Source organism: Dama dama, chromosome 23 (genome assembly GCF_033118175.1).
Source record: "Dama dama isolate Ldn47 chromosome 23, ASM3311817v1, whole genome shotgun sequence".
Lineage (NCBI taxonomy): Eukaryota > Metazoa > Chordata > Mammalia > Artiodactyla > Cervidae > Dama > Dama dama.
The window spans coordinates 77403218-77469887 of NC_083703.1; the positions used below are offsets into that span (position 1 = coordinate 77403218).

Sequence of the window (66670 nt, forward strand, 5' to 3'; positions counted from 1 at the left end):
ATCCATGCATCTACCCACCCAATATAGCATCTTTCCATCTGTCATTCTGCCCATTCATCCATCCAGCCACTCACCCATCCATCCATATACCCAATCACTTATCCACCTATTCATTCATTCAGCTACCATCCACTCACCCATGCCTCTACTTACTCATTCATCCCTACCCAATCACTCATCCAGCCCAGATATTCACACATCTACCCACCTAGTCACCCACGAATCTATGCACTTTCTCAGACATCCCCACCATCTACCACCTACCGTTTTGAAGTGTTTACTACAGGTAATGCTCTGTGCTAAGCCATGGCCTGATCTCTTGAACTCCCTCCCTAGGAGAAAATGTGGATGCCACCAGAGGGTCCTCACAGAGGGAGATTGGTAAACCTGAGCCCCTTGATGGCCTGGACTTTGCCAAAGCCACTGACTTCCATCCAGGGTCTGTGGCCAAACTATGATGAAATACAGGATGGACTGAGGCATGGGCTTCCAGCAGAGCAATTAGAGGTAAACTGATAGCTCTCACCCACAGAAGAGCCTGGGAACTCCAAGATGCAATAGGAAAGACGCGAGTCAGCAAGAGGAGGAAATCAAAGCCACAGAGATCAAGAGCTAATTAGCTGATTCTCCGAAGATAATATTTCATTAAATCCAGCCCTCCTGGTCTTTGGGGACTGATCTCTCTTCCACCTCTTTCCCGTTGCCCTTGTCCACGCTGACCTGATCTCCTCTGCCTTCCCTCTCATCTGCCTTCCCTAGTTTTCTACCTCCTTGACTCCAATCTCCCCATTGTGACGAGGGTTGACCTTTAAAGGCGTAAGTGTGACCAACTCACTCCCCTGCTTATAATCCTTTATGACTCCTCACTGTCTAGATAAAGGACAAACTCTCCGAAGTTGAGAAAAACGCCATTCACTTACATATTAGCACGTATTTCCCAAGCACCTACTAGGTGTTGAGCTTAGGTTGCATGCTGGGAATGCAGCAGTGGTGAAACCAACCCACCCTCTTGGAGCTCACATTTAAACAGGAGACATAAACAGAGACATTTAAAAATAATCTAGTATTGATACTCCCTGTGAAGGAAGGAAGTAAAAGTGTAAGACTACGAATAATGGGAACCCCTGGAGTAGGAAATGGCAAGTCACTCCAGTATTCTTGCCTGGGAAGTTCCATGGACAGAGGAGCCTGGTGGGATACAGTCCATAGAGTCTCAAAGAGTCAGACATGACTGAGTGACTGATTTATTGTATATTAACTGTTTAATTTTTAAAAGTGGGCTGTGAAATACTTCCCTCTTGATTATCTTAGCGTGTATCCAAGAATCATGCATGTCATGACAGTCTAGCCTCATGTTCTGATTTTAATCACATCATGTCATGCTATCTATCACTCAGTCCTGTCCAACTCTTTGTGACCCCCACGGTTGCATGGCTACTGGTCCACCAGGCTCCTCTGTCCGTGGGATTCTCCAGCCAAGAATACTGGAGTGGGTTGCCAGTTCTTGTTCCAGGGAATCTTCCTGACCCAGGAATCAAACCTGGGTCCCCAACACTGCAGGTAGATACTTTACCATCTAAGCCACCAAGGAAGCCCCAAAATCAACACAGTCTTCGGCCAGAACAAAATGGGCGATTGTCAGGATGGTGGTATCATTTCTGCTGAAATGTTCGTTGTTGCTTTATTTAAAACCCTCCTTCCTTTAGAAAACGTCTGCTGCTGTGCTGTGTAGAAAATGGTGATCCTCCCTGTCCTCCTTCTTGGGCTGAGCTCCAGGAAGTTTGTGCTCAGAAGCAGAGTCCTGTCCACCTCCCATCGTGCAGACAGTCCAAGCAACGATTATTTATTTACAACAGCTAACACAATTAGTGGTAATGACTTCATAGGCAGCCTCTAAGTGCAGGCAAGATGAAAAATTGACTAAATGGGAGAATAAAAATGCATAGGGAATCAAGAAAAAAAAAAAAAAGAATAATGGGAAGGAAAGGCAGTGACTTCAACTCGAGAAATCCCTGAGAGAGTAATGCTGATGAGTCTTAAGTCAGAGTGATCACCAAGCTATAAAGGTAGAAAGCAGAGCAGGTGCAAAGGCCCTGGGGCAGGCTAGAGGGTTGGCGACAGAAGATGGCAGCTGTGGCTAGGGTGGAGTATGGGGGGGTGAGGATGGACGGAGATGCAGTGGGAGAAAAAAACCGAGGAGGAGAGAAAGACCATGTAGGCAAGGGTTGTCTGGAGTGTCTGGATTTTACTGCAATGGAGTTAATGGGTTTTAAACAAGGGAGTAGCTGATCTGATTTTTACCATCCAGATGTAAAAGACCTCTTGTTCTCCCCATAACTTCCGCTCCTTAACCCCTGGAAACCACTAACCTACTTTCTGCCATTATTGACTTACCGATTCTGGACATTTCATGTGAATGGAATCATACAATATGTAGCTTTTTGTGACTGGCTTCTTTTGCTAGGTATATGTTTTTAAGATTCATCTATATTATACCATGGAACAGCACATCATTTCTTTTCATTGACAACTAGTATTCTGCGGTATGAATATACCACATCGTGTTTATCCACTCATCAGTTGAAGGACACCTGGGTTGTTTCCACTTTGGAGTTATTTAATATTGACTCTTGAGTGACTGTTTAATTCTGACATGGAACCTACTTTTCTGTGTTAGGGGTATTCAATGTCCATTCATAGATTGATAATGGAAGAGCCAAATGCATTTCTTAATGTTCTTACCTGGCAAAATAAAACTCTGGAGTCTTTCTGTTAACTTTTATGGAACAGAATCCGAAAAGTCAAAACCCTGGAGCTGCAGACTGCTGATAAAGTCAATGGCTCAGAGAAGCCAAGTGTTGTCCCTCTGGCCCTGCATGTGGCTCAGACCAGGACTGGTAAACAAGAGAGCATAACACAGCACTTCTCAAGCTGGGGTGCAGTGCCCCTCCTCAGGCACATGTTGGTCTTCTGGAGGGAAAGACTACATTTCCCAATCTCCTATGCAGTAAGGAGTGTCATGCAACTAAATTGTGACCAATGAGATAGAAGCAGATTTTTCTCTTCTTTGCTCCTCTCTCCTTCCTGCTGGCTGGAATGTGGACAAAATGGCAGGAGCTCAAGCAGCCATCCTGGACCCTGAGGTAGAAAGCACTGGTTACAGATGCTGGAGGGACCAAAAGGAAGAGCCTGGTGACTGTGGAGATGCCACACCACCTCTGATCTCCTGTATCTGTATGAGAGCGAAAGCAATGTCTGCTGTATTGAATATAAACATCTTAATGCATAAAGTACTGCTGTGTAACTTTCAGACGTCTGTCACAGCCCAATCCAATCCCACCAAATGTGCCTCCGTGGCCCCCCACAGATATGGAAATTGATATGAGGGACATTTGCCTCAGGACAGTATTTTTGTTCAAAGATTTGAGAGGAAAAAAAAAGCCATTTTCCCTTTTCAAGTTTTCCCAAAGCTATTTTAATTAATTTCTTCCTGGGAATTCCTTGGTGGTTCAGTGGTTAGGACTCTGCATTTCACTGCAAGGGGCACAGGTTTGATGCCTGGTCAGGGAACTAAGATCCCACATGCCTCAAGGTGTGGCCAAAAAAAAAAAAAAAGAAAATCTTCTCTCCCCTTCTTTTAAATATTAAAACAAATGCATATATTTACATGAAGCATAGGGAACATGTGGCAAATTTGTAAGAGACTTTCTCTGCTTGCTTTACTTTGGGTGGTGAGCCTCTTCCCCAAGGTCCTCTATGGACACCTGGTCCCTCCGCCCTGGATTGTTGATAGATTCTGAGCCTGGTCTCAGGAGGCAGGGAGCCTGTGATTGAATCCTGCCCGGGTCTACTACTTATTAATCGCGTGATCCCGAGCAGCCACTTCACTCTCTGCCCCTGTTTCCTCCTCTAAAATGGAGATGGTTATGTCACTTGAGGGGAGGCTGGGGTGTGACTTGATTCTGTCCATGAAAGGCCATGTCCCACAGCCAGGCACCCAGGTGCTCCATTCCCTTCCCAGGCGCCAACCTCGCCTCTCTGGACACTCGACTCTCAATCTGACTCACAGTCAGAGGCAGTCCCACAAACAAGGATGATTTGATGTATTTCAGCACATTTCCGCTCGACAATATCATGTAAAAATAGAATTCTTTATTAAAACAGCAAGGTGGAACAATCGCTGCTACTCACGAAACACCGTCCTTAAAAACAACAAAAAAAAACATTCAGATTAATGTCGTTGGGCCAGAAATTTCAACTCCCAGGGCCGGTTTCTCCATCTGGAGAATGGGCAGGCGGGAGGTCCCCCGCTCCCTGTGGGCAGGAAGCACCGGTGGGAGATGATCCGGGGTGGCCCTCACACTGGGCGTGATGCACCCCCGTGGGGTGGGCACCTTACCCCTCTTCCTGTCCCCTTCACCCCGTGACTGTCGAGGTCCAAGTCTCAGGGTGCTGCTGGCGTGGCCTTAACGCCGCTCAAACACTTGTCTGTTCCTTTCTGTAACTCAGAAGACACAGCTCAGGCTCTGAGCCTTGGTGACACCCGCACAGGGGACCCCTCCCCAGATTTATGTTTCACAGTCACTTTCTATTTTTGGCAGCAAGTGATACATGTTGTCAGTTACCGGCAGTGGGAAAAAAAGCTCCCCTTTTAAACAAATTTAAGTTTTAAAAAATGAGACCACTTAAAGGAAATAAACTGGTAAACAACCATACAAAATACAGCAAAAAATAATAATCCTGATGGTGGTACAGAAACACTCCGTTAGGTCAACGTCCGGGTATTTCCGACCTCAGTATTTTTAGAAGAAAGGAAAAAAAGAAAAAATTAAAAAGATGAAAACAAAGGTGGGTTCAAAGCACTTTCTCCCAAGCTGTACTTCAATATCTCCAATACCAGCTGGGGCTGCCTGGTGGGAGAATTGTCTCTTCCTAATGATTGTGGCTTCCAGGTGGTGTCCCCTTTAAAGGAAACAGGCTCTCTTTTGGATATGGGTGAGAATCTAGTCTCAGCGACAAAGCAGCCCTAATGTGGAAGGGGATAATCAGAGGGCTTTTCCCGAGCACATCAGGGTGGAAGCCACGCGCCAGAGATCTTCCCGGAGCTATTTCTGCCGGCCTCCTTCCTTCCCCTCCAAGTCAGGATGAGGCAGCTGAGGGTTGCCATGGAAACCGGCTCCTCCTCCCTCAGGAGGCTGCCAGCTCCTATTTCCTGCAGAGTTAAGAAGCAGGCGGCAGCGGGGGTCACCCAGGCGTGAAGATGGGTTTCCCTGGGGATATCCTGCCTCCTGCCAATCACAAAGACTGTCTGGGAATCCTGGGGCCGCCTGGGGGCTAGGGGGCCAGGGAAGCCTCTAAGCCCTGGTGCCTCCCTGAGAAGAGATTGGACCCCAGAACATTCAGAGATCTCAGGTCTTCTCTTATCCCTTCAGCTGAAGCTACAGAGACCTAGTTATGTGTGTATGCGTGTCTCCATCCACCCATGGGTGCCTCGGGCTCTGCGGTCTGATGCCAAACAGAACTGCCCCTCCACTACCCCTCTGAGCTCAAGGAGCACAGAGCTGTCCATCTAGCATTTGCTGCTGGGAGAGTAAGTCTGTCTGTGAAATTCTATTAGCTTGTAAGCTGTGTGACCCTGGGCAGGTCACTTTACCTCTCTGAAGCCCATTTCCTCATCTATAAAGAGCGTGTAACCATCCTCTCTTCCCAGAGATGCCATCAAAATAGAAACTGTTCCTGTCACAGGCATTTAGAGGGTCTTCAATAAACAGGACCTAATATTAACGAGAATACTTATCATCCTAATAACGGCTTCTAGGCAATTTTTCTCTTTGATCTGTCTTTTGTTTTCTTCCCTAAATGCAAAGGCAGGTTTTCATCACTGATCTGTTTGATCAAAAGGTGGTGCACCCAGGATAGAAAGGACCGTTGGTCTGAGAAACAATCCACCGCCTCCTACAATACCACCTCTAAGAGTAGAAACAAGGCTCTCAAACTTCGGTGCCTTCGGGGGACGGGAGGTACTGTGAATGGAAAAGCAGACCAAGTAGAAATGCTGGTGACCCAGAGCGCATGGGCTTCAGCTAAAGGAGACCACTGCTACTCGGCTCTGGCTAATGGTGGCCCTTGGGAACACGGGCCCAGTGTGGACAGATCTTTCACGTTTTCAGGAGAAGTTGGACATTTTTAATCAATTCTTCCAAAGATGCCAAGGTAATACTACCGTATTTTCTATAAATGTGGGCCAAACGAAACAGGCCTGCAATCTGGATGGGGCCCAGAGCTGGAGCTCCTGAGTTAGAATGGAGGAAACCAAGGTCTCCTCTTGTTTGGCTCCACCAGCCCCAGGAGTCCTGGCTGCTTGCTTTCACAGGGGCCACCCCGTCTGGGCTGTGTCCTGCGAGTTCCCTGCCTGAGTCCCCGCACTGGGAGAGCCCATCCCATGTGGAGCCCAGAACTCTTAACACTGAGAAGCCTGCTCCTCACAGCCCAGCATCCAGAGGCCGCCCCTGGCCCGCACCGTGGAAGCTCCAGCCTCGGGAAACCCTCCTGCGTTTTCTCAAGGATCGGTGTGAACAGAGAGATAGGGGAGGTGTCTAGTGAAGGGGGCACCCAGGAAAGCGGATATGCTAAGAGACTCTTTGGCTTTTAGGTAGTTTAATAACAGTTCAGGGACCGAGTTTATATCAATAGATGTACTGCTAGACCCTGAATGGCCTTTTTACGGCCAGCGTCTGCTTTGACTTGTTATGGCCTGGACCACACCCAGGGCATTGGATGGTGGTCCCTTGGGGGTTGGTGACAGAGCAGTGAGGAGGTCTCTTAGTCTGACCTGTCTGCTGCAGCTTTAGGTGGCGCAGTATAAAGAATCCATCTGCCAATGCTAGCGATGCAAGAGATGCAGGTTCGGTCCCTGGGTTGGGAAGATTCCCTGGAGCAGGAAATGGCAACCCACTCCAGTATTCTTGCCTGGAACGTTTCCGGTGGACAGAGGAGCCTGGCAAACTACAGTCCATGGGGCCACAAAGAGTCAGACACGACTGAACGACTGAGCACATACACCCGTAGCTTTAGCGGATTTCACAAAGGTGGGAGGAGCTGGGAGCACAAAGTCTCACGTTGGAACTTTGCCGCAGATAATCTGTGCAGCTCTTGGTGTCTTTTCTTCATTCTTCTCCCCACCCCCCACCCCGCCCCCAAGCACAGTCTTCTGAAGAACAGCAGGGAAGGGGTAATGCTGGCACTGTTGGATGTTCGAAGCCCGGTACCCAGGCTGAACGCAGGCACGGGAAGTTGGGTGATGGGGTAGGCTGGGCGTGTGGCGCTCACGGCCGGACGCGGTAACGGATGGGCACATCGTGTTCTGGCTGCATCAGCCCGAAGCCGTACCTACTGAGGTCAAACTCGGGGATGTCCACGTCCGGGGTGATCAGCTCCAGGTCAAAGTGCGTCAGCACAAGGAACACGAATCTAGGGAGAGATGGTGTCAGAAGCGTGAAGTGGGAAAGGGGGGGCGTCTGTTCAGAGTCAGGCAGGAAAGCAAGGGCTTCCTCCTGGTCTGACCCCAGCTCTCACTCTGGGAAAACTGGGAAAGGAGGGTGAGCAAGCAGAGCACAAAGGCCACATGCTTCCGAGTCCTGGCTGACAGGCTGTGAGCAGGAGTGACAATTCCAACGAAAGCATTTCAGAGCCAGTGCCCCGCTCTCCGGCTCTCTCGGCTGCCTGGGCTTCACGTTGAGATGATAGAGCTGGAAGGTGGGAAGAACCTGGCCCCCAAGTCCCTGCATGGAGGGGAAGAGCACCCCCACAAACCCACAGCTGACGTTGTGTGAGTGGGAACCACACCTGTACAAGCTTGGGGGTCCACTTGGGGGTCATCTGCCACAGCAGCAAAACTGAGCTTCTCCTGGTTAATATGGACACTGACCCTTCCTGATTCTTCCCACCATCCTCACCCCAGGCCCCAGCAAACTCCTGGAACCCCGACTGCCTGCCCTGGTCTGGGCTGCTGCTAAACCATAGCGCCTTCGTGAGATCAGAAGCGGGCACCCCTCCTCCAGACAGCCGTGGGGACGCTGGGAGAGCAGGACGCACAGCAGGCACGGCCATCGCCTGGAACGCTGTCCTGACAAGTACACGAACCGTGTGATGATGCAATCAGTGGGCTCGTAAGAGGGGTGGCAGCCCACCCCCCCGCAGTGTGAACTGGTTCCGCCAGCCGATCTTACCACCGCCTGTGTTAGTTAAGGTCAGCCTGACCCTCTACTCCTCTGGGCCCTACCATCACCGCCCCCCACCGCCCCCCGGGCACCCAATGCTGGCACAACACCCAGCAGGGAAGACCCTTTCATCTGACTAAATGAGTGAAGAAGAGGGAAGACGAGGACAGAGCAGCGTCAGTGCTCTGGGCAGGGGAGCTGGGCACCGACTTGGGCTCTGCCTCTTAAGGGCGTGTGACTCCTGTCGGGTTTCCTTCCCACTCTGGGCCTCAGTTTCCCCATCTGGTCAAAGGGGTGAGCTGTGTTCCTTCCAGCTCTGAAGCTGTAGAGTGGCAAAGGGTGAGTTTATACCATTGTGTTGGGGGATCTGTACCCACACCCGGATTTGGAGCCTGGCACCTTCATTCACCAGGTTTCTGACCGTGAGGAATGCTTTGACCTGTAGAGTCAGTTATCATGATGATGAACAGACAAAAATAACAGATTAGCTAAACTTATTGAACTCAATGTGCCCAGACAGTTTGCTAAGCATTTCCTATCCATTATCTCTTTCATCTATCCAAAAACTTTCTGGAGTAGGAACTACGGTCAGTTCTGCTGTAACACTTGTTTTGAACACGAGAATTCGTTTCAGTGGGATTTATCCATCAGGGTGCGAATGAAGCGTAACACAAATTTCACATCTGCCTGTGGTCACTTCATCCGCAAGAAACACTAAGAGAATGAAAAACTGCACCCAGCTGAATGAAGCTGAGCAGGAATCCACAAAACGCACACACCTCAACTCTGTCCCCCAGAGACCTCAGTACACCAGGTGGGTAAAGAGTCACACCATTCCCATCAGGCGTCCAACCTCAGATAACCGCCTCCCAGGCTTCAGTGTGACTTACAGCTCCAGCCACTGCCCACTTCCATGGCAAACGTCAGGTCATGGCCAAAGTAAAGCACCGTATTTATTGTACCACTTAGGTGTTTCTATTTGTTCCATTTAACATGTGTAAACCTGTGGTAGGGCCCTAAAGTCAATCCTAAAGAAAATCAACCCTGAATATTCACTGGAAGACTGGTGCTGAAGCTGCAGCTCCAATACTTTGGCCACCTGATGTGAAGAGCCAACTCACTGGAAAAGACCCTGATGCTGGGAAAGATTGAAGGTGGGAAGAGAAGGGGATGACAGAGGATGAGATGGTTCGATGACATCAACAACTTGATGGACATGAGTTTGAGTAAGCTCGGGGAGTTGGAGATGAACAGGGAAGCCTAGCGTGCTGCAGTCCCTGGGGTTGCAAAGAGGCCACACAACTGAGCGACTGGACAACAACAATAAACCTGTGCTGCCATATTTTCCAGGGCGCATTGTCTTTTTGTGTCACTGACGAGGTTTCTGAATGCTGGGCCCCGGCCCTATCTCCACCACAGCCCTGTGGTTTTTATTGTGTGGTTTCCCACAGCGCAGGGATTTTCAAGAATGCACTAGAAGTTTTAGAGTGGAACCAATGGTAAATGATCTCCACTTTACTGCTGCGAAAACTGAGGCCAAAGGTTAATGGAATGTGCCCATTCACTAGCATAATGCCTGCACATTAAAGTGGTAATAGTAGTAATTACAATAATAACCTGTATTAAAAGCCTACAATGAGCCAGGCAGTGGCTGAAGTACCTAGAAAGGTCCCACTTACTCGTCCTGACACCCCTGGGGATGTAAGATGATCAGTCCCCCTATTTTACAGTTGCGGAGACAGAGGCAGAGGTGACCCAGCTCAACAGAAGGTGGATGTCATCCCCTGGTTTGTTATCTGAGGGGAAAGCGCACGGGGTCCAGGGAGGAGAGTTTATGGGGCCCGGGGCTACACACGCCCGGCACTCACTGTTTGATGCTGTTGACGGCGTAACCCCTCCCCAGGCACTGGTTGTGCCCCGCCCCCCACGGCAGGCTGTAGTTCTTCAGTCGCTTCCCATCTTTGTAGAAGTCTTTCTTCTCTGATCCATCAGGGTTCAGGAATCGGTTGTATTTAAACACCTGAAACAGGAAGAAGGTCCCTTTCTGACTCCAGCCCCAAAATAGGGAAGTATGGAGACAAATGTCTGAAGGTGTTTATCACAGCCTTGTTGGTAAGAAAGAGGCAGTGGAGACAATGTAAGGCTCAACTGACGGGAACTGGTTAAAAATGATGGCAGCTAATGATAAGGTTGAGCTCGGTCTGTGTGTGCTGACACTGGAAAGAACTTCTAAGACGGGTTGTTGGGTGAGAAAGAAAGTGTCATAATATTGTGTGATTCCGTGAATATATAAACACATACTTATTCACATGAGTGTGAGCATGTTGTGTGTCTGTAAAATGACATAAATATCTAAAGGACACACTCCCAACCACAGTTAGGCAACCCTGAGGAGCTGGAGAGGAAGGGGAATGAAGACAGATTTTTATTTGTAAATGTATATATGTCTATATTTCTGTCTTAAAGTATATATCATTTTACATATAAAACAATTTAAAATAAATGAAATTAAAATTATTTTTACAGAAGAGAATGCCAGTTTCCTCTGGTTACAGTGTAGAGGGGTAACATGAAGAGTGCATTTGAGCACGGGGCTTTTTGTACAGAGTAGGTGGAAGGATAGGTGACTGGACCAGTGGACAGACAGATGGGAGAGTGAGTTGATGACTGCTGCATGCAAGGGTGGACGCATGGATGGATGGTGGATGGATGTATACATGGAAGGAGGGATGCAGGGATGGATGGATGGTGGTTGCAAGGAGGGATGGAAGGATAGGTGGTGGGTGCATGCATGCATGCACGCACAGTACAGAACACGGCACACAGTAAACATCCGAAACTGTTAGAAATCGTGAAAGTCTGCCACATTTTGAAATCTAGGGAGAAGGAAAAGCATGGAGAAGCTAACATTATAAGATGCTAAAAATAGGAAAAATTGCTCAGCTGGCCCTTGCACAGTGCTTGGTGTGTACCAGGTGCTGTGAAGATCTTTCTTAACACAATCACATGTAATCTTCCTGACAACCCCATGGCAGTAGGTGCTATCACGAGGTCCATTTCACAGGTGAGGAAACACACACAGAGCTGACAGTAACCTGGGCAAGGACCCACGGCAGATAAAGAGCCCGACGGGCTGCCGCTGAGACTGGGCAGAACGTGAATCCACTCATTTCCCCCCACGACCCCTGGTATGCCTTTTACCTCCGGGTCTGTGTAGATCTCCGGGTCCTTCTGGGGACTCAGGAAGGGAAAGAGGAGGAGGCGGTCCCCACGTCGCAGGCTGAATTCCCGCCCATCCGCCATGGGCAAGGCCAGGTCGGCCACGACTTCGCGGGTGATGAAGGGCGCAGCGGTGAGCCTGAGGCTCTCACTCAGCACACTGTCTGCACGGGGCAGGTTCAAGGCGGGGGCGGTCAGCAGCGTCCCCCCCACCACTGAAATGCCACCCCGCGGCCCTCATCTGACAGTGGCAGGTGCAGAGACTGACAGACGGTGCATGGCTCTCCCGCCATCACAAAGCCAGGCCAAAACCGGCCGAGAGATGAGAGGCGTTTGCTGCAGAGACCTTGGACACGAAATTCTGGGTCTGAGCCTAAAAGAAGCTGCCCGGGAAGTTGGGAGCCAGGCAGATATCTGAGAGGGCTGGGGAGACAGCGGGGTTTGGCTGTGTCCGCCTGCCCAGCAGAAGTCCTCCTTCTGGAAACAGTTCCCTGTTTTCCTCCAGGGACCACCCCGCTACCCGCTCAGGGGTTGTGCTGCGCATTCCACACCCAACACCTGGGATGCAACGCGACTGGCTAATCAGAGCAGCCCAACCCTCGGAACCTCGTGATTGGCTCCGGATGGGCACATGACCTGAAGAGAGCCAATGAGAGCCATTCCTGGGACTTCGGATAGGAACGTGGCAGAGACGCACACCCTCCCTGGGCAGGCAGCCCGGCGCCACTGGCGGCCATCTTCCTAGCTCGAGACTGGAGTGGAAAATGGAGGTGAGGACGGAGACCGACTGAGACCTGAGGGTGTTGTTAAACCGCCTGGATCTACCTGGGTCTGGAGCTAGTTCCTCTAGACTTTTTAGTTACCTGCCCCCATTGAAATCCCTTTTCTGCTTCAGCCCATTTAAGTTAGATTTTTTGCCACCTGCAACCAAAAGCCTCCTACTAGACCATGAGACTCAGGTAGTGAAGACCGGGGTGTGGAGACACCAGGTCTGTGAAGATAGGCGGCCCACGGGGGCCTTAGGTCAGAGGAACTGATGGGAACCCATGATGGGGAGGAAGGGTTTTGGGGGTGCCCATGACACCGAGGTCTTTGGAGCTCTCTTGGAGGGTCTGTCTCACCCAGCACAGGCATGCTGTCCAAAACTTTCTGTGGGAGGGTGGTCATCTGCAAAATGGGCTGCTCTGCTCCCAAGAGGATAGTCTCAAGCTCTCCACGGACGGCGGCCAGGGCCTCGGGGTTCTTGAGGAGAAAGAGCAGGAGCCAGAAGGCAGCAGGACCCATGTTCCCCTGCAATGAGAAGAAGCCCCAGAGGGCAAAGCTGAGGTGAGAGTTGATTGGTCTGTGCCGTGGACACAGCCCTGGCCCAGGTACAGGGGTTGGGAAGCCTGGGTTCCCACCCCACCCCGCCTCACCCCCCACATGACTCACGTCTACCTTCAGCTCAGGACATGGCTCAAACATGCCCTGCGGTTTGGCATAGCCCCGTGCCTACTTCAAGGCCATTCTTGGCATCCCTGACCTTGAGCAAAATGACCACACTGAGGTCACACAGGTCATCTCTGCAGCTAATCAGTGAACTATGCACAGTGGTTTGAGTGAATCTCCATAGCTAACCAGACCACCTGACCTGCCTCCTGAGAAATCTGTATGCAGGTCAAGAAGCAACAGTTAGAACTGCACATGGAACAACCAACTGGTTCCACATTGGGAAAGGAGTACATCAAGGCTGTATATTGTCACCCTATGCAGAGTACATAATGAGAAATTTCAGACTGGATGAAGCACAAGCTGGAATCAAGATTGCCAGGAGAAATATCAATAACCTCAGATAGGCAGATGACATCATCCTTATGGCAGAAAAGGAAGAAAAACTAAAGAGCCTCTTGATGAAAGTGAAAGAGGAGAGTGAAAAAGTCGCTTAAAACTCAACTTTCAAAAAACTAAGCTCATGGCATCCAGTCCTATCACTTCATGGCAAATAGATGGGGAAACAGTGGAAACAGTGACAGACTTTACTTTGGGGGTGCCAAAATCACTGCAGATGGTGGCTGCAACCATGCTTGCTGGAAGATGCTTGCAGCATCTTTTGTTTTTTAGCTAGCAAGGCATGTGGGATCTTAGCTTCCTGACCAGGGATCAAACCCATACCCCCTGCACTGGAAGGCGAAATCTTAACTTAAAATTTGCTTGCTCCCTGGAAGAAAAGCTATGACCAACGTAGGCAGCATATTAAAAAGCAGAAACATTACTTTGCTGACAAAGGTCCATCTAGTACAAGCTATGGTTTTTCCAGTAGTCATGTAAGGATGTGAGAGCTGGACTATAAAGAAAGCTAAGCACTGAAGAATTGATGCTTTTGAACTATGGTGTTGGAGAAGACACTTGAGAGTCCCTTGGACTGCAAGGAGATCCAACCAGTCCATCCTAAAGGAAATTAGTACTGAATATTCATTGGAAGGGCTGATGCTGAAGCTGGAACTCCACTACTTTGGCCACCTGATGTGAAGAACGGGCTCACTGGAAAAGACCCTGATGCTGGGAAAGACTGAAGGCAGGAGAAGGGGACAACAGAAGATGAGATGGTTGGATGGCATCACTGACTCGATGGACATGAGTTTGAGCAAGCTCTGGGAGTTGGTGATGGACAAGGAGGCCTGGCGTGCTGTAGTCCATGGGGTCACAAAGAGTCAGGCACGACTGAGCGACTGAAGTGAACTGAACTGAATCAGTGAAAATGTTGATAATAAGAACACAATGTATCAATTAAGATTTCTGTTGGGACTTCCCTGGCCAGCGGTTAAGATTTTGTCTTCCAGTGCAGGGGCTATGGGTTTGATCCCTGGTCAGGAAGCTAAGATCCCACATGCCTTGCCAGCAAAAAACCAAAACATAAAACAGAAGCAATATTGTACAAAATTCAAGAAAAGACTTTAAAAACAAAGATTATTGTTAAATCTGAGGATGGATGCATCCTTAGCCCCAGTTCCCCATGCTTCTTAACATCCATGCCTCTTATCATGTGACTCTGTACTTCCTTCCATTAAAGGGGTAGGATGTATTTCCTGGTCCCATGGATTTGGGCTCAGCCATGTGATGTGTTTTGGCCAATAGAATGAGGCAGAACTGACTGAACACAGGCCTTAAGAGACCTTGTGCATTTCCACTTGCCTGGCGAGCCACCTGATCCCAAGAGGAGGCCATTGAGCAGAGCTGAGCTGTCCAGTTGAGCCCAGTCTAGACCAGCTGACTCCTAGCAGCCCCACAGACCGGTGAGTTAAATAAACACTCATCAGGGTATGCCACTGAGTTTTTGTGGTCAGTTGTCATGTAACAATAGGGAACTACTACAGTATCTGAATGTTTGCTTTCAAATATTTGAGTATCGTATGTGGATATAGCAAAGCAGCAATAACCAATGGTGATCGTGAAAGCTATTTGTTTCCTGAACAAAAATTATGTAAAACTTCTCAGGAGTTAGGTAATTAGGAAAATGGATAAAAACTTTTTGCTCCAAGACTGCATCCTTGGCTGAGTAACACTCAGGTATTCAGCATGTGGCTAAATATGTATGGGTACCCTTAAATGAACTCTAGACATGGCTGGAATACAAATTAGCCTTCATTCGGGAGGAAGATTTTCATCTACCATAAATGACTCTCCTATCCAATCTTCTTAATGGAATATTAAGTAGTCATCAAATGTCATGTTTACCCAGCGATTCTATTACAGACACAGCTGCACGTGGACAAAAGGACATTTGCACAAGGATATTTATCACAGCGCTGAAGTAACAGCAAAAGACTGGAGGCAACCTCAACATCTAGCAACAGGAGATCAGTGAGATCAACGATGACCCATCCATAGGACGATGATGCCGGAAGTGGTTAAAAAGGAACTGACTGCATTTAAATGTGTGTCTGGAGCCAAGATGCACCGAAACAAGCTGCAGGATGGGGGCTCAGTGTGCGACTGCTTGTGTGTGTATTTGAAGAGGGATATGTACATATGAAGAGCACAGGCCGGCTCTGGAAAGAGACTCTAGAACCTGGCCGCTCAGGTTGCCTCTGGGACAGAAGCTGGGAGGGGCATCAGTGACAGCGGAACGGATTTTCTTTCTCTTTAGCTGCCGTGAATTCAGAGGTGTCAGCTTCCCTCGTCCAGCAGGCACCGGTATCAGCCCACTTTTAACTGAAAATGAAATCTAAGCATGTCCAAGTCCTGCCCGCTGCCCAGCATATAGTGGGGGCTCAATGATATTTATTGAATAAATTATTTGTGGCCCTTTGGGCTGGGGACCTCCAAGGAAGCCTGGAAGGGGGCTGGCAGAGCCCTGGACCAGGACCAAGACCAGGCAGAATTGGGTTCAAATCCTGGCTGCCCACTCCCTATGACTGTACAAGCCCCACCCCTCTCTGGGTTTCAGAACCCCCCTCTTGATAAAATGGGAGTAAAAACACGCTCACTTCTGGGGTGGCCACAAGGAGTATAGACTTCCCTCCTCCTGCTGAGCTCAGAAATGGTCTCTCCCTCTCCCCGGCCCCTCCCTCAGGTTGAGAATCCATAGGGGCCCTGGACTCTCTCTGAGGTTTCCTCCAGCACCTCAGGTCCAGCTGAGACAAGCAAGGTCACTTGCTGTCCATCACTTGAACAGCCGGTGGAATGTAGGCGATAAATAATTCAGCTCTGGGTTAACTCAGTGCCAAGGTCCTTTTATCTCGTCCAGATGGTCAGATGGGGGCCACCGCTCATTAATTACAAAGCAGGACCGGGAAAGGAGGCTGCTCAGTCAACTCCTTCAGGAGGAGGCTGCGGCGAGTTAGGGAGGTGACGAAGACTGCCGTCCACCCAGCTGCACAGAGGTGTGAGTGTGCGTGCGTCTGTGTGTGTCTGATCACACAACCTTGAGATCTTTAGACCACTACCCTGGCAGCTGAGTGTTCTCCCGTGGAGCCTTGCCTCAGCTCACCCAGGAGGACACTTGTGGTCTCATCTCATTCCCGCCCGCAGCAAAGTCCACTTTCCAGCAGCCTCCGGGCTCCGGGCTACCGTCTCTGTGAACGTCACCCTGAAGCTGACCTCCAGGGGGCGCTCCCGGGGGCCAGACCCGGTGCGCGGCGACTCACATGCGCCACCTTGTGGCCTCCCCTCCGCACTGTCCGTCAACAGGAGCGGGGTTGGCCTGCAGCCTGCCTGCGCCGCATCACTCCTCAGCCCATTTTCCTTTGGAGTACCGTCTCCACTTCACTAGAAGCCTGTGTGGACTGTCTGGGGCTGAACAAACCCCCTCCAGACCTCACTGTGGTCATAGGAGTCGGCCTGGTCCAGTCAGTCAGTCAGTGATGGACTCAGAGGGGACGGGTGATCCGGGCTGGGCCAGTGGGTACCAGACTTAGGATCTGCGCTAGAATTCAAGAGAGAAGCTCTCCGCCACCAGGAGGAGGGCCTGCCAGGAGCTGCTGGTGGCCCTTCCTGCCGCCCCCGGGGCAAGTCCATCTGAGGCTCAAGAGAGCGCAGAGCTGAGGGGTGGGGGAGAGCACAGATAACATTTCATTTGGGGGGGGGGGGGGAATTAAATTTTTTTTTTCTAAGGGAATAAAAGAATGCGTGCAAAGTTGGTCCTGGACTGGACCCTGGAAGAGAAAAGGGAAAAACTGGGGAGATCTGAACGAAGTACGGACTTTGAGTGACGAGTTGGCAGTGCTGACGGCTTAGTTTCCCCGCATGCGCTGTGGTTCTGTGAGAGGTTAACACTGGGGGAAGCTGGGGGAAGGGTATTCGGGAACTCTGTTCTATCTTTGCAACTCTCCTGTAACCTAAAATTATCTCAAAATCAAACTACCGAAGGGGGAAAACCCACCTCTCTGCACAGCTATTACTCTTACTTCCCTGACCTCCGCTTTTCAGATGGCGACAGTGAAGCGACCTGTTGAAGCTGGTCAGTGGGCAGAGCTGGGGTTCCGCCCGAGTCTGTCTGACTGACCTGAAACACCGCTTCTGCTTTTCATCCTCACAGCGCAGCGCCTCCATGATCGTGATCTCCCGTTGGCCGAGCATCTGCAGACCTCCTCTCTGGTCTCCCTGCCTCCACTTCCCGCCTACCACAGTCTGTTCTCAGCAACGTAGCCAGAATGACCCCCCCTAAAGCAGAAGGCAGGCCATGTCCCTCCTCTGCTCAGAGCCTTTAAAGGGTTCCCATTTCAGAGGAGAAGCCGGAAGTCCTCCCCGCGGCCTGCAGGGCCCTCCTTGGTCTGGCATCTGCCACCTCCCTGCCTTGTCACCCTCGTCCCCACCTCAGGGCCTTTGCACTCACTGTCTTCCCTCCCCATCCTACACATCTACATGGCTCACGTCCCCGCTGAGTTTCTGTTCAGATGCCACCTTCCTGGTGAGGCTTTCCTTAACCACTCAGAAAAGCAGCCCCTCTTCACTCCCTGTCCCTGCTTTATGCATAGAACTCATTGTCTGTAATACATTAACATGCTTATCAATTGTCTTCTCTCATCAGAATGTCAGCTCCCTTAAGGGCAGGGATCTTAGTTCTGCTCACTGCTCTATTCCCACCGTCTAGAATAGTGTCTGGCACATGGGTGGCTGCACACTAAATACTTCTTGAATTTTTTTAAATGACTTTTTAAAAATTGTATTTATCTATCTGTGTGTTTATTTGACTGCACCAGATCTTCACTCCGGCATGCAGGATCCTTAGCTCTGGCACGAGGGATCTTTGAGTTGCAGTAAGGAACTCCTAGTTGCAGCATGTGGGATCTAGTTTCCTGACCAGGGATCGAACCTGGGCCCCCAGCACTGAGAGTGCAGAGTCCTAGCCACTGGACCACCAGGGAAGTCCCTTGAATATGGTTATTGAGCTCTGGTTATCAGCCAAGCACAGGTACGGGACTTCACCTGGATCACTGCCTTTCACCCTCCCCACAACGCCTTGAGGAACGTCCTGCTGTCTCTGTTTCACAGAGGAGTAAACCGAGATAGTAAAGTGTCTGCCTGCAACGCGGGAGACCTGGGTTCGATCCCTGGGTCAGGAAGATCCCCTGGAGAAGGAAATGGCAACCCACTCCAGTACTCTTGCCTGGAAAATTCCATGGATGGAGGAGCTCAGTGGGCACAGTCCATGGGGTCACAAAGAGTCGGATACGACTGAGCGACTTCACTTTTTTCACTCTCTAAGCCGAGGCACCAAGAAATTAAGGGTCTGACTTTCCAGGGAGTGGCAGAGATTCAGGATCCAAGTTCAGGGAGGCTGGCACAGAGTCTGTGCCCCAAACTCCTGAGCTACCCAGTCTCTTGGCCCTGCTCTCAAGACTCAAGATCTCAAAGGGTCTTCCACCAGCCCGAATTATGGACACTGCCAACGACTCAACCTTAGAGGACATCCCGACCCCAGCTCCTGCCTAGTTCTCCTGGCGCCGCCAGAGGCTGCTCCCCAGACTTGCTGCCACTCAAGCCCCCAGGCCAGCATCCAGTTCCGCTGACAGAGGCCATTTCCATAAGGGATTCTGGGGACAGTTTGGAGCTCCAAGTCACTGCCCATAAATATGTTATTAGACACTAATGGGGCCCCAACTACTGATTAATCCCACCCCCATCCCTTGCCAGCCTCTGCCTGCAAGAACATTTTATGGTTCTGAGAGAAAATTAAAAATAAGTCATAAGTCGATGGGAGAGGAATTACCCAGAAATGTCAGCCTGTGCAACCGCCCGTCACTGCCGAGGTGAGGCCAAGAGAAGGAGGGGCTCTGGGCTGCGGGGAGCGGGGAGCCAGGCCTGGAGATGCAGTGTCCTCGCTGCTTTCTCTCGCTGCCAGCGACATCCGGGCCATCACCAGCTCCACTGGCACTGCCTTCCCTTTGCTTCCAAAATCTATCTAGTTCTTCCTTGTCTCCGTGGTCCTGCCACCACTGTCTGCTCACCATGTCCCCGCTTCTCAGATCCTGTCCCTCCTCTGCTCAGAACCCTGCCAGGGCTCCCACTTCACCCAGAAAAAAAATCTCGAGTCTTTACTGAGTAGGACCCAAGGGCCCTCCATGATCTCTGCCCTCAGTCCCACAGCCCCCCTGCCCCCCACTCTGCTTTGGCTGCACTCAGCTCCTCGCTGCTGCTGAAACACTTGCCATGATCCAACCCCAGGGCCTTTGCACATGCTGTTTCCCCTTCCTGGAATATTCTATCCCCATACCCTCCCCAAGTCCCCAGATCTAGCTCTTTCTTATCATCCAGGGTTCAGCTCAGTCATCTCTTCCCCAGAGAGGCCACCCTGGCCAGAATAGACCCCCAGGACCTATCTAGTCATGACCCTGTTTTATATCCTGCGTGTCAGCACCTAAAATCACCCTGCGTGTTTCCTTGATGTCTCCCCGGCCCCTACTCCTGGCTAAAATATGAGCAACACGGAGTAGTGTCTTTGAGGTCCATGGTGAGTACTCAGTGGGACTTTTATTTTTCTTGAGCAAGTAATTTATTTTCAGAATCCCCAGTGCAAACATAATACATTGAATAATGAAGCAAAATTATCTCAGGTCATTGTAAATAGGATTCAGTCAAGTTTGGCTTCAATCAAAATGGATTTTAGGTCTGTCTGGTTTTGTTTTGTTTTTTTTTTTTTCATTTTTTTTAATCAAAAATTTTTTATTGGAGTATAGTTGCTTTACAATGTTGTGTTAGTTTCTGGATGATAAGCAAAGTGAATTAGCTATATGTACATAGATATATATCACCTCTTTTTTAGATATCCTTCCCATTTAGATCAACTCAGAGCGGGGGGAATAGAGCTGGAACTTCTACACGAGTCTTCAAGATAACTGATTTGCACACTTCAGTAACCTCAAGGTCAGGAAAAACAATGAAAGGCACCAAAACTGTTCCATACTAAAGAAAACTAAGAAAAAAAAATACAGAAAACTAAGAAGGCATAATGACTAAATGCAGTCTGTGATCCTGCGTTCAGTGCTGGACCAAGATGAGATTATTAAAACAACTGGCAAAACTGGAATGTGGGCTGTATATGAGATAATGGTCCTGTATCTGGGTTAATTGTCCTGAATCTGATCACTGGGCTGTGGAGATGGAAGAGAATATTCTTGCTCCTAGGAGACGCACAATGAAGAAATTAGGGTCAAAGAATCATGATGCCTGCAACTAATTTGCAAATGATTCAATAAGATAATCAGAGTAGGAGAGAGAGAAAGCAAATGTGGTCAAAATGTTTAAAACTGGGGAATCTAACATGGTGAATCAACTATACTCCAATAAAAATACATAAAATTGAGGAATTAAGGTGAAGTATATGAGTTCATGAAACTATTCATACAGCTTCTCTGTAAGTTTGACATTTTTCCAAATTAAAAATGTGTATATTGAATGAAAGGTCCTGTTCATGAGGCACTTTGACAGTTGAGAGAGTGAGGGAACGGGGGCAGACAGCTGGGTGTGTGCACAGACCCACACCCACACTCCCAGTGGCCCATACGCGACGTGTACAGGCACACACACAGGCCCATGCAGGCCCGTGCACACGGATTCGCAGACACGTGGCCGTAGTGTGCCGCACAGTACACACGTGTGCGTGCCCACACACACACACGCACTCACATGCACAGCCTCACATCCACACCCGCTGGCACCCACCTGTGTGGCCCAGAGCTGCAGCACCAGGGCGCGGGCCTGCATCTCCTCCGACACGCCCATCTCCTCCAGGTGCAGCAGGTAGCTCTCCAGCCACTTGCTCCGGTGGGCCCGGCTGGCCAGCCTGGCTGGGGCCAACAGCTTCCACAGGCGACCTTTGACCTTGCCCACCTGGTCCTTATCCCCTGCAGGGGTGGAGCACAGAGGATGGGGGGGTTACAGCTCCACCTCCAGCCCAGGGCCACCCTGCCCTGCCCTCCCCCCTGAGGCCAAGGGTCTTCAGGTCACCCCAGGGGGTGGGTGGGGAGTTCCTGCAGGAGGAAGCTCCAGGGACCCCAGTCCTGAAATGCGGGCCTGGTCGAGAGGAGGTGCTCCGCCAGCATCTGTTAAATGAACGGTTTCTTCGCAGAGCAGGGGAGGGGACAGGAAATGGGGGCCACGTGCTCCTTTCCCGGGGCCTGATCCCACGTGTGTGTGGAGACCCCGAGGGCACAGCGTCGGCCAGGAGCGAACCACCAAGAGGGGACAGATGGGTCTTCAAACTCAACACCTGCAGGAAAGGCAGTCCAGTGCAGGAGGGCGGAGGGCCCAGCGGGGCCTGGCGGGGGTCCCAGGGCCGCACTCAGCCCCACCCCCAGTCCCTCGGGCCTGACAGACAAGGCACAGCCAGGGAGCCCGGGATTCCGGCAGGAGCTGAAACCCAGACGTTCACACAGAATCCTCTCGTGTGTGTCAAAGTTAGCATCTCAGTAAGTCATTTTCAATTACCACACAGGTCACAAAAGCTTCTCTAAGGGTCCGCTTTGGAACCCGGATCACCAGTTCACAAACACCATTAAATAAATGACAGTGTGTTTACATTCTGGAAAACTGTGCAGCGGCCCACACACACAGACCACTGAAGGCATAAAGTCAGTGCTTACTATTCATATATTTTGTTAATACTACAAGACGATGCTGCATTGACATATGTGCAAATATAAAATTTGTTTTTTTCTCTCCCCAAAATCACCCTTTGGGAAAGAAGGAGTCACTCGGATTGCTACAAAATTCCAAAGTACTAGCAACTCTCTCACTGACTTTTTTTGAGCCACAAAGCAGTGTTTCAGGAAGACCCATCTACCCAGTGGCTCTAAACCAGGCATCATGTGACAGAATGTAAAAGGCAGGCAAAACTTATTTAAGCATATTAATTACGTTTTCACATAATATACTCCATATGCTTTTCTTCCACCTCTAGACACTTTTCCAGGTGACATACTTCTCAATTTAAAGTAATGAGGCCAACTGTTCGTCTGAAATACATGATTTTCCTGTTATGTATATTTGCTATGTGTTACGTGTATTTTCGGGGCTTCCCTGCTGGCTTAGTGGTAAAGATGCCAAGGCAGCGGGATGGGGAATACATGTAAATCCATGGCTGATTCATGTCAATGTATGGCAAAAACCACTACAATATTGTAAAGTAATTAGCCTCCAACTAATAAAAAATAAATGGAAAAAAAAAAAAAAAGATGCCAAGGCAGGAGACACGGGTTTTATCCCAGGTCCAGGAAGATCCCACAGGCCGTGGAGCAACTAAGCCTGTGCGAGCCGCAACGACTGAGCCCACGCACCTAGAGCCTGCGCTCTGGAACAAGGAAAGCCACCACGAGGCGAAGCCCTTACGCCACAACTAGAGAGTAGCTCCCCCACCGTGCTGCAACTAGAGAAAAACGCTTGTAGCAATGAAGACCTACAGCAGCTCTTAAAAAAAAAGGAGTCATAATAAAATAAATAAATAAAAGATCCAGGAAAAAGTCTTCAGAAAAATAAGTAAAAAGTAAACTATATTGGCAATTTGGTAAAACCAGCTTAACATTTTTAAAGCCCATAGAATAGTGCAGGAAACACAAAGTCTTACAAAAGATTTCGTTACAGCTACTCTCTTAGGAAAAAGCAGTGCCTACACCAGTGTGTTTACCATGCATTTGTGGGCAAAAGAGAAAAGAAAGAATAACATCATGTCCGCTTGTATTCGCATGAAGAACTCTGGAAGGATCCACAAGAAACTAGTAACAGCAGCCAACTGTGGGCGCGGTGGGGCGGGGGGGGACAGGGTGGAAGGAAGGATGACAAGGACGGATGGGAGACATCTCACTGTTACCATTTTGTATTTTCAACGTTTGAATCAAGTGAAACGAAATCTGGCACCAACCCCAGTCCCGTAAAGAATTTCCAGCAAAAGATCATAGATTCATGGGTGGATAGATTCAAAAAGTACATTCCATGTTTCAATCAGATGATACGGGAGTGAAGAAAGAGGTTCTGGAAAACCGAGTTTGGTGACTCCACCTGCCACCCCGCTGATGGAGATGACACAGGTGTCCAGACGGAGCCTGAATAAGCCACTTCCTGAGAGGTGAGCGTGAGAAGCAAGAGACATTTCTAAACGGTTAGTTTGTACAACCTGTGAGCCTAACCACCGCTGGTCAACAAGATCGATAAGATGCTGTTTCATTTCCGGTCCTAATTATTCCCACGTTTAGGTTGACTAAAAAGACAAATAAACCAAACCAAACCAAACCAAAACAAAACGCTTCCTGCTGGGAAAACCAGGGCTTGCTGTGTTTGGATCTGAGTATAACTGGGGTGTACTGTATTTCACACGTGCACCTGGAGGAGGGCCAAGACTAACTCTGTCCAGAAAGCAAGCCGCAAGTCACATATGCTGACTGAGCACATGAAATGTGGCCACTCAGAATCGGGAGGTCCCGTGAGTCAAAAGTACATACCAGATTTCAAGTCTTGGCGACAGACACAAAATGTAAAATATTGCAGTAATTTTATATTAATTACACGCTAAAATGCTAATCGTTTAGATATACTGGGTTAAAGAAAAATATTATTAAAGTTGATTTCACCTCTCTTTATATTTAACTTTATGTATTTATTTTACTTTTATGGGATTTTTTTCCCTGGCTGCGCCCTGCAGCATGTGAAATCTTGGTTCCCCAATCAGGGATCAAACCTGTGCCCCCTGCAGTGGAAGCCTGGAGTCTTAAACACTGGAATGCTGTGGAATTCCCCTTCATTTTTTTAAATAATGTGTCTACTAAGTTACATATGTGGCCGGCATTCTATTGCTACAGGACGGCACTGTTTTAGCAATTGTTGTTCAGTTGCTCAGTCCTGTCCGCTGTCCGTGACCCCATGAACCGCAGCCGTACAACACTCAGTTGATAACAATGGTTACCTTGGAGACAGATGCAGGGGGAGTGAGGTCAAAACAGTATACGCCTTCTTTGCAATATTTTATTTTTTCACAAGAGGCAGGGGAGCCCACTTACGAGCCCAAGCTCTGGAGCAGAGTGCCTGACCTTGAGTAAGGCGGCTCACCTCTGAACATCTCGGTTTTCTCACCTATGAATTAGGGTCAGAGTACTCACCACACAGGGCTGTACAGAGACTGAATGCATTCACATATAAAGCCTGAAGACTGATGCCTGGCCCAGGCCGAATAAACATTAGCTATATTATTAAACAAAGCTGAATGAATGTTAGTAAATTATTAGTCCAAGAGGAAGGTAGTCATGTATTATTTCCATAATTAAATAAATTGTGAAACAAAGATCACCTGGTTTGCAGCCATAGCGACCCAGGTTGAGATCCCAGTTCTGCCCCTTCCTAGGGGGACAATCTTGGGTAATCATTCTGTATTTCTGAGACTCAGTTCTCCATCTGAAAAATGGGGGCAACCTGGCTCAGAGGACCATTAGGAGGACTCGAAAGATCACACGCGGAGCATACTGCGTACTGGAAGGGGTTTGGCAAATTGCACTTGCTATATCCTGCCATTCTGATAAGGTATTATTTATCAGCCCCCATGTAATGACTCAAGGCTGTGAATCAGAACTACCAGGCTCATATGATTGGTAACTTGGTCGGAAGCAGGAGAAACAGGTTCAATCCCAGACTTCCCATGCTGCGTGGGCTCGGCTGAGGCCCTGTCCATCTGAGCCTCAGTCGCATTTTTTTTCTCAAATATTTCTTTCTTTATTTGCTGCACCAGGTCTTAGCTGCAGCACTTGGGATCCTCGCTCTCCATTGAGGCATGCCAGATCTTTAGTTGTGGCATGTGAACTCCTAGTTGTGGCATGTGGGGTCTAGTTCCCTGACCCCCTGCACTGGGAGTTCAGAGTAGCCACTGAACCACCAGGGAAGTCCCTCAGTCTCCGCATTTGTAAAGCAAGAGGTCTACGTTTGGAAACACCTCTGTCCCCTGGAGACCCAAGAGTACAGTTCAGAAAGGCCCCCAGTGGAGACAAATTTTAAAGTCTTGTGTTTCACCTTTAAAATGCATTTGGTTTTTGCATTAGACCCTGTGATTCTTTAATATAAGAATGCTTCCCACACCCAAACAGTATTCAAATAAAACAGCCAACAATCCGGTGAAATGATTATTCCAAAAAGAAGCAGTTTGCTTAGCTCAGGGCTCTATTTAACTCCCTACTGCCCCCCAACTCTCTCCTGTATGAGAAGCACCAAATTCGATTGTTTAAGGGTCCCCAAAAGCTCAATCTTTTTAAAAATGTTTATATTTCTAAAACCAGAGAAGGAATAATGCAAGAAAATAGTAAACAACAACAACATAATAAAGGAAAAAGAAACTCTAAGACAGTGGTCCCCAAACTTTTTGGCACCAGGGACCGGTTTCAATTTTCCAGGGAAGACAGTTTTCCACAGATAACATGGGAATGAATATCTGTGGATCTGTAGACACACGGGAGCATCTCTGTGGGTTAACTCCAAGAAGCGGAAGTACAGGATCCTATGCTGATAGGTTCTACCAAATTGCTTTTCCAAAGTAGCTGCATAGCTTCACATGCCCCACAGCAAGCTCTGGGGGCCCTTCTGCACCCCAGCCTCCCGTCCTAAGTTGAGAAACCGCCCCCCACATCGCCACCTGCTGCCCATACTGAGAAATGCAGCCTTCCCACACCCAGCCCAGAGCTGCTCTAGGAATAAAAGGGAGGGTCCCTCTCTGCATCTGCCCAGACTCCCCCGGGCATCTGTATGGAAGAAACAGCAACAGAGAAACTGCTCTTCCCTGGAGAAGCGATCAGTGCTGGGCTGTATCAGTGCTCTGTGCACCAGGTTTTGCAATCAAACAGATCAAGCCTCTATCTTGCTGCTCTGCCACCTACCAGCTATGTGTCTATGAAAAATGACTTCACTTCTCTGAGCCTCAGTTTCTTCACCTGAAAAAAGCATTTAATAATACCAACTTTCATCGGAAGGACTGATGCTGAAGCGCTGATACTTTGGCTACCTGATGCGAAGAGCCGACTCATTGGAAAAGACCCTGATGCTGGGAAAGATTGAGGGCAGGAGGAGAAGGGGGCGACAGAGAATGAGATGGTTGGATGGCATCACTGATTCAATGGACATGAGTTTGAGTAAACTCCAGGAGATGGTGAAGGACAGGGAAGCTTGGCATTCTACAGTCCGTGGGGTTGCAAAGAACTGGACACAACTTAGCAACTGCACAACAATACCAACTTTCCAGCACTGATGTCAGGATTCCAGAAGATAAGGAGCTGTCTCAAAAAAGACACTAAGAATCATGAACAAGCAACTCACAAAGAGGAAAAGCAAATGACTGGTAACACTATAAGATGTTTTTTCATCACAGGATGAAATGCCCATAAAGCCAGATGCCCTTTTTGCCCATCAGATTAGTAAGGATTTAAAGACTCATGCTCACAAGGTTGTGGGAAAACGCAAATTAAAACGACCAATTACCCACTTCTGCCCATTAGACTGGCAAACCATTAGAAAGACTGATAAAATCTGGTGAGGAATGAGCAGACGCCTTCCCTTTGGGTAGGCGTATGAACTGCTCCATGGTTTTGTAAAACATACAGCAACAGCGAATAAAAATATTAATGTGTATGCCCTTTAACCTGGCAAACCCACTTCCAGGAAACTGCTAGAGAAAAATAAAATCACCAGATTGTAGAAGAGATAACAAGTACAATGAAGTACTGTAACAGTCACACACACAAAAAGGAAACAATTATAAATATCCATTGGAGGGGGATAGCTGTCTAAACAGTGACCTGAAAGAGCCAGAAAGATGTCTGGATTTTTTATGTTGATTTTCACATCCTTCTGCTTTGCTATATATATATATATATATATATATATATATATATATATATATACACACACACACACACACATATATACATATGTGTACATATATATATTATTCTTGAGTTAGTTTTATAGATTTTCTGGGGTTTTCTGTGTATAGTATCAGATTACTTGCAAATATGGATAATTTTATTTCTTCTTTACTCATTATTATATCGGTAATTGATTTCTCTTATCTAATTGCATTGGCTAATGCCTCTAGAAGATATTTGAATTAACAAGGGAGCTTGTGCAGCTATGTTGTTAGATTAGATAATAAATATAATCCTTTTTTGTAAATACACACAGTGACACTTTAGACATGTATACTTGTCTCCATTGTTTAAATAGAGTATCCCTACAAAACACTGAAGGGATATATCAGCATGTTAACACTGATTTCCATAGGAAGATGGGTTTGGAAGAGTATTATTACTTTTTCCTGTCTACATCTATCACAAGAACGTGTTTCTTTTTAAAAAAACATTTCTTTATTTGGCTGTGTCAGATCTTCACCATGGCATACGGGATGTTGGATCTTTGCTGGGGCGTGAGGGATATTTAGTTGCAGCTGTGAACTCTTTAGCTGTGGCATGTGGGATCTAGTTCCCTAACCAGGGATCAAACCCGGTCCCCTTGCATTGGGAGCACAGAGTCTCAGCCACTGGACCACCAGGGAAGTTCCTATGTTTCTTTCTTTTCTATGTATATATAATTTTAAAATTTACTGATTTTATTGTTGTGACGTTGTTATTTCTGCCTTCACGGAGGCATCGTTACTTTGCACGGGCGTTCTCTAGCTGCAACGAGGGCTGTTCTCTGTTGTGGTGTCCGGGCTTCTCACCGAGGCGCCTTCTCTTGCTGTGGAGCACCAGCTCGAGGCGGGCGGCTGCGGCAGCTGCAGCTCGCGGGCTCGGGGGCGGGAGCTCAGTAGTCGTGGTACACAGGCTTAGTTGCTCCAAGGCCTGTGGAATTGTCCCAGACCAGGCATTGAACCCTGTATCGCCTGCACTGGCAGGCGGATTCTTATCCACTGGGCCACCAGGGACGTCCCCTATGTTTTTTGGCTTTTTTTAACTTAAACAATATAATGTGTTAAAGTTTGATTTTTTAAAATATTAATATATAAATAAAGGAAATGGGGTCATGAGTTGTTGTAAGCATTGAAAGACACAATGTTTAGCCTGGTATCTGGCACAAAGAAATTGCTCAACAAATAACGTTTTTTCTTATTACCTCAGCCAATGCTAACAGCCACCTGCTAGGAAGATCCTACTGTTCTCTCCATTTCACAGATGGGATCACTGAGGCACGGAGAAAATACATCAGAGCCAGTGAACCACCTCAAGCCACCTGAGCTCAGAGTCTGTCTTAACCACTGCCTTCAACAGCCCCTCGAGAGAGAAGACCCAGAGCAAAAAAAAAGAAGTTAAGTAACTTGCCCTAAATCACCAGCAAGGGAGCAGCAAAGTATTGATGCAAATCCAGGTCTTACTGCAAGTTTCTGAGACCAGGACACAGTGTTTCTCAACCTTCCCGTGGCTGAGTTGTCAGAAACTTGTCAAAAACGCAGTGTCCCAGTCTCCCTGGAGAAAGTGAGTGTTAGTCACCCAGTCCTGTCTGACTCTTTGCAACCCCATGGACTGTAGCCTGTCAGGCTCCTCTGTCCATGGAATTCTCCAGGCAAGAACATTGGAGTGGATTGCCATGTCCTTCTCCAACGGATCTTCCCGACCCAGGGATCGAACCTGGGTCTCCTGCATTGCTCTGCCTACAAATGTCCGTCTAGTCAAAGCTATGGTTTTTCCAGTAGTCATGTGTGGATGTAAGAGTTGGACAATAAAGAAGGCTGAGCACTGAAGAACTGATGCTTTTGAACTGTGGTGTTGGAGAAGACTCTTGAGAGTCCCTTGGACTGCAAGGAGATCCAACCAGCCAAACCTAAAGGAAATCAGTCCTGAATATTCACTGGAAGGACTGATGCTGAAACTGAAGCTCCAATACTTTGGTCACCTAATGCTGACACATAAAGAAAAGATCCTGATGCTGGGAAAGATTGAAGGTGGGAGGAGAAGGGGACGACAGAGGATGAGATGGTTGGATGGCATCACCGACTCAATGGACATAAGTTTGAGCAAGCTCCGGGAGATGGTGAAGGACAGGGAGGCCTGGCGTGCTGCAGTCCACGGGGTCCCAAAGAGTCGGACATGACTGAATGACTAAACAACTCCTACATTGCTGGCAAATTCTTTACCCTCTGAGCCACCAGGGAAGCTCATTCAAATCAAAAGGACTGGGGTGGTGCTTGGAGACTTATTAACAACGGCCCCAGAGGACTCTTCTCCCTGAGGAAGTCTGAGTCACAGCGGCCAGGGGAGAATGCATCCCAGGGGTTCCTATAGACCTGGTTCCCTGAATCCAGCAGTAAGCTTTCTACCGATATTGATTCCCCTCTGTAGCCACGAAAATGAAGGCAGTGGGTTTTTATAAACCCACGTGGGAAGTTCGAGATGTGGAGCTCAGTGAAAACTCTGGAGCAGAACAATTCCTCCAGAGTGCTACACTGATGTTAAAAAAAGCACAGGGCTAAACACTTAGGGAAATGACGGCATTTGTGCTCAGAAAGACACATACACGAACATGCACAACCAAACTGGAAACCACCCAGGTGCCCCACCCAGGAGTGTTCAACAAATTGTGATTATTACTCCAGTGAAATAGTGCAGAGCGACGAAAAAGAAACCTTAGACACACAACCACCTCCATGAATCTCACAGACATAAAGTTGGGTGAAAGAAATCAGACACCCAAGTGCACATATTCTATGATTCTTTTTATAGGAGGTTCAAGCACAGGTAAAACTAGCTGAGGTGGAAGAAATCCATACAGTGGCTAACGCTAGGGGGTGGATATTGACTGGGAAAGGGCATGGAACGTTTAGATTGATCTCTCAGCTGTGCATTTAGGACTGTGTGCTTTCCTGTATATAAAATACACCTCAATAAAAAAAAAAAAAAGAATTCTGTGTGTGTGTTTAGAGAAAACTCTCCGTGCTAGTAATAAAGGTCACCTCTGTGGAGGGGAAGGGAAGTGGTGGACTGGGATGAGGAGAAGGTGGAGAAATCTTTTATTATTCCCTCTAAATTATTCTATTTGGCTTAAACTTCTTATAATCAGTATAAACTACTTGTAAGAATTTCTAAAGGAAAAAAAAGAAATTTTAAAGCAAACTAAATGTTAAACCTAGAAAAGAAACAGACACACACAAAAGGTCCCCAAGCCCCACTCCAGAGGTGCTGTATCAGAATTTCCAACAGGAACCCCAGCTCCAGTCCAAGCCCTGCCTCCCCACCAGTGTGCTCTTGCATACCCTCCCGTGACGGGGACCTCAGTACCTCAAAAGGCATTAGAATATTTTCCTTCCCGTGTCGTCTATGATCCTTCAGCTTGAGGGTGGACTCCCTCTCTGGGCCCCTCTGCCAGCCCCACAGCCCAGCGAGGACCCCACGGTGCTTACCCGCTGACAGTGAGCCACGCGCCAGCTTGGGGAGCTGCAGGTCCAGCTGGCGGAAGGTGTGGAAGACCTCGGCTGAGTGGACGCGGTCCTGAGCCTGGCTCTCCTGGGTGTGCGGGGGTGCCTCGACGCCGTACTGGGTCAGGTAGCCGGCTCTGGGGGCGGCAACCAGAGGGTCAGCAGGCCATCTCTGAATGGTCCCAGCTGAGCTCTCCAGGCTGCCTTCGAGCTTTTCTTCATTCGTACCCCTGGGGAGCACCAGATTTTCCTACCCTGTGTCAGGGACAGTTCTGGGCCAGAGAGTCAGCAGAGAAGAAAACACACAAAACCCTCACGACAGACAGGGAAGCGAGTGGAGGAGTCGTGGGCCAGCCGGGGCTCAGAGGGAGGGCCAACGGGGAGAGGCAAGGGAGGGGCGCTCCTTCTGGTCAAGCTGCAGGACGGGCAGAGGAGGGGTCCAGGGCGCAGGAAGAGCCAACCTCTGCCGCAGGGAGGACAGCAGATGCGCTGTTGGAAGCGGGTAAGCAGAGCAGGTGGGAGGGCGAGATGGGGGCCCCGGGTCGGGAAAAGACGTTCCTGCCCCTGGAGAGGAAGTCAGGGCAGGCTTCTTGGAGGAGGCAGCATCTGAGCTGGAACCTGCAGCATAAGCAGGGGACAGGGGTTCTGGCAGAGGGCACAGCCCAGGCAAAGGGCTGGAGCCAAGGGAGCATCCATGGCTGGGTCCGAGGACTGCCAGGAGCTGGGCTGGAGTGGCCCGGGAATCGCCAGAGCCCATCACACAGGCCTGGCCGTCAACATGGGAAGGCCGGCCTTGACCTCAAGGGACAGGGCCTGGTGGGGGAGTAGGGAGAAAGGATGAGACACAAGAGCAAGTGTAAGCCCTCGTGTGTGTGTGTGCGTGCACACACACACACATTCACGCTGCTCGCAGGAATGCTCCCAGAGGAATCGTCTCCACCACCCATGTTTTCACTTTCAAAGCTCCAGGAGCCCAGCCCCACCGGCCTCAGTCCTGGGAAGGAAACCACAGGTTTTCACTTTTTCCACGTGGGAGAAGGGCCAGGATTTCAGAGAGAGACACTGATGCAGCCTCCCGCAGCTCTGCCTAGTCCCTGGATTGCCCAGGACAGGGATTCTCCCGAGGAGAGGATGGAAGCAGGGGTGAGGGGGGTGGGGCTGGGAGAGACCTGTCTAGTCCCCACTTAACCCCTCATTTACATAGTGCAGATGTGCAGTAAGTCTTCAATAAACATTCTATCAATGGATGGGTGGATGGGTGGGACAGAGGCGGGGAGGATGGGTGGATGGATAAATGAATGGGAGGATGGGTGGGTGGATGGATGAATGGAAGGATGGGTGGATGGATGGATGGATAGGAAGGAGGGAGGGAGAGTGGGTGGATGGATGGGTGGGTGGATGGATGGATGGGAGGATGGGTGGATGGGTGGATGGATAGATGGATAGCTAGAACTCAATCCCGAGAACACTGATCTTAGAAGAAAATACAGGGCCGCCATGATTCTGAGCTCAGTTATCCGACCTGCTCTCCTACCTTTTCCCTGCATCCCCCTCCCCTCCCCTTCTCCCATCTTGGCCGCCACATCTCCCAGCGGTGGCGAGTTCAAGACCTGCCCATCCCACTGGGCTAAGAGGAAGCAACCCTTCCCTCAGAATGGCTGGAAGGAGCTCTGACCTCCGGGCCCCACTGATGCCACTGCATCAGCCTGGAAGGAATTCCCTGCTCCTTCTCCTCCAAACGTGTAAGCCCTGAGTCCTCATCTCCAGACAAACGCCCTCAGTCCCCTTACAGCAGAAGTTGTAAAGGTACAGCCCACAGACGGGATTCAGTCCAGAAACGTGTTTGGTTTGGTTAACCGTGTTTTCCTAAAAACAAACTGAATGCATGTTTAAACAGTTGGGGAAATTCACACAAAATCTTGGATGGCATCACCGACTCAATGGACATGAGTTTGGGTAAACTCCGGGAATTGGTGATGGACAGGGAGGCCCGGCGTGCTGCAGTCCATGGGGTCACAAAGAGTCAGACTCGACTGAGTGACTGAACTGAACTGAACTGAACACAAAACCTGGATTTCCCCCTCCATCTCGTCTTGAGAAAGGGGAGAGTCTGGCCACCGGCAGCCTGCAGTCCCGCCTGGCAGTTCCGGGCAGGAGTGGACTCACTGCCATCCCTCTCAGACGGGAACGAGCTGGCAGAGTCACACAGTCCTCCCCCAGCCCTGAGGCCTCTGAGACACAGCAGTTAAATACCTGTCGCCATCTGTCATCCTACTTGTCTTGGTGTTGATTTTTTTTCTTTAAAGCAGAAAACTAGTTCTTTAGGTAAAATTTCTACCAAAAATAGGTAATGAAAAAAAAAAAACCCTCCCAAAAAGGAAAGAAAGAAAAGAAAACCAGAAAGAACCACGAGATTTCACACTGTGGACGTGACCCCCTTTCTAAGGCTCCTTCACTTTGAAATACCTAACAGCTGAAGACAGGCAGGAAGTGATTACATGACCTGTAAATACATGCTTGGCCCATAGGTGGCGCTAGGGGTCAGACAGAAAAAGCTGGAATTCAGGCTGGGGAATAAGAGGTCTGGGAGCATCACTCCCTCACTCAAGTCCGACTATTTGCCACCGCCTGGACTGTAGCCCCCCAGGCTCCTCGGTCCATGGGATTTTTCAGGCAGGAATACTGGAGAGGGTTACCAATTCCTCCTCCAGGGAATCTTCCCGACCCAGGGATCAAACCTGCGTCTCCTGCATTGGCAGGTGAACTCTTTATCACTGAGGCACCTGGGAAGCCCCGGGGGACATCATAGTACATGAGGGGTCAGGAAAGGCCTCCCTTAGGAGGTGACCCTTGAGACGAGACTTGAATGGAGGCGGGAGCCGTGCAGACATGTACAGAACAGCATTCTTGGGCAAGGGAATGGAAACTGCAAAGGCCTTGAGGTGGGAGTGTGCCTGGCCTGTTCAGTGAGGAGGCTGGTGAGATGACCCCAGAGGAATCAAAGTCAGAACTCTGCATGGGACTGAGGGGGCCGGGGCCCACATAGGACGGGTGGGATCCCGTGAGCTGGGCTCCGTGAAGACGCGCCACCCCGTCAGTGCCCCTGATGTCCAGCTCGCCCACTCCCTCTCCATTTTAGGGGCCACAGATGGCGATGAAAAGGCCGGAGGCTGCTGCCAAGTCGGGAGGCAGGAGCTGCAGCCAGGGCTCAGGCCTTGAAGACACGGGAATCCACTGACACCTGCCCCTGGCGCTGAGCCTGCTCTCAGCGCGGACCTAAACGGACCCAGCTGCCACCACGCGGCCCCTACCTCCCCCAGAGCCTCGGCTTCTCCTCTGACTTCCCTGCCCTCACAAGCATACAGGATGGCAGGAACCAGGAGATCTTGGGGCTCCCCACTGTGATCTTGCTGGCGGGCCCCTCTCTGGACCTCAGTCTCCCCACCATACGATGACAGGGTGGACCGGACCAGCCTCACCCAGACCAGTCACAGCCCTTGAAGGTGTCTGCACCAGTCCAGGATGAAGTGAGAAAAAGTGAACCCAGCAAGGGTCGTGCTTGAGGGTGTAGGCTCTGCAGCCAGCCCTCCCAGGGTCCCAGCCGTGAGACTCTGGGCAAATGACTTAGGCTCTCCAGGCCTTGGTTTTCTCATCCATCAAGTGGGGTTTGTGAGGTACCTGCTTCATAGAGCTATTGTGCGGATTAAACGTATTAGCACCCATTGAGCCTACATGTACATACATGTGTCATAAATGTCCCAGGGTACTCATATGTGTCAGCAAGTGCCTGTCCTTTATTCTGAAACTGTGTCGCTGTAATTTTTTCGAGCAGTTGAAATGTCTTGCTTTTATGAGGTGCTGGTCATTAATGGTGCCACCAAAAATCAACGAGCTGTCCTGACTGAATCTCTTTCCCTCACTGCCTGTGGCCATGTTCCCCCATCTACCAGGCCATCAAGTCCTTCAACAGGTCCCATCAACCGCATCCCCCAGAGTGAAGTGAAAGTGAAAGTTGCTCAGTCATGTCCAACTCTTTGCGACCCCATGGACTATACAGTCCCTAGCATTCTCCAGGCCAGGATACTGGAGTGGGTAGCCTTTCCCTTCTCCAGGGGATCTTCCCAACCCAGGTCTCCCACATTGCAGGTGGATTCTTTACCAGCTGAGCCACCAGGGAAGCCCAAGAATACTGGAGTGGGTAGCCTATCCCTTCTCCAGGGGATCTTCTTGACCCGGGAATTGAACCGGGGTCTCCTGCGTTGCAGGCAGATCTTTTACCAGCTGAGCTAGCAGGGAAGCCCAAAGCGGCCCCAATTCTCCCCACATCCCGGTCCCGGGCACCATCCTCTCTCACCTGGGCAACTACAACAGCCTTCTAACAGGTCCCCTTGCCTCTCTTTTGTCACCCACCCGAACCATGGTCCAGTCTCCATCTGGCAGACAAAGACAGCTTTTAAAACTCTAAGCCCAGGACTTCACTGGTGGTCCAGTGGTTAAGAACCCGCCTTCCAATGCAGGGGACACAGGTTTGCTCCCTGGGTGGGGAACGAAGATCTGACATGCCATGGGGCTACTGAGCCTGCACATCACAATGAAGATCCTTCAGGAAGCAATGAAGGTCCCACGTGCACCACTAAGACCCAACACAGCCAGAGAAATAATAAATACTCAAAAAAACAATTCAAAGTCCAATAGTGTCACATCCCCTGCTTACACACCCAATGTCACTCATCTTACTTAGAATAAATTCCATGGCTTTGAGGTTCTGTGAGACCTGGTTTCTGCCAACTTCATCCTCACTGCCCTGCCCCATCTCCTCAGCTCATTAGGCTCCAGTCACACTGGCCCTCTTTGCCAAGCATCTGGGTGACCAGCAAGGCCCCTTTCCTGGCCTGTGTCTCCTTTATGGCCCATAGGCGGAGGACCAGGTGACCACTCGGAGTCCCAGGTACAAAATGTCATCTTGCAGCCTTGGCTTTGGAGCATCCCAAAACTGCTTCTGCACCCATAAAGTCCTCTTGGTCCCCTTGGCCACTATTCACGGCGGTCCAGAGTGCTGGGCTCACCTGAGCAGGAAGCTGTAGGAGAACTCGAGGAGCCCCATCTCATGCCAGCCACTGCCCGCTTCCGTGGTGTCACCCAGCAGGACAGTTCGGAGGTTGGTATACATGGCATCCGTGAGCGCCTGCAGTTCTTTGTGGAGGAGAGTCCTGGGGCGAGGAACAAAGGAGTGAGAGTGTGGCTTCCAAAAAAAAAAAAAAATATATATATATATGCACACAAGCACCTCCATCCCCAGACCTCAGAGTCCGAGGGCTCCTGTTCCTCTTTGGATGACCAGCTTAAACAGAATGATATTATTATTTCTATCACTGTCAACAATGGCAACAGTTACTATTTGTTGTGCCAAGTACAACGATCTCATTTCATCTTTTGACCACACTACGGATAGCAGCTACTATTATGTTACCCATTTTACAGATGGGGAGACTGAGGGACAGAGAAGACAGTAACTTGCCCAAAGGTCACCCAGACAGTGAGTCACACAGCTGAGACTGAAACCCTGATTTGCCCAACTCCAGAGTCTGAATGCTTAACCATGATGCTCGTCCCTGCTTAGATAAGGAACCCACAGACTTACAGAAGAGGTATAACTAAGACACCAACCATTTCTCCTTGAGATTCAAAGTTAGGGAGAGCTGTTTGGATAAAGTGTCCCCAACCAAGGACTGCTGATAAGACATGACTCCGAGTGAAGGCTACATGCAGAGTAAGGGAATATGGCTGGTGATCTGGTCTCATTATTTAAGTACCCAGGATTCCACGGAGAGGACCAGCTCTGGGAGAATGTGTGGCTGAAGCTAGAAGCCTCTCTGTACTGAACCTCCTAACTTTCAACATTGAGCCATGACTGAGCATATGATTAGAAGCTGGGAAAGATGGGATCTTCTATCTAAGTTTAAGGCCCCTCCACAGTCTGCAAGAACCTAGACCACAAAGGGCACCACTGCATCAAGTGACGAGTCCAGAAGGTGGAGCTGAGCCAATGTTCAGCAGGGCCCCTTGGAGGCAACAAAAAAACCGCACTAGAGTCACCATCAGGTGCTCTGGCTCTCTGTCGCCCCCTGCTGTTTGGAAATAGGATCGATCCCTTTAGATTGAGCAAGCCCCCGGTTTTTTTGAGAATTCAAGATGGGAAAACTTCCAGGGGGGTTTTGTGAACTTCCAGATACTAAAGGCTTTTGGATGTTTCATTACTGGAAAAACAGTAGACATGACCCACGTGAGACAATATGTTAAAGGGCTTAACACAGCGCTCGGCCCCTGGGAGCTGGCTCAGTGATCAACACTGATCAATCTGCTCCAAGTGTTGAGTCCTCAATGGGGGCTGTGGTCATCAAAAGATGCAGCAGCCATGCCCAGAGGACCTGATGCCAGCTTGTGAGAAAAGCCCAGAAGCTCCTGGGAGCAGACGCTGGAGGAAACTGGGATCTTCCCTGGGTCGGGGGACAGGATGCAGTGAACTAACTGTGGACTCTTGTTGCTAATGGGACTGTTGGAATAGCAGGATGCAGGACACTCAGGCTCAGGAATACTCCTAAAATCTGCTCCACAAAGCCAAGGTCAGACTGAGTCCTGCCTCTCGTCAATATTCACCGTATGATGCCGGCCTCTCCTCAGCTTTAGCAGTCCTGCAAAACCCAGACCCCTAGATGCTTTACCTGACTCCAGGGGGTGACTCTTTCTAAAGACGACTGTCAGGCCACATGCACTCTTTAGGTGCGGATGCAGTCTTATCTCCTCAGTATCTCATGGGGAGGAGAATGGGCTATGGAGACTGCAGACCTGGGTTCAAACCCCAGCTCTGCCACTTGCTAGTAGTTGACCTTGGGTATGTTACGTCATTTCTCTGACCCTCAGTTTCCTCATCTGTAAAATATGGATAAAAAAATACCTACCTCTAGGGCTGTTGCACAGATATGAACATGGGCCTATCAAAACACCTGGCATTTGGCAGGTGTCTTCAAAGGGAAGCCACCAGACTTCCCTGGTGGCTCAGATGGCAAAGTGTCTGCCTGTAATGTGGGAGATCTGGGTTCAATCCCTGGGTCAGGAAGATCCCCTGCAGAAGGAAATGGCAACCCACTCCAGTACTCTTGCCTGGAAAATCCCATGGATGGAGGAGCCTGGTGGGCTATAGTCCTTGGGGTTGCAAAGAGTCGGACATGACTGAGCGACTTCACTTTCACTTTCAAAGGGAAGTTGATGTCATTCTGTGCCTGTGAATCTAAGACGATGACCAGCATGTGAGTGAAGACAGTAGGTGTGCTCAGAGGTCCTTTTGTTGATGTGAATATCTTTTATGTTTCGGGACTTGCTGTGTGACCTCAGGCAAGTCACTTCTCTTCTCTGAACCCCGTGTCCTCATCTATAAAATGGGGCCGTAAGTTACCCTTCAGAATTGCTAGGAAGACTCATGAGATCATATGATGCCCAGCACAGAGTATGGACTCAAAAACATTAATCACCCTACAACCTCCATTTGACAGATGTAGAAACAGAGGTTCAGAGAGGGTGGGTGACGTGCCCAAAGTCACAAAGATAAGCAGTGGGAAAGCTCGGATTTGAATCCATGTCTGGCTGACACCAACCCCAGTCTTCTACTAAAAATCAGCCCTGCCTCTTGAAAAGGAAAGAATTCTTCTTCAATTCCCTTCATTTGTTTTTTGCTTTGTTTTTGTTTTCTCAAAGCAAAACATCTTTTTTTTCTTTTGGTCACACCACAAGGCATGTGGGATCTTCCCCAACCAGGGACTGAACCCATGTCCCCTGCATTCTGGCAAGGAGTCTTAACCACTGGACCGCCAGGGACGTCCAAAACAAAATGTCTTTACTGAACACCTGTTGTGGAGACCGGTTCAGCCCACGCAAGACTTGAACCACACAGGTAGAAGCTGACTGCCCACCCTGGCCCACCCATCGGGTGCTATCTGCGGCCACTCACGGTTTCATCTTGGACTTTTCATCACCGGGGTTATAATGCGGAAGCTGCACGTCGAAAATCCTCTCCATGAGGAAGACGGCGTAGGCGTGGAAGTCCAGCTTGCTGCGGGGCTCCCACACCACCGCGTCGTAGGAGTGGGGATCCAGGAGGACCGTGACATGCCGGCCGCCCACCAGCACCTGCGGAGCGGGCAGGCATGGGGTGAGGAGCACAGCCATGCACAACATGGGGTCTCAGGGGTCGAGGGCTTCCCTGCGCCAGGCGCTGGCCCCACCAAGTACGTTACAGACAATGTCCCCTCATCTACCTGTCACGACCACCCTGGGAGGCAGAGACCATCATTTACCCACTTAGAGCTGACACGTGAGGCTTAGAGGGCACAAACTGTGCCCAAGATGACATAGCTGCGCAGTGGCAGAGCTGGGACTGGGATTCAGCATTTTTTTGCACTCAAGTTTATGCTCTTAACCGCCTCACTTGTAAGCATCGGCCATGGTGGTCTTGGTTGTTGTATCTTCAGCAGCCAGGAGACAGTCTGTCCACGGAAGGCAGCAGATGGACATCTGTGCATCACAGGTGGATGGATGGAACGATGGATGGATGGATGGATGGATGTTGGTAGATAAATGCTGGTGGATACATTATAGGTTCATGTTGGTAAATGTCTGGATGGATGAATGGGTTAATGGATGGAAGGACAGAAGGACTGATGGATGGATGGATGGATGAACTGGGTGGATGAATAAATGGAGGGATGGATGGATTAAAGAATGCTGGTGCATAAATGCTAGTGGGCACATTACGGGTGTGTGTGTGTGTGTATGTGTGTGTGTGTGTGTGTGTGTGTGTGTGTATGGAAGGAAGGAAGGATCTTGTTGGGTAAATGCTAGTGGATGTGAAAGCACTATCTACTTCTTTGGGAGGCTGAATTCTGTATATAACACACTACTCAAGATGGGAAGGAAACAGCACTGGAGAACTGTGATCCTGTAGTCAACCAAGGTAAGGGTATTTCCCCTCAAATGTCAGTGGAGGGTGTCACACAACTGTAACTACCCACTGTCTTGGCCCTGTTTTCAAAATGCAGTCCGTTTGTCATGCTAATCAAATTCTTACGAAATGCAGGCCCAAAACCCAAGAAAAAAATGCTACTGGGTGGATAGTTAGCTGGGTGGATAAGTGGAAGGACAGATCACTGAATAGACATTGGATGGAAAGATGGATGGACGGGTGGCCACAAGTTGGTTGCAAACTAAACGTATGAATGAATGTTGGGTACACGGATGGCAGGATGCTAAGTGGACACTGGGTCAACAGGTTGAAAGGTGAATGTTGGATAGATGAAAGTTAGAAGGATACATGGAAGTGGATGGATCAGTGGTGACTGTTTGGATGTTGAAGTGATGGATGCAGAGACATATAAACAGATGTGTATGAAGTGGACAGACACTGTATGTTGAAAGGATGGATAATCGAATACTGGGTGGTAGTGGCAGATGAATGGCAACATGGGCAGGTAAACAGAAGAATGGAAGCTGGTGGAAATTGAATCTGTGGATGAAGGGTGGATGGATGCTAGGTCCATGAGTGGAAGAATACTAGATAAATTTGGGTAGACAGATGGAAGATTGGATGATAAATAAATGAATAGACAGATAATGGATAGATATTTAGAAAGGTGGATAGAGGTTTGATGGAAATGGAATATACGAATGAATACTAGATAGACACTAAGACGGAAGAAGGCTGCTTAGATACTGGGCAGAGAGGCAGAAGGGTAAGATGTTAGACGGATGGGTGGATATGTGATAGATGAAAGTTGAATGAATGGATGGAGGTCAGTTAGATGAATGGACATGTATTTGATAGATTGTGAATGCATAGCTGGGTGTTGGGAATATGCTGGAGGGGTAATGAAAGGATGTGTGTTAGATAAGTGTTGGACGTACAGTTGGATAGGCGTACAGAAAGTTGGCTGGGCCGCTGGACAGTTAGTGTATGGGTGGATATTGAAGAAATCAGTAAACAGCAGGTTTACTAGGTCCAGTTGCTCATCCCCTTCCTTCCCAAGAGGCACTTACAGTAAAGATGTCACCATGCTTCTCCTTCATCCTAGTGAGGAAGCCAGCAGCATCTTTTCCAAACTCCAAGGCGTGGCCCAGCCAGGGGATACTGCCCAGGTCCAGGGGAGGCTCACCAGGTCGCCTGCAGAAGTCACAGCACTTGTCACCATTGGACAAAGCCAGAAAGAAGATAAAGAGTGCAGGGCATGGGCTGAGACCTTGGGAAGCCTGGCGCGCTGCAGTCCATGGGGTCACAAAGAGTAGGACATGACTTAGTGGCTGAACGACAACAGCAAGGCTTCCCTGAGGAGACATTTGATCAGAGACCTGAAGGCGGAGAGGGAGGGAGACACACGGATGGCTAAAAGGAGAGCTCCCAGGCACACAGCGCAAGTCCAACGGCCCTGAGGTTGGATCAGGCCTGGTGTGTTCAAAGAACAGGGAGGGGGCCAGTGTGGCTGGATTGGCAGAAACAAGAAATAGCGGAAGTTGAGCCAGAGTGGTAACAGAGGCCAGACCACATGGGGTCTTGGAGGCAACTCTAGGGTCTTTAGCTTTTTCCCTGAGTGAGGTGGGAGCCAGGCGAGTTTGGAGCAGACGAGGGACAGGATTTGGCTCAGGTTTTTACAAGATTCCTTTTACTGCTGAGTAGGGAATGGACCACAGGGGGCTGAGAGCAGGAGCTGGGGGACCAGCTGATGTTGGTACGTATCAGGGGGTCCAAGCAAGGTGGTCATCTCCCTGCAGGTGTGTAAGGATACAGAGCTTTCTGTCTGAGCCAGCAAGGACCAGGGTCCTGGCCATCTCATACTTCCTGGCATGCCCACCAAGAGCGGATGAGGTTGGAGAGCATGGCAATGAACAAAACGAATAACCCAATTTAAAAACACACAGAGGAGTCTGAATAGACAGTTCTCCAAGGAAGATACACAAATGGTCAGTAAGCACATGAAGAAAATGCCCCACATCATGAATCACCGGGGAAATGCAAATCAAAACAACACGCAGTACCACTTCAAACCCACTAACATGGCCACAATTATAAAAAAACAAAACAAAACAAAGGAAAATAAGGGCTGGCAAGAATGTGGAGAGATGGAATCCTCATACATTTCTGGTGGGAATGCACAATGGTGCGGCTGCTCCAGAAACTAAACTGGCAGCTTCTAGAAAGGAAGAGTGACTATATGATCCAGCAAGAGATCCCGCAGAACTGAAAACACATGCTCACACATCGAGACACACACTATTGTTCCATAGTAACATTCATCATAACAGCCCCAAAGTGGAGGCAACCCAAATGCCCACTGACTGATGAATGGATGAACACAACCTGGTGTATTCACGCCATGGAACATTATGCGGTCATGAAAAGGAGGGGAGTCCGGATTCCTGCCACAGTGTGGAATCAGCTCGCGACCACCACGCTGAGCAAAAGAAGCCAGACACAAAAGGCCACGCAGTGTGTGTGTCTATTTCCATGGAATTGTCCAGAAAAGGCAAACCAATGGAGAGGGAAGGTAGATTTGTGGTCTCCAGGGTCTGAGGGGAGAGGGGAATGCAGAGGGACAGCTCATGGGGACTAGGTTTCTTTTTGGAGAGATGAAAATACTCTGGAGTTAGATAGCGATGATGGCTACACCACCGGTGACGGTACTAAAAACCTCTGCTAAAAACGATACTGAAAACATATGATTCGTTATATGTTTTGAAGACTGAATTTTATAGTAGATGAACTGTATGTCACTAAAGAAAAAAGGAAGGTGCTATGACGCAGTGAGAGGGCTAGTTCACAGATGGTGGTCAGGGAGGGTCTCTCCAGGGAGGTGCCAGGTGACCAGAAACCTGAAGAAAGAGGGGTGAACTTTATAGGCAGAGGGGACAGCAAGTGCAAAGGCCCTGGGGTGGGAGCACACACGGTGAGGCGCTCAAGCCAGCAGGAGCCCATGTGGCTGGTGTGGAGAAGACTGTGGAGCTGAAAGGCTGGAGACCACCTGTGACCAGAAGGGCCAGTGGCCAAGGAGAGTCTGGCTTTTATTTCAAGTGTGATGGGGACCCTCTGGAGGGTTTGAAATAGGATTTAGAAGTAATGTGATTATGCTTTTAAAAGGTTGCAAGAGGGAACTCCCTGACTGTCCAGTGGTTAGGACTCTGCACTTTCACTGCATAGGACACAGGTTCAGTCCCTGGTCGGGGAACTAAGATACTAAGACGGTGCACGCCACGCAACACACCCCACTCCCTGCGAGAAGGCTGCAAGAGCAAGAGGCAGGAGGAAGACGAGTCAGGAGACTAAATCAACACAGGTGGGAGTGGAGGCTGCGGTCCTTCACGAGCCAGGCCTGGCATCCGACTCCCTGGCTCCCAGGACAGGGGCTTTGGTGCCATGCCCAGCAGACCAGGGGGGACCACCTTCCCTTCATCCTTTTCCCCATCCCGGTCTACCTTCCTCCACCGTGGCCTCTTGCCTCCTCAGTCTGACTGTCCCCCAACATAACCCGAACGGGGAGACAGGTGGTGGATGGACAGACTGGCTAGACTGGAGGATTGGAGTCTGGGCAGTTTGGAAGCCCCAGCAGGGGTGAGGGTGCAGGGCAGCAGGAAGCACCTCCCCACCCACCACCTCCTCTCCCCACCCCACCCTGCCCCTGAGCCCCTCACTGAGCAGACTCGCAAAGGTGCAGCTCTGGGACTCCAAGGGGGTGCGGAGGAGAGGCCAGGACCCTTCTGTGCGCCCCTCATCTCTCTGGGAGCCAGCTTCTCCTGAAGGCTCCATTTCCGGGATGGCAGAGCACAGGTGGGAGGAGCCCAGTGTGCACCAGCCCCGCCCAGCCCAGGTCAGGACCCAAGGACGGGACACAGGAGTGGAGACTTTTGCACCAGAGTGGGGGTTTGGAGGGGACGGGACAGGTCAGGGGCCCGACTTGAGCACCACACCTCCTGGCTTCCAACCAGAGGTGCTTCTTGCTGGCCACGAGACTTTGCTTCTCCCTGCCCACTTCCTCGTCTGTAAAATAGGAGTGTTGACACTACTGCCCACATCGAGCTGTGACGAAGATGAAGGGGGTTACAGAACAGTGCCTGGCACCTGGCAACCGGAGGGCAGCTGGAGTGGGTCTGAGAAGCAGGACCAACATGGCTCTTGGGTGCCATTTCTTGAGCATCAGCTATATGGCAGGTCCTATGCATTCTGCAAGGGGTCTTCCCTGGGGGCTCAGTGGTACAGAACCCGTCTGCCAGTGCAGGAGACGCAGGTTTCATCCCTGGGCTGGGAAGATCCCCTGAAGAAGGAAATGGCAGCCCGCTCCGGTGTTCTTGCCTGGAAAATCCCATGAACAGAGGGTCCTGGTGGGCTCCAGTCCATGTGGTTACAAAACATTCAGATGCAACTGAACAACTAAACAACAACAGCATGAATTTTCCAAAGGTTTCCTTGCTTGGTAATAATGGCTGATGCCTGATGGGCCCTCAGGCTCACTGGTATTGAGAGAGTCAATTCCTAGGCAGGTTGATGAGAGGCTCTGAAGCAGTGGTACTACAATATGCAGATGATATTCTGCTCTGTGCTGAGACAGAGGAAGCTTGCTCACAAGCCTCAGAAGATTTCTTAAACTTCCTGGCAGGCTGCAGTTACAAGGCATCAAGAGAAAAGGCTCAGCTTTGTCAATATCTGGGCCTAATCATATCAGAAGGGACTAGCGCCATAGGCCCCGAGAGAATTAAACCTTTACTAAATTATCCCCTACCTATGACTTTAAGACAACTGAGAGGGTTTTGGGGAATCACAGGCTACTGTCGCGTTTGGATTCCGGGTTATGGGGAACTTGCCCGACCTTTATATAAACTTATAGCTGAGACTCAGCAGGCCCAAACCGACAAACTGGTTTGGTCTCCAGATACTCAAAAGGCTTTTAAGGTTCTTCAGACTGCTTTCCTGCAAGCTCCCGCTTTGAGCTTGCCCAAAGGGTCAGAATTTAATTTGTTTGTCACTGAAAGAAAAGGTATGGCCTTGGGAGTTTTGACCCATCCTCAAGGGCCTCAACTGCAACCTATTGCTTATCTAAGCAGATAATTAGACATAATTTCACGTGTGTGACCACACTGTCTAAGGGTAATTGGGGCAACAGCTTTATTAACACCTGAGGCTTTAAAAATAATTCATGGATGAAATCTTACTGTATTGACTTCTCATAATGGGAGTGGAATCTTAAATTCTAAGGTTAATACTTGGATGATACAGACAGTAGGCTTCTTAAATATCAGTCATTGTTGTTAGAAGGACCAGTAAATAAGCTTAAAGTTTGTGGAAATATAAATCCTGCCACTTTGCTTCCTGAGAAGGAAAATGAAACACCTGATCACGACTGTTCCCAATTTCTAACTTTATGCAGCTTGAGAAGATCTAATGGATACCCCATTAGACAATCCTGACATGGAAATATTTACAGATGCCAGTTCTTTTGTTCGGGAGGGGAAGCGTAAAGCAGGTTACGCCGTGGTGATGGCTGAACAAGTTTTAGAAGCAAAATCTCTCCCCCAGGGAACCAGCGCTCAGTTAGCAGAGCTTGTGGCTCTGACCCGAGCTCTAGAGTTAAGCAAAGGGCAGCAAGTAAATATCTACACTGATTCTAAGTATGCTTATTTGATTTTACGTGCTCATGCTGCAATATGGAAAGAAAGTTGAAAACAGCAACAGGAGAACCTATTAAGCATTTCAGAGAGATCCAGAGACTTTTAACTGCTATATATTGTCCTAAAGAAGTAGCTGTTATGCATTACAAAGGGCACAGCAGGAGCAGGAATAAAGAAGCTGAAGGTAATCAGCTGGCTGATTGTCAAGCCAGAAAAGTGGCACTTTACGAAACCCCTCACTGCAGATGCCTTTGATCTGGACAGGTGCTGTGAACAGGAAAAACCACAATACTGTGAGGAAGAATTAGAAAGATATGAGAAAAGAGGAGCAAAGATGACTGATAAAGGATGGTTACAGTCCAAGGATGGATGATTAGTAATTCCTGAAAATGCTCAATGGAAAAGTTTTCCTAAAGCCTTAGAATTAACTAATTATGTAACTCAGCTCTCAGCTTTTCAGCAGGCACTAACTGAACTCCAGGAGATGGCTCCTGACCCAGCCTCTGAGTCAAGCAAGCCTCTGTTTGAGCCAAGAACCGAGGTCCTGATAAAAACATTGGGATCTGGGGGCCAATCTCTCAGGCCTCTCTGGGAAGGCCCTTACCAGGTTATTCTTTCTTTCCCACCGTTGTCAAAGCGCCAGGAATTGATTCGTGGGTGCATCACACTCGAGTTAAAAGGTGGTACCTTGACCAGAACTAAGTGACGTCATTTTATGTCTTTACTTTCTATGCTCTGCCTTTGTATTTTTCAGATGGGCCTGATAATCTATGTGAGCCTACTTCTGCTGACTCCAAAAGCCTTGAGTCTGCCATTTGACCCTCAAGACAATGCCTTCCTGTCCTGGGCTCATTCCGATGCTGCATTCCACAATCGGTCTAATTGCTGGGTGCTTTATTTATTTATTTATTTATTTATTTTTTTGCTGGGTGCTTTAATAAAACTTTATTGCACAAAAGGTCTGAGCGATCAAGCCTCGTCTCTGGCCCCGGATTGAACTCTTCTCCTCCGGAGGTCAAGAATCTTCGTGGTTCAGCAACAACCTTCCAGTATCACTTGCAGAAGGAAGTATTCCTATCGAGCCCATTTTACAGCAGATGAAACTGAGGCCCAGAAAGGGCTAAGCCATTTGCCCGAGGGCCCACCGTGGAGGGTCTAGGTCTCTAATCCAGGCAGTCTTCATGAGACCCTGGCCCCAAGTCGCCCCAAGTGGCCACATGGACCCCCACTTTTCCAGTGAGGAGACTGAGACACAGAGAGGTTTCAGCGACCTGCCCAGATGCAGGAGGAGGTTTCCGCCCGACATCTTTTGGGGTGTGGGTGGCGCTTCCTTTCCATGCCTTTCACTCCGGCTTTGCTGGAGCTCCGCAGCGGGCCCACTGTTATTGCTGGCATCACTCATCTTTCCCCAGAGAAGTCCCGAGGAGGCGCAGACAAAGGCAGGAAGCTGGGGGCCCCGGCGTCTGACCCTTGAAGTGCCAGCAGCTCCTTCAGCCCACAGGCTTGGAATCCAACCTGGGCCCCAGTCACATTCCAGGGTGACTCAGCCAGAGGCCAGCGGGGCGGAGGAGGCTCTATTTTGGGGTCTGCGGTCTCTGGCCTCGTCCACTGACACTCTCACTGATTTGAGGCACTGCCAGGCCCTGGGGGGCCTGACCCTCTCATCCGCAGCTTCAGCCCACTTGGCGGACCACTGCCTGCCCTTCCTGGTTCAGATATGGAAGCAGCTCTTCTGATCCTCCTGGGAGGCTTGATTCTCACCACAGGAGTTCCTCAAAACCTGCTCATTCTTTGCTCACAGACCCTGCCGTCAATCCCACATCCTGTCCTGTCCCTCTCTCCCCCTTGAAACTTTGAGAGAATCAGGGAGGAAGTCATGTCTGGATATCACCTCCCTTTGGGCCCCTTGATGTATCCCATCCTCTCTGTACGGAAGGTGGACACTTCTTGTAGACCTAGTGCTGAGAACAGTGGGAATGCTGGAGCGGGTTGCATTCCCTTCTCTGTCTGGGACATGCTAGGCACTTAATGCGTATGTCTCAGACGGATGAGTCAGGCACAGAGCTGGTCCTCAATGAGCAGCACCTGCCTCCCGGACTTGAGAGAGGGTTCAGGGAGCTAGTGCAGGTCAGGCGCCTGACACACAGCCCGCGTTCTGGATGGCCCAGAGCAGAGGCTGCTCCTTTAGCTGAGCAGCGTGGGTGGGTGGATTGCCGGACTTCTCTGCTCAGGAGTCTCAACTCCTTCAGGGCCTCGGGGAGGACTTCATGGAGGACCAGAGAGGCAGTTTGCTGCCCAGTTGAGTTGGAACCTCCTGAGCTTCTATTTAAACTGCTTAACCCATTCCTTCCCCAGGACTCATTTGCAAGCTGTTGGCTGCTCACCAAGGGTTCAACTAACCCTCTTCCACTTTTCCCTCTCATTGCCTCCAGGGTGTAGAAAAACCACATGGCTGTCTGGCTCTTGCTTGTTTCCCCATTTTTCAATGGACACAGATTCATAGAATTGTTTCTCAGCATAATTAAAAAAAAGAAAGAAACAGTAGAGCAAGCATAGCGATAAGTAGAAAAGTTGTGTGTTGGAGGGGCAATAGGGAGTGGTGGGGACTGTGGCAAGGTTTAGAGAGGGTTCTGCTGCTGAGTCCCAGGCAAGTGCCACAGGAGAAGCAGGAAATCTGGAACTGTGTGTGTGGCCTCTCTGAGTCTCAGTTTCCTCCTCTGTAAAACAGGGGTAAAAAGAGTGCCCCCTTGCTGAGCTGGAAGAAGAAAATGAGACTGGGGGTCTTAACTGGGGTCCCTGTGGGGCCTTCCAAGGGTCCAAGCAACTGCCCCCCATGGTCTACATAATGCTCCCCACCAGCTGTCACTGACCCTAATACCCACCATAGAGCTACATGTGAAAGTCGCTCAGTCGTGTCCAACTCTTTGCAACCCCATGGACTATACAGTCTGTGGAGTTCTCCAGGCCAGAATACTGGAGTGGTAGCCTTTCCCTTCTCCAGGGGATCTTTCCAACCCAGGGATTGAACCCAAGTCTCCTGCATTGCAGGCGGATTCTTTACCAGCTAAGCCACCAGGGAAGTCCATAGAACTACATGGACAGATGTCAAAACGAAAATCTAGAGGGAAACAGCAAAGGTACAGTCCAAAAACAACTCTTTACAGCATTTCCAAAAAGCCTGACAACTTAGGAAAAATTATTCATAATCCATAGGGAAACTTATCTGTGGTCTTTTTTTCTTTTTCATTTTTCCAGGCAAATGATTGAATGTATGTTTTAAGTTTCACCTGGAAAGATGTCTAGAGGTTGAAGAAAACTACGGTGAGATCATTGTTTGGAAATTCAACCAACACACTGTTCAAAACTAAAAGGTTTCCGGAAAATTTCTACAAGCTTCAGACATACTGATTTAAACACACACACTTTCACTGCCCTGAGTTATCTACGGGCAAATGTCTACGTGGATGAGGAAAGCAGGGAGGCTGAAGGGATATGACAACCAGAGGCACCGAGGTACTCTGGATGAGATCCTGGCACAGAAAGAAGACATTAATGGAAAAACAGACGAAATTCAAATAAAGCTTGGAGTCTGGCTAATCGTAACAGGCCAGTGTTGGTTTTTTTAGCTTTAATGATTGTACCACGATAACATAAGCCATTAACAATAGCTGGAATTTGGTGAAGGGTATCTGGGAACTCTTTGTACAACTTTCCTGTAATATAAAACCAATGTAAAATAAAAGGCGTACTTTTAAAATGATCTGGAAGGTTCCTCCCAAATTAATCAACAGGAGAGGCACCGAATTGTTGGGAGGGTAGTTAGAAGGGCGTCAGTCTTATCTATAATGGGATAAATGCTTAAGTCAAATGTAATTCCTTGTTCAATTCAAATTAATCTTTTAAACATTTTTTAAAGAGAAAGACTTACTGCCGTCTCCTCCATTTAAATTTTACTTTTCTCCTAAATGGCAGATTGTCAAAGGAGCAGGAGAATCCTTAGGACTAGGAAGCTGAGACACTTGGTTCTCCTACTCTGCCCAGGCTATAGACCTCAGCAGAAGGGAGCCCCCTTTCCCAGAGTGAGTTTCTCAGGCATTAGGAAACACGGAGACTACTCAGCCCCTTCCGCTGGGTCGAGGAATCCTGTGGAAGGTGATTCCAGGCCCGGTAAGAGCGCATCCTTCAGGGCCGCTGCCTTCCTGGCCTCAACCCTGCCATCTGTTGTAATGGGGTGAGGAACAGACTGCCCACAGGCTGCTGAGAGCAGGGCTGGGGGCTGACGTGGAGCTGGTGCAGGACGCAGCCAGAGGGTCAAGGGCAGGAGACGGCTCCTTCCACCGGGAGCCACACGGAGCGTGTCCACACACCCACTCTGCACCCCGGTTCTCACTCAAACCCCTTCTCAGGTACTGGCGCTGAGCTCTGGCCCAGGCCTGAGCTTCTTGCGGTCCAGCCCTGTTAGTGTGTGCGGTGGGTCATCAGCCCTCTGGGACCCCTGTCCCCGCACCTTCCCGCGCGCATCTCCCCAACTTTGGGGCCGGCCCCTCCCCGGGGCGGGAGATGAGCGCAGAAGTCCCCTTGCCGGGCACCTGGACCCCCACCTCCAGGCTCGCCTGGGGGATGGAAGGGACGGCGGGAAGGTGACCGCCCCCCCTGCCCGGGGAACTGGAGCGGGGGTGGGGGGCTCCGACACGGGCCTGAGCGGGCTCGGCGACCCCCTGGCTGCAGCCGGGGGGCGGGGGGGGGGGGGGGGCGCCCGAGCGGAGACGCCCCTTTGTCTAGCTCGGGGCCGCGCGGGCCGGCCGGGTCGCGGGGGGAGCCGGGACCCGGCTGGCTTGGGCGCACTCACCGCGTGCGCCGGCGGGTCAGCAGCAGCAACAACAGCAGCGCGGCCAGGAGGCCGAAGACCACGGCCCACGACATGGCAGGGCTGGCGTCCGGGCTGAGGCGGCGGGGCGCGGGAGGCTGGCTCGGGGGCCTCGGGGGCCTGGGGGCCCCTTCCCGGGGCCGACCCCGCCCCCAGCCACGCCCCGCCCACCCGCCGGGGGCGGGGCCCGCGAGAGCTCCAGGGCCCCCAGGGCGGGTGGGGTCGCTCCCGGGCTCAGCTCCGGGCGGCAGGCTCCCACCCGCTGGCCCGCGAGAGGGGGCTTGGGCGGAGGAGCTGCGGAAAGTGCGGCTGCCGGAGAGGGGAGATGCGAGCTGGAAGGGAAGGCGGACGACGGGAGGGGTGATGCAGGAGAGAGGGGGGACTACAGGGAGGGAGGGGTCCTGCGGGGCGGTTGTTGAGCAGGAATGGGGGACCCGGAGAAGAGGAAGGAAAGGAGTATGGGGGGACGGAGGGGTGGCGGGGATAGAGAGGCAAGTGCTACGATGAGGGGTCCCATGGTGGGACAGGAGAGACAGAAGTGGGAGGGGCAGGAGGGGGCCTTTCCCCCACCCTCCACCTAAGTATCCGCCTCCACGGAAGACTCTCCCCCTGCCCTCCCCTCGCCGCGCCCCCCCCCCATCCCATCCCCACCCCAGAAGGGCTAGAGACCGTTAATTAGTTTTCTATTCTGTTGGTCCAAGTGCAGTGGGGTTGGGCTGGATTATACCGCCCCTATATTGCCTTCGATAATACTTTGGCCACCTGATTGCAAAGAACTGACTCACTGGAAGAGACCCTGATGCCGGGAAGGATTGAAGGCGGGAGGAGAAGGGGACCACAGAGGATGAGATGGCTGGATGGCATCACTGACTCAATGGACATGAGTCTGAGTAAGCTCGAGGAGTTGGTGATGGACAAGGAGGGCTGGCGTGCTGCAGTCCATGGGGTCACAGAGAGTCCGACACGAGTGAGTGACTGAACTGAATTGAACTGAACTACAGTGGAGGGACGCAAGAGCTGAGGGCGTCTGGCTCTGAGTCCCCCATTCACAATTGTTGTAATGGACCAACCAGTGAGCCTGAGTCCACCACCTGTTCCTGTCGCACGGCACACACTCAGAATACGGTGGCCATTGTCACCATTACCTGGTGCTCAGAGTGCTGGCCGGGCTTCCCAGGTGGCCCGGTGGTGAAGAATCCACCTGCCAGTGCAGGAGACACGGGTTCGATCCCTGGGTCAGGAAGATCCCCTGGAGGAGGAAATGGTAACCCCCTCCAGCATTCTTGCCTGGGAAACCCCATGGACAGAAGAGCCTGGTGGGCTGCAGTCCATGAGGTCACAGAGAATGGGATGCAACGGAGCACACACAAGAGACCACCCCTGGGCGCTGGCGAGAACCTGGGCTCCCAGCTGGACAGCCTGGCCCTCAGTCCGCCACTCCCTACACACTGCCCACCCCCATTTACACCTGGGAAACCTCGGCTTCCCTGGGGGCTCAGACGGTAAAGAGTCTGCCTGCCGGCACAGGAGACCCGGGTTTAATCCCTGGGTTGGGAAGATCCCCTGGAGAAGGGAATGGCAACCTACTCCAGTGTTCTTGTCTGGAAAATTCCATGAACAGAGGAGCCTGGTGGGCTACAGTCCATGGGGTCACAAAGAGTTGGACACGACGGAGCGACTGACACTAACCTTGGCCAGGGAACTTCACCTCTCTTAAGCCATGTCCGTATCTGGGGACAGAGAGGTCAGAGTTGTTCTTGACCTTGACGAGTTGCTGTGAAGAATCCATGAGAGCTTGCCAGTAAAGGGAACTGCAAACCAGGAGTGCTTACACGTGTGAGCTTTCCGAGGACGCGGGGCAGAGCGTGGAGGTGGGACCTAGGAGGTCTGGCTCTAACCCTGTGTCTGCCCCTCACTGCTGGGTGTTTCCTTTCATCTTACTGATAGCCCCTTGGAGGAATTGTTACTCTTCCCTGGCCTCCTGGCTTCTGCCCTCATCTCTCTGCAATTCATTCTCCTTACAGTAGTCAGAAGGACTCTTCTAGAACCTCAGTCAGATCCTCTACTGAAGCCTGCTCAGAACCTCCACGGCTCCACGTCGCTCAGCGCACAGGGTCCTGAAAGGACTCTGACCTGCCCCCGCCCGCTGTCACCTCCCTGCCCTCCTCTCCTGGCTCTGCTCCAAGCACACCCACCCCCTGCCCAGTCACGAGTGTGCCAGACTCACTCCCACCTCAGGGCCTTTGCGCTCACCACTCCCTCTGCCACAACACTCCTCTCAGATCTGCGCACAGCCAGCTCTTTCCACTGCACCCCTCACCCCTCCATCTCTGCTCAGTTGTCATCTCCTCAGAGAGGCCCTCCCTGTCTGCCTCTCTGGTCTCGAGCAGCCCCATCCACCCTGTCTGTTGCCTTGAACCGGTTTGTTTTTCTTGACAGTGCTTAACATTTCCTGCTATCTTATTAAAGATTCATTTATTTGCCTGTTTAATGTCGGCTGTCAAGGCAGTTGGATGACCCTCGTGTGGCCTCCAGCAGATTTAGAACATCAAGAGTCAAAAGGAGTTTCTTGAACCACTTGTTTATTTATCCAGCTTACCCGCCGGCGAAGCCAATAATCCCAAAAAGGCCATGGAACGGGCCCTGGAGGGTTTTCTCCAAATTTGGGGAGCCCCACGGGGCGGCCTTCTGGCAACGGGGTTCACAGCTCATCTGGGCAAGTGCTAAACAAGGTGACCCCAGGTGGTCTGTGCTTCATCCTCGCGCTGAGGTGGCTTCATGGGTGAAATGGGGATGAGGTGAGGAGGAGGTGACCTCATCCAGGTGGCGCACCTGTCAGATGCCGGACCCTCGGAGAGCATTAGTGGGAGCCGGTTGCCATTAGCACTTATTCCAGCCCAGCCTCTCACCATACGAGATCAAGGCTTGGTCTTGGTTTTCTGGTCTGAAAAACAGGAAGGACAGTTCCTTCCTCATAAGACTATTGTAAGGGCTGAGTTAAATGATGAGGGAATGAAATCCCTCACACAGGGGCCTGGTACACAGTAGGCGCTCAATAGATATTATCTCCGAAATCCCAGACCCTGGAGTGCAAACCACCATCGACTCAGCCCAAATCCCTCCCCCAGCAATAAGATGTCCTTCTTCCCCTCTCGGCCCAGGGACACTCCCCACCCCCGCCAGAAGGAGGTCAGCGGCTCACATACCAAAGAGAAAAGGACATTTGGGGGCTTCTCCCTTGCGAGTGGAATCTAGTGAAATCTGATTTTGTTCAGGAATCAAACAGGTGTTTAGGGAGATGGCCCCACTCCCATTCCCACGGAGTGAACCAGTGTCGGCCTGAGGCAGCCAGGAACATCCCTCTTAGACAGAGACTCGGTCAAGGGTGGCCATGTGGGCACCATCTGGACATTTGTTGGAGGCTTCCGGGAATTCTTTCCTCCTTACTCGCCTCCTTATCTTTGGGGGGCCACTGTGTAAGGCATTTGTGATGGGGACAATTCCTGGGAAGGCCAGGAAAATGATAGAACCCCAAACAAGAGCTGCCGAAGAACCGTTCCTGGAACCACTCACCTCCAGACTTCTTGTTTAATGAGATAATCAAACGCCTGTGTTGCTGAGGACACCATGAGTCAGATTTTCTCTTACTTGCAGTCAAAACCTTCCCCAACTAAGATGAGTTCCAGTTATGGCTGTGCTGAGGACTACAAGAGGTCATCGGGCGTCCAAAGCACCTTGACCCTGGGGAGCATTCAAACATGTCACTTCTCCTCGTTAGTTTTGCTTTTTCCTTTTTTAAACAGCTCAGCCTTTCTATGCTTATCAGGCTACTAGAGGATTCAGCTCTCCAGTTATGGCATATTGCAGGAACAGGCAGGCTCTGAAAAGTAGTAGAAAAATCCCAAACTCTCCTGACCCATGAGGACTGACAGGGCCCTGCAGAGGGCAGGGCTGGCGTGGCCTCAAGAATAAAGAGGAGGAAAACAAACAAACAAACAAAATAAATAAATAAATAAATAAATAAGAAAAAGAATAAAGAGGAGGGAAGACGGCCCTAAGGGTGACCCCTCAGCCTGTGAAGAAGGGCTTGAGGACCAGGTTCAAACCCCAACATTGCCCACTCACTTGCTGTATGGAACCTAAGCAAGGACTTCCCTGGTAGTCCAGTGATTAAGAATCTACCCACCAACGCAGGGGACACAGGTTCGATCCCTGATCCAGGAAGTTCCCACATGCAGCAGGGTAACCGAGTCCATGAGCCACAACTGCTGAAGCCTGTGTGCCCTCGAGCTTGTGCTCCACAACAACGGAAGCCACCACAATAAGAAAAGCCTGCACACTGCAACTAGAGAGTAGCCCCCACTTGTCGCAACGTCTTTGCTGTGTGTGGCAATAAAGACTCCGCACAGCCATAAATAAGTATTACAAAAAAAAAAAAAAAAAACGTAAGCAAGTCACTTCATCTCTCTGAGCCTCAACCATGTCATCTGTGCAATGGGCGTGTTGCTGGTAGTGGTGATCGCAGACAGACATCCAGTGGAAAGTGAAGCATCTAAGCCTTCATCTGAAAAGCGAAGCCCATGTGTCAGGTGGACCTCAGGAAATGATTCCTTCCCTCCAACTCCACCAGAGGCTGCCACCCAGTGACAAGCATCCTGGACTTTCCCCTGTAGGCGTCTCAGGATGTCCAGATGTCCGCTGTCCGCTAGAGTGGAGACATTTGGACAAATCCCCGAGCCCGCCTGACCTCCACTCTAATCTGACTGCTGTCAGGTCATAAGGATAATGTCAAGCACCGACTCCTTCAGAAAACGAGGGGGCTTCGCCTGGGAAAGGGCAGCCCTTCCTACCCCATGCCCCTGCTTCCTCTCTTCCAGGTTCACATCTGCATGCTAAAGGTTACAAACCGAACAGTCGGAGACACACACAGGATGACCAACTCAGCCTGGCTTGCCCAGACTTCCCTGGTTTTCGTTCTGAAAGTCCCCCATCCCAGGAAATCCCTCGGTCTTGGACAAGCACGAAAGCTGGACACATGATCAGCCCACATCTGTAGTGCGTGAGTGGGTGAGGCTGGCCGGAGATTGCTTCAGCGATTGACAGCCCTCCTAGACCCCGAGGAGAGTCATTGGCAAGTCACACAGCTAATTAACTACCCCAGGCCATCCTGGGGTGGTGTCTAATTCTGACCCTTTCCCTCTATTGGAATTAGACACACACGCCCTCTGCCACACGTCTGCAGCGTCTCCCCTTATGGACAGAGAATATCCCCATCACTCAGCCATGATGGGGTGCCAGCTCTGAGTGAAGACACCAGAGGAGGGGGACTTCCGTGCTTGTCCTTTGTTAAAGCTCGACACTTCCACTGCAGGGGCCGTGGGTTTGATTTCTGGTCAGGGAACTAAGATCCCACATGCCACACCATGTGGCCAGTAGGTAAATAAAATTAAATTACTTTATATTAAAAAAAACTTAAATGTGTGTACCTTAAAAAAAAAAAAAAAATACAAAGGAACCAGGTATCTCCATGTGACCTTCTTGGTTTCTGCCATTGGCCACGATACCTGGAACAAGACTGAACTTAGTCTGCAGCCTAAAGCAGGACTCCACAGCTGACCTGTAGAGCTGTGAGTGAGGAAAATGAGAATTTGCTATTAAAAGTCATGGAGGTTTTGAGGATTTTGTTAGGCAGCAAAAACTGACTGTTCTAGGCTTTATCTCTTAACATCTTGGAGTCCATTTCGTTAAATGTTCTTTGTACCAGTTTGACACAGAATAGGCTACTTTCCATACTTTTCATACTTGGCTTTATCATCTGTACAAGGGGATAACGGCAGGGCTTCCCTCCCATGGAGGTTGGAAGGACTCAAGAAGGTCATGGGTCCAGTTCATACAGTAGACCCTAAATAAAAGGGGTTTTATTAGAGAAGTATAATTTTTTCAGCACTCACTTGCTGACCGTATATTTACCAGCATTCTGTTAGCCTCTCTGACAAGAATTTTAGAGGAGGAAACAGAGAAGGCCAACCTCCCCCATTTTTTCCATTTTCCAACAGGAGTAGAAAAGGATCAGAGGCAGAGGGATGGAGGATATGACCTTTTTTCTAACATCCAGGCTGTGGGGCTGAATTGTCTGTATGGTGGGGGCATGTCTGTGGATTAGGACACCTAAGGGTCTCTAATGAACAAGGATTTCAACTGTAATAAGTCCACTCTCCAGTAGCCTTCCCCGAGGAGAGCCAGGATTATGTAGGGAATGTAATCGGCAAAAAGCCCAGAGGTGGGGGACAGCTACCCAGATGGAAGCAGGACTGAGCTGGGTGGGCTTCTGTTCCACTTTCCCAGGCAAATTCCACTTGGGCTCATCTCAGAGTGAGAGGACGCTCAGGGGTTGTCCTGCCGCGTTCCAGGCCAGGAGGGGAGGGATGGGGCTGGGGGATGGGGCAGCTGGGCTGCAGCAAGTGTGCGCTCCTTTGATTCCCCAGGAAAAGGGGCCAAGGCGGCCCCGCGGCTCCCAACCAGCTGCCTTGGCACTTTGGAGTGGAAAAAATGAGGCCGCCAGGCTTCAATCCCCTCAACTCCCTGCTGCCCTGTCTGAGCGCCGGCCTGACCCAGAAGATAAGGAGAAAAAAGACCCGTGTTGGTCGGATCCACAGACGGACCTCAGGTGCGGGCCCTCCTGCCACCTGCAGCACCCCGAGAGCCTCCCGACCTCTGTTTTCTCCAGTTAAAAAGGGGACAGCGGTCAAAACTACTCTGTTTATGTCTCAGAAGAGTTGAAAGGACCCAATAAGAGGGTGGGAGTAGGAAAATGGTTGCAGAAGCGAACATATTCCCCTCCTCCTTCTAGAAATTATACCAAAGTATCAAAGGGAAGGAAAAGAAAAAAACCCCCACAAACTCCATTTTTAGGAAAACCATATTCCCAGGCAGCTCAAATGGTAAAGAATATGCCCACAATGTGGGAGACCCAAGTTTGATCCCTGGGTCGGGAAGATCCCCTGGAGAAGGGAATGCAACTCACTCCAGTATTCTTGCCTGGAGAAGCCCATGGACAGAGGAGCCTGGAGGGCTACAGTTTATGGCTCGCAAAGGATCAGACACGTCTGAGTGGCTAAGACACACAGAAGAGAGTTATAACTCATGGCTTCAGACTATGTGTGACATTTCCAAAAGCGGCTTTGAAATGAGACGGCAAATCTCAGAAAGTATCAGCAAAGATGTACTTTCTGGGGAGGAGTGTTTATCTTGAGATGAAAAACTGGATTCTTTATTTATAAAACTGAAGGTAGAACCAGGGTGAATAGCAGAAGCCCTCTTGAACCTGATTTGATTCTGAGAAACAGAGATGATGTAACAAAGAATTAGAGAAAGAAAACATATTTTCAGGGAACAGTGTGTCTCTTTGACAGAGAGGAGATAATCTTTTAGTTATGAAGTCCAAGAAAGTACCCTCCTTCTTCCCATAGAGACAGTCAGTAAATTCCTGACCCAGGAAAACCAAGCCCTTTCAATGACATATTAAAAAAAAGACAAGTGTAAAAGCCTTGATACCATGATATTATAATAAACTATGCAGAAAAGAGCATAAAAATCTATAACAAATGAAAAACATTAGCACAGAGAAGATGAAAATTATATCCAAATAATTTTGGCATGAATTAAAAAATTGAATGAGCAATTACCTCTATGAAGGAAAACAATAAAACAGATATAATTGAACGACTCAGGAAGAAGCTGGCAGGCAAAAGGAGGTAATGAATGTGAGCTGGCAGAGCTCAAGAGAGAAACAGAAGGGAGAAAACTATGGAAATGAAGACAGACTTGGAAAGAGCATGAAGGAGGACAGACTTTGCAGAAAATACATTGAGGGACATGGATGACAGAGGGGAGAAAAGGGAAAAATGAAAAAGAAGGAAAAAAAGCGGTAGAAAGACTAGAAAGGAAATGATAGGTAAGGGAGAGCCAATGTGTGCCTAATTGGAGACTTCAGTGGAGAAACACAAATATATAAACCTGATTCAAGAAAATTTGACATAAAAGAAGCCTCACATTTGCTCACTGAAAAGTGACATTATGTGCCAGGGAAAATGACCAGAATAGCTGACACTAAACTACAGGCTAATAAAGTTATTTTACATTAAAGATAAAGAAAGAATCCTTTAGACAACCAGGCAAACAAAACCAGATGGTCTCATTTACAATATCAGGGAGCCAGAGTGCGGAATTCAATGCTGATACATCAAGTGATTATACTACAAGGGTATTTAACAGCACAAAAGTAAGCAGTAAAAAAGATAGACTGAAATTAGAAAATGGAGGGAAAGAGAAGGGAGGATAAGAAAATGTAATTTTATGAGAGGGAACTAATAGACACTGTCATAAAAAGTAAAGGACTAAAGATATATGCATAAAGTTAAACAATAAACAAAAACAAAAACAGGCAAAAACTTTCCTAAATATTGGAAGAACTATGTACAAAAACCAAAGCAAATTTTTAAAAAGCAGACATCATAGTGGAATACTTTTAACTATTCTCCCAACCCCCACAAAAAAAAAAACCCAAAATGGAAGAATTCTGACTAACTGTACCACTATAGCAATGAATGGACTTCTCTGGTAGTCCAGTGGTTAAAACTCTGTACCTCCAATGCAGGGGGGCAAGGGTTCGATCCCTGGTTGGGGAACTAAGATCCTACACAGACCCTAATGCTGGGAAGGCAGGAGGGCAGGAGGAGAAGTGGGCAACAGATGGTTGGATGGCATCACCAGCCAACGGACGTGAGTTTGCGCAAACTCTGGGAGATGGTGAAGGACAGGGAAGCCTGGTGTGCTACAGACTATAGGGTCACGATGAGTTGGACACGACTTAGTCACCAAACAATAACGACATAGCGATAAATACAAATGCGCTTAGTTGTGGAAAGAAAGAACATTTTCGGATTGAATCACCAAACAGAACCTGATTTGATGTTGTATACAATCAGTCACGAAAATAAGAGACTGAGAAACATTAAACATGACTCAGGAGAGGTAGAATATATCGGACAAATGCAAACAAAATGGAGGGAGAGACTGCAGTCTTCTATGAGATGAAATTAGAGGAGGAAAGTAGTAAACAAGATGAAGAAGAGCTCTGTCTAGTGCTAAGGGTTCAATTGTCGTTAAAGATAAGAAGATGTGAGTAACTATGTACCAAATAACCCTAAAGTTAGTCATTTAAAAATTTAAGGCACTTCTCTCAGCCTTGGACAGACCAAGAAGACAGAAAATAAACACAGAGAAGGCAAAAATAATGAACATGTATTAGATTACAAAGACAGCTTCAATAATTTTTTTAAGTGAAATAGTACAAATGATACTCTCAGGTCACAACGCAATAAGGTTAGAAAAAAGTAATACACTGATTTAAGAGCTGAAAGAAAGCTGAGCGCTGAAGAATTGATGCTTTTGAATTGTGGTGTTGGAGAAGACTCTCGAGAGTCCCTTTTACTGAAAGGAGATCAAACCAATCCATCCTAAAGGAAATCAGTCCTGAATATTCATTGGAAGGAGTGATGCTGAAGCTGAAGCTCCAATACTTTGGCCGCCTGATGCGAAGAACTGACTCATTGGGAAAGACCCTAATGCTGGGAAAGATTAAAGGTGGGAGGAGAAGGGGATGGCAGAGATGAGATGGTTGGATGGCATCACCGACTCGATGGACATGGGTTTGAGTAAACTCCGGGAGTTGGTGATGGGCAGGGAGGCCTGGCGTGCTGCAGTCCATGGGGTCGCCAAGAGTCAGACACGACTGAGTAATTGAACTGATTCACCTTGAAATGTTTTAAACTATCTCTTATCTGTTTAATGAAAGAGGAAATAAACCCAATTTTGAAGAATTATCAAAACAATGATGATAGAAGTTCTATACATCAAAACCTGGGAGATTCATCTAAAGCAATATTCAGCCATAAATATCCTTATTAGCCTTGGCTCAGAGGGTAAAGAATCTGCCTGCAGTGCAGGAGACCCGGGCTCAATCCCTAGGTTGGGAAGATCCCCTGGAGAAGTAAATGGCAACCCATCCCAGTATTCTTGCCTGGAGAATTCCATGGACAGAGGAGCCTGGCAGGCTACCATCCATGGAGTCGCAAAGAGTTGGACATGACTGAGTGACTAACACTTTCATTTTATCACTAAAAAAAGAAAATGAAGAAGCTGAATTAAGCATTTGACTCAAAAAGTTTTATGAAAAGGAATGACTGAACAAAACAAATGGAAGGAAAACAAAAGTAACTAATATGAATAAAACAGAAATCGTGGAGATGCAAAATAGAAAAAAAAAAAAGGAAAATAAATAAATCCCCAAAGCTGGCTCTTTTGATGATGGCAGGGAATGGAGGCAACAACAATAAAACAGATAAACCATTAGTTCATATGATCCAGGAAAAATGGACAAAGTGTAAGTATGTGGAATAAGACATGATAAGGAGAGACTTAACCACAGGGGGGGCAAAAAGAGAAAAAAGGATCACAAGAGTCTATTTTGTTTACCTCTATATAATTAAATTTGAAAATATGGATGAAAGGGATAATTTGTCAGGAAAATACAATTTACTACTTGGCTTCAGAACAAACACAGAAAACAGACAGAGTTCCACAGACTTGCTTCTCCAACTTTAATGGGCTCACAAAGCCCCTGAAGTTCTTTTTTTTTTTTTAAATTCTCAGTGCTGCTGTTTTACTCTTTGGCATGCAGGATTTTAGTTCCCTGACCAGGGATTGAACCCGTGCCGCCTGCAGTGGAAGTGTGGAGTCTTAACTACTGGGCCAACAGGGAAGTCGCTCACCCAAAGTTCTTATTCACGTTCAGACTCTGGTTCTGGGATTTTGCCTGAGATCCTGAACTCTATAAAGTCCTGAGATGCTCTTGCTACATTTGATAAGTGTCAAGGCCATAGAAGAAATAGAAAAGGCTGACAAAAATCTGCCCACAGAAAAACCTATCTTATGAATTGTGCAGTCAAATTCTATGAAACTTTTAAAGACTAGAAATGGAGCAGGACCCTGCAGTCCTTGCCCCCTTCACCGTGTCCTCTGCCTGTCTTTTGCCGGTGGAAAACTTGAGTCAAAGAACAAGTTTAAAGAAGGAAATGAGAACATACAAAAACAAAGGAAAACAGTGAAAGGAAACCAAATGATAATGATGTAGTCATTAAGCACGGTCAGGCAAGTAAACAGATTCATGGAAGGGTCTCTAAACATCGAGAGTTCAATAAATATATGTGGATCTGAAATAAATTATTCTTCAAAAAAAAAAAAAAAAATAAGCACGGTTAGGGACCTTTAGTTCCTTCTCAAGGACTACAGATAATGTTCTGAGCCATATCCTGTGAGCCGTGTTATAGATACTGAAACCCCAGGTGGGGGAACTTAACCACACGATGACCAGACTGGACCCGGGACACGAGCTGCCACAATTCCAAGCATTGGCCGCAAAGAAATGGAGCTGAAGATTAACTGGACCTAAAACAAACAAGATGACGCTGGTCAGACCACCGTTGACCAATTTGAAGATGACTGTCAGAGATCTCTGTGCTATTTCTGCATGTAGCCCCCCACCACCACCATTTCTGTCTATAAAAGTTCTTGCTCCTCTGGTTGCCAGTAGGGGAGAGTCAGTGTTTGGACAGATGTCCGCCACCCTACTCCCCAACCCCCAGTCACCGGCATCTGATATAAAGCAAACTTTCCTTTCCACCAACCTGGCTTGTTTATGGGCTTTTGAGCAGCGAGCAGTCTGACCCAACACACTCTTTAGGTAACAGTTGTTTTTTTTTTTTTGGTAACAGTTCTAAGGCAGTAAAATTGTTTGAGGGCAAGGCAAAGAAAGAAAACTTTACAATTATTTTATGAGGCAGATATCATGTTGATACTCAAGCCTGACAAGAACTGCACAGAGTAACAAATTTCACTTGTGGGTAATAATGCAAAAATTCTATTTTTTCAAGTTTTCCATTGAAGTATAGTTGATTTACAGTGTTGTACCAACCTCTGCTGTACAGAAAAGTGCCTTAGTTATACACACGTAGGCATTCTGCTTTTATATTCTTTTTATTAAGGTTTATCACAAGATATTGAACATAGCTCCCTGTAATGCAAAAATTCTAAAGAAAATTTTAGTAAACAGAACCATAAGCACAGTAAAAAAGAAAAATACATCATGACCAAGTGGGTTTTATTCTAGGGATGCAAAGCTAGTTCAATATTAGAAAACCTATTAATGTAATTCATGAGGAGAAAGGTCATGTGGTTTTTCTTAGGGCTCAAAGGGCATTTGGGAGAGTTCGACATCCATTCTTTATAAATACTCACATACGTATTCAATAAAAATTCATGGATACTCAGTAAACTAGAAATGGATATTTACCTCTTAACATGGTAAAATATATTGGAATACATCATGCTTATTGGAAAAGCCCTTGGGGCATTTCCACTAGAGGACCAAGACAAGAATGTCCATTTTCACTGCTGTAGTTTAACCTGGAACTGCATATTTAAGATAGTATTGGAAGTGCTAATCAGTCCAGATGTGTGCTATGCTCAGTCACTTTAGTCGTGTCCGACTCTTTGAGACCTCCATGGACCGTAGCCTGCCAGGCTTCTCTGTCCGTGGGGTTTTCCAGGCAAGAATACTGGAGTGGGTTGCCATTTCCTCCTCCAGTGTAACCACCTAGGGGTAGTTAAAAAACATTTCAAGTATCTAACCCAGGGATAGTTATTTAGCCTTTGAAAAACTGGTCAGTCCACAAATCCAGAAGTGGCTATCAAAAGCCCTTCAAATATCAGCTCTTCCCAGCAGACATTAGCAGTAACGAGTTTGGGAACAAACATAAAGGAGATGTAAGTGGAGTTCAAGGTATGTGTCTTAGCTAAAAATATTGTAAAGCTCCTCCACACTGGGGTGAAAAGGGTTTAGGAATCTAGCTGGGCCAGTAACCTATTCTCATGCATTCTCATGGCATTCTTGGTATAGGACTAAAATTCAGTCCTTGTTCCAGGCACTAAGTCATCAGCTGATTCTACCACCTGATTCCACCCAATCTGAAGGTTAGCTGAATCTTCTCACGCACATCACATCTGAATTGAGTGTGTCTGCCAGTTGGAAGACTGTGGGTTCCAGTCCCATCAGTACAAATGGATGACATAAAATTGTCAGTGTTAGACATAATGAAATGACTCTGTGTGTAGGAGACACAAGATAATTCAGGAAGGTGTTCAGACACAAAATTAATGTGTATAAATCAGTAGCTTTCCTATATTCCAGCAACCATCAGTTGGAAGATATACCGAAAGGAAAGTTCCCGTCTACAATAATAAAATTAAGATTGAATGTCATTGCTGTTGTTCAGTTATGTCTGACTCTTTGTGACCCCGTGGACAGCAGCTGCTCAAACTCATGTCCACTGAGTTGATGATGCCATCCAACCATCTCATCCCTCTGTCATCCCCTTCTCTCTTTCACCTTCAATCTTTTCCAGCATCAGGGTCTTTTCCAAAGAGGTGGCTAAAGTATTGGAGCTTCAGCTTCAGCACCAGACCTTCCAGTGAATATTCAGGGTTGATTTCCTTTAATTGACTGGTTTGATCTCCTTGCAGTCCAAGGGACTCTCAAGAGTCTTCTCCAACACCACAATTCGAAAACATCAATTCTTCAGTGCTCAGCCTTCTTTATGGTCCAACTCTCATAACTGTACATGACTACTGGAAAAACCAAACCTAGGAATAAAATTAAACAAAAGATGAGTAAGACCTACCCAAAGAAAACCTGAATTCACTATGGAATAACCCAAAACATACTTGACAAGTGGAAAGGTACACCATGAGTTCAGATAGCAAGTTTCATCATGCAAACAATGTCTGTTAACCCTAAATTGATTTATAAATCCTTGTTATTATAATAAAAGTACCGTCAGCCTTTTAACCAGAGAAACTAATTTTAAGATTAATCCTATGAAAAATTAAGCAATTGAAAATATCCAAGAAATCTCTGGAAGAGAGGGGACCAGCATTATCAGAATGTTAAACCATGTCATAAAATCTCAGTAATTCAGACACTGTGGTACTGGGCTGTCTTGGTAGATTAATGGAACAAAACTGAAAGCCCAGAACTAGATCGAATCCTTTCAGGAATTTAGGATGTGATAAAGTTAATGCGGCAGGTTGTATATTATCTTGGTTTTCTTTTTGTGACTGTTGTTTTGTTTATTGCCACGCTAAGCAGCATGTGGGATCTTAGTTGTATTTCCTAAAAATCCTTGGAAACGATAGTACCAGATCGACTCTAGGGAACTGAGAAGTGGGAGCAGGGGCTTGGGGAGCAGGAATCAAAGGGTGTAGGACGCCAGTATTTCTTTCTGCTTAGCACTGGTTCCCCTTAAATTTCCGGTTCTCCCACGAGAGAGTCTGATTGGCTATTTGGGTCGTGTGCCCACCCACTGCTCTGGATGGACAGTCAAACAAGGTGTGAAATGTTGAGTCCCCACGCGGGGGTGGGAAGGTTGGAAGTTGGGCAGGGATGGCCACGTGCCCGTTTCACAGATGAGGAGAGGGAAGCCCGGCCACAGGCAGAGATTGGCAGCGCCACGGAGCCCAGGGACAGTGGGTTCTGGGACCCGACCGGAGGCCCCAGCTGCCTTTCCCCTCCTGGGGCTCCAGGCTGGCAGGGGAACAAGAGGGCCTTGTGATCCTGGCAGGGATGAATGGCTGGCTCCTGGGGACACGCCCTGAGCCAGATGAGGCCTCCGCGGTTCAGGAAACCACCTCACACTGAGCTGCATTCAGGAGCTGAGATCTTCTCTTTCGGCTCTTCTTACAGTGGACAGACCAGACCCCGCTTCACATGTGGCCCTGCCCTTGAACCCCAGCCCTAAGGTTTTTAGAAGAAGCCTGGGGGGGAAAGCCTATTTTTCCAGTATGTAAAGCACTGCATGCACCAAATAAAACATGTCTGGTTTGGAGGCAGCGCAAGGATGGCTAGTTTGTAAGTCCTGGAATGCTCCTTTCTGCACACAAACATTAAAGCCCTATTTACATAGATACTACTAGGCTTGAGCTAGGCTTGCAGACTTCCTCACTTTGAATTCAGACATGAGAAGAAAAATCAAGTGCAGCCATTACGAGTGAGGGATACTCTGGAGCCAGAGAATCTGGGTTCAAATCCCCAGCTCTGCCACATACTGTGTGGCCTCAGGCAAGTCATTTAGCCTCTCTGGGCCCCAGCTCCCCTTGGTGGGGGTGGGGACACAGGTCAACAGTGGCTTTGTTGTTGCTGGTTTCCAGTCACTAAGCTGTGTCCGACTCTTTGTGACCCCATGCAGCACGCCAGGCTTCCCTGTCCTTCAGTATCTCCAGGAGTTTGCTCAAATTCATGTCCATTGAGTCGGTGATGTCATCCAACCTTCTCATCCTCTGTCGCCCCCTTCTCCTTTTGCCTTCAATCTTTCCCAGCATCACATATAGTAAAGACCACAAAAGGCTCTGCTTCTGTCCTTGGTCCTCAGTCCGATCTTGTCATGAGCTTCATGTGGTTAAAAAAAAAAAAAGCAAAACCTTAAGCCAGGCTATCATTTAAACTGTTTAGGGGAGACCAGCTTCATTTGGGTGTTTCAGGGACAAGCATGGCTGTTCAGTTCCCTTTCGTCCCCTGTTCCTGTCCAAGTTGGCTCCTTATCCAAGGAGGAACATCAGGTTCAGAAGTGCCAGTGAGCGAGTGTCCCCTCTGCACCAGCAGCAGCAGATGTGTGAGCTCAAGGAGTGCTCGTAACCACCCCTGGGCAGGAGGAATTGCAACTCCTTACACCAGTGTTGGGGAGTTTGACGGCAACGCAAGTGTGTGAGACTCCACAACGTCAGACTCCAAAGCCTGGCTTTTCTCTGCTCCTATCAACTCTGTACCCACTCCCAGTGTTGGGACAAGGTTCAGAAGCTTTTCTGTTTTAAGTGGCCCGTGTCACTTGCTCCCTAAAGGAAAAGCTTTTTCTACCCCATCCACAAGATGTGTTCAGTATGAGAGCCATTTGTCTACGTTTTTCATTGCAAATGATAGGAACTCAACTCAAATTGACTTGAGACAAAAAAACAAAACAAACAAAAAACAACAACAGTAATTTATTGGCTCAAACAGGGAACCTCCAGGATTGCAACCCTGGCTTTGGGGAGCTGGGGGGTGGGGGGGATGAAGGGGACAGCTTCAGGTACAGCAGGATCCAGGAACCCCAAGAATGTCAGGATTCATTTCACTCCATCTTTCAGATCTCTTTCCTCTGTGCTGGC

The 66670-nt window shown here is 49.0% G+C and overlaps 1 protein-coding gene and 1 non-coding gene across 2 annotated transcripts; both read right to left on the bottom strand.

Moving 5' to 3' along the window:
• Window positions 1-4132: 4132 nt before the first annotated feature.
• PTGIS (prostaglandin I2 synthase) lies at window positions 4133-50456 on the bottom strand. Its single transcript, XM_061127460.1, has 10 exons — window positions 50336-50456; window positions 40873-40996; window positions 38792-38970; window positions 35853-35996; window positions 30772-30923; window positions 21081-21262; window positions 12560-12728; window positions 11421-11602; window positions 10088-10239; window positions 4133-7470 (listed from the first exon to the last, which is right to left on the bottom strand). Exons 1-10 carry the CDS (start codon window positions 50407-50409, stop codon window positions 7326-7328), a joined length of 1503 nt encoding a protein of 500 aa, XP_060983443.1. The 5' UTR covers window positions 50410-50456; the 3' UTR covers window positions 4133-7325.
• TRNAE-CUC (transfer RNA glutamic acid (anticodon CUC)) lies at window positions 18211-18283 on the bottom strand. The gene has a single exon. It is a non-coding gene; the product is annotated as a tRNA-Glu (tRNA).
• Window positions 50457-66670: the final 16214 nt, after the last annotated feature.

Coding starts and splice junctions, on each gene's coding strand:
- PTGIS (XM_061127460.1), bottom strand. CDS start 50,409: ATGTCGTGGGCCGTGGTCTTCGGCCTCCTGGCCGCGCTGCTGTTGTTG. Junction 38,971..40,872: donor AGCATGGTGACATCTTTACT/GTAAGTGCCTCT, acceptor CCCGCTCCGCAG/GTGCTGGTGGGCGGCCGGCA. Junction 10,240..11,420: donor AGATCTACACAGACCCGGAG/GTAAAAGGCATA, acceptor TTCCTGTTTCAG/GTGTTTAAATACAACCGATT.